Source organism: Silene latifolia, chromosome 9 (assembly GCF_048544455.1).
Source record: "Silene latifolia isolate original U9 population chromosome 9, ASM4854445v1, whole genome shotgun sequence".
Lineage (NCBI taxonomy): Eukaryota > Viridiplantae > Streptophyta > Magnoliopsida > Caryophyllales > Caryophyllaceae > Silene > Silene latifolia.
The window spans coordinates 223,582,871-223,654,959 of NC_133534.1; the positions used below are offsets into that span (position 1 = coordinate 223,582,871).

Sequence of the window (72,089 nt, forward strand, 5' to 3'; positions counted from 1 at the left end):
CAGCCGAATTGGTGGAGCTCAAACACTTGTGGGAATCACACAAGTCCGCTTCAACTGACCGTCTCAATGGTAATACTCCTTTTTCTTCTTGGATTGTGGATACCGGGGCGTCTCGACACATGTCGGGATGTCTGTCACATTTTACGAATATTCGACAAATAGCACCCTTATCCGTTGGTTTACCAAACGGAGATTTTACGCAGGCTACCAAGTGTGGTGATATATTTCTCTCATCCCGTCTTATTTTAAAAGATGTTTTATATGCCCCGAATTTACAATGTCATCTTATTTCTGTTTCGAGTCTACTTCTTGATGACTCTCTAACTATTCAATTTTCTCAAAAATTATGTCTCATTCAGGACCGTTCCTCGAGGATGCTGATTGGAGCATGTGAGCAACGTGAGGGGTTGTACTATTTGAAGGGTGTCCGCACTGACGAAGTCAAAGCTTATTCTGTGAGCCTCAATAATACCGTCGAGCTTTGGCATAGAAGGTTGGGGCATCCGTCCACAACCATTTCACATTTTTTACCGTTTATTAATACAAACTCTCGTCATAATTCTCAGTTTTTAAGTAAGACATGTGATGTTTGCCTTCGAGCAAAACAAACACGTGAACAATTTTCTTTAAGCTCAAATAATGCTATTGCACCTTTCGATCTCATTCACTGCGATTTATGGGGTAAATACTCCGCTAATGGCTCATGTGGCTCGCAATATTTTTAACTATAGTTGATTTTTCCCGTTCCACATAGGTATATCTCTTACGTCACAAAAGTGACACACAACAAACTTTGAAATTTTTTTTTGCCATGATTGAACGTCAATTTCAAAAGAAAATTAAGATTTTACGTAGTGACAATGGTAGTGAATTTACATGTCTTCAAAGTTTTTTCGTCACTAATGGCATTCTTTTTCAAAGCTCTAATGTCGACACACCCCAACAAAATGGTCGGGTCGAACGCAAACATCGACACATTTTAAACGTTGCCCGCGCTTTATTATTTCAAGCTAGCTTACCCATATTTTTTTTGGGGCGAGTGTGTCTTAGCCGCGGTCCATTTAATAAACCGCACTCCCACAAAACTTCTTAATGGTAAAACTCCTTATGAGACTCTTTTTAATAAACCCCCGTCTATGGAAAACATCCGTATTTTTGGTTGCCTTTGCTACGCCCGCAATATAAATCGCTCTCGCGACAAGTTCGCTCCTTGGAGCCGTAAATGCCTTTTCATAGGTTACCCATTTGGCAAGAAAGGGTGGCGTCTTTACGATCTTGATACCGGGATTTATTTTGAGTCTCGTGATGTAGTCTTTATTGAAGACCAATTTCCTTATCAATCTCTACACATACATGAATACATTGATGACCCCAGCTCTCTTTCACATAATACCCTCACTCCAATTGACGAGTTAGCACTCCTTAAACCAACCACTCCTGACCCACCCACAACACCCATCTCCACCGAACCCACCCCAAACACCGGCACCAACCCAGCAGGTCCAACAGACCCTAACCCACCCGTGACCACTTCCACACCCGCTACGAATGAGGTCGACACCATGGCCTCTAATCCTACTGGGACTGACCACACGACTTCGGCCCACATCGACACATCTGCCCCAACGCCAAATGACGAGACAGAATTGGGACGTGGACCATAAAATTTCCCAATTCACGACACAAAGACTTCGTCAAAATCACGCGCCCCTCATCGACCTCACAAGCTTCATCAACATCATCAGGTACCTCGTTCCCTATTACTCATTTTGTTAACTATGCTAAGTTTTCCACTAATCACAAACTTTTCTTATCGGCCGTGACCAAAGGTTACGAGCCTAGACATTTTAACGAGGCAATGCAGGTACCCGAATGGCAAGAGGCGATGCGGCTCGAAATCAAAGCCCTTGAGCAGAACAATACATGGACACTTGAACCGCTTCCTCCAAACAAGAAAGCAATTGGCTCCAAATGGGTGTATAAAATCAAGTATAATGCAGACGGATCAATAGAGCGCTATAAGGCTCGTCTTGTAGTCATGGGTAATAAGCAAATTGAAGGTATTGATTATAATGAAACATTTGCCCCTACAGTCAAACTAGTTACGGTTCGTACCTTGCTCGCCATTGCAGCTGCTAAAAAATGGTCCCTCCATCAAATGGACGTTCATAATGCGTTCTTACATGGTGACTTATCCGAAGAGGTGTACATGAAACCACCTCCTGGGTTCTCGGCAGCCACCACCGGACAAGTTTGTAGGTTGCGAAAATCCTTATACGATCTCCGCCAGGCTCCTCGATGTTGGTACGCAAAGCTTGCTTCCGCTCTCATTTCTTATGGCTTTAAACAATGTCTGTATGATCACAGCCTTTTCTCTATGCATAAAACCGACACCGAGGTCCATGTCCTTATCTACGTAGACGATCTTGTTATATGTGGCAATAATACCGTTATCATCAACAAATTCAAAGAATACTTAAGTACATGCTTTCACATGAAAGACTTGGGGAATCTCAAATACTTTCTCGGGCTCGAAATTGCTCGCAATGACATCGGGATATTCATTTCTCAACGTAAGTATGCACTCGATATTTTGTCCAAGACTGAATTACTGGGTTCCAAACCGGAAAGTACTCCTATGGAGCCGAATCATAAATTGGGCATCTCCACGGCTCCTCTTATGCAAGACCCTCAACCTTATCGTCGTCTTGTCAGGCGCCTCGTTTACTTAACCATAACACGTCCCGAACTCCTATACTCGGTCTATATCCTTGCTCAATTTATGCACGCCCCCACAACGGACCACTGGGACGCGGCACTATGGGTCGTGCATTATTTGAAAATCGCACCAGGCCAAGGTATTCTACTTAAAGCTGCCAGCGACCTACATTTGCAAGCATATTGTGATGCCGACTACTCGGCATGCCTAACTACTCGCCGTTCGATCTCGGCCTATCTCGTGCTCTTAGGCAACTCACCTATCTCATGGAAAACAAAGAAACAGAAAACGGTCTCGCTATCATCGGCCGAAGCCGAATATCGCTTCATGGCTTATGCTACTTGCGAGCTCAAATGGCTCAAAGGCCTCCTTGATTTCCTCGGCATTCCTCACTCTCGTCCCATACAACTCCATTGTGACAATCAGTCCGCACTACACATTGCCCGCAATCCCGTTTTTCACGAACGAACCAAACATATTGAAATCGACTGTCATTTCGTTCGTGACGAGATACAAAAAGGGGTCCTATATCCAAGCTACGTCCATACAAAGCATCAATTGGCGGACATTTTTACTAAAGCTTTGGGTCGTGCTCCATTCGAAGAATTACTACCCAAGTTGGGCGTCTCGAACCTCCACGCGCCAACTTGAGGGGGGGTAATAAACCCCAGGCTCTAAAGAGTCGTTGCTCTTTCAATCAAGGGATTATCCTTGATTGATCCTTCCCTTATTTGTACATATAGCTGTTGCAAATAATTCATTTCCGTAAATATGAAGATTCTTAGCTTGTATATATAGTCGATCATATGCTTGTGTAATACCAATAATAACGTGAATAACATTCAACATACTTCCCACATATTGTTTCTAATAATAAAAAATAGATCTAACATGTAAGTGTTGCGCGCCATGTGTCATTCTACTAACTACTCAATCTAGCCTTTTTATGTTATTATATAAATATCTTGAAATTATTAACTTATAGTTAATGCAAATTTTTTTATTGTAGTCACTACTACAAAACTTGTGATGGACATCAGACTTTTCGCTATATGGACATCAGATACACAACCGATGTAGAGTTTGGTCATGTCCATTGTGGATTAATGGACATCGGATTTTAAACCGATGTCCATTAGAATTTGCACATCGGATTTTTAGGAAAACTGATGTCTATTTGATCAATGGACATCGGATTTTTAGGAAAACCGATGTCTATTTGATCAATGGACATCGAATTTTTAGGAAAACCGATGTCTATTTGATCAATGGACATCAGTTTTTTGCAAAAATCCGATGTCTATAATTATTATTTTTTATAAAAAAAAAAATATTACATTGTTGCCCATATTAGTCGTACACATGATGACAATGCAAAATGATTCCATAATCAACAAAAAATATTTGCATACAATCAATCGGTTATCCAAAGCCAATTACAAAAAACTTTCATCTACATAATGTGTCAAATTTACTTAGACGACTAACCTATACAAAATATAAACCGATATGTAAACTGACTAATTGTTTAAAAAAAAAGGCCGAAGAGACAAGACTACTTGGCAGCCTCAGATTTGCTCATCTCCCATTGGGAATATTACCAAGAGAATCTGGTTCAACACAACAAAGTTAACGAGAAAACAAAATATCAACATAGAAGATCCTATATATCTAACGAGACACATACATTAATGTATTTTAAGTATCACAACTACTAGCAATACACTCACCTGAATGTGAGGAGCTTGGAACATTTCCTGTATGGCCGCTTCAACTTCTATCATACCGACAAGGGTTTTTCCTGAAGGTTCATAAAGAGTTGCATTTTCCAAAAAATTAGCTCCATCACCAACTAGCAATGGCCTCCAACAAAGACCTATAAACATATCAAGGAACTCGGATTGCTGAAGCTCCCATTCCCATAACAATATAGCATGAGCATAATACACACTAGGCAATCCGCCATTAAAGACTATTATGAGCTTATTACAATTAACTAAATTGGTGCAAACTATAACAGGCAGAAACTGACACCTAGAAACTTAGAAACTTTAACCTCGTAACTAGGAGGCAGGGATTTATATGAGAACAGCGAATATGTACAAGCATAGAAAATCCAAAACGGACCTATGACCTGGCTAGCATGATCATAAATTCACACTTGCTCACAAAACTCACCTATTGTTGAAAAAAATGACTTGTCACCTGACTCAGCGACAAAAACAAGTGCAAATGTACTAGTGACTGTGCTACCAGCAACTAGAATCCCAGCGCCCATCTGAAACTGCGAGCTCCGCCTGGTTCAAAGGAAAAGTTAGGCATTTTCAATAGATAAGTTGGGGGGACAATTCCAGTTAGTATAGAAAAAATATGAATACAACATAATTAAAATCACAATGTAACAAAAATAAATCACTTGAATGGAACATCAATATCAAAAGGAGGAAAAACTAACCAAAGACGATTTTGATAGGGTTCATGGCGATCATCACTTCCCTTTTCAAGAATGATTTATGCGGCCTGACCTGCTTCATTGATGGCCTCACCCACATCCTCAGCCTTAGAAATTACCATGGTGCCATCCAGTTTGTAGTCAGTGGGTGATGCGATTTCTTTCCCTTTTCGGCATGATACTTGATTACTTATCTAAACGGAATCAACCCGGAAGAGAATTAGCGTGTAAGATTGATTAACAAGTCTCTTCTAAATGGTTCCTTTGAACTATATTATAGTAGTGTAGATTTCTTAGATTCAGCCACTATGACATAGAAAAAGTAGATAAAAGGCCTCTGCAAGTCTTAACACTTGATCAACGATTGTACACAACAATGTTAAAGAAACATTTACAACAGTCCACCTTAAATAAGGCCAGATGAGGAAGGGAAAAAACTTACAAGAGTGGTTGTTCTTTAGTTTTAATAAGCAAGCAATTGAGCAGCTGTAGAACATGGCATTTTTCAGCTCTAACCAAATTCGACCATACTAGGTGATAAGGGTTTGGCATCATAATCATAAAGTCTGAATTCTTACTTGTTTTGTGAAACTCATGGTGTATCAAGTAACCAAGTTTTGTATATTACTAGAAATAGAACTAGACAAATTAGCCACACCAACTAATTCACCCACCTTACGGGTACCATACACACAATGGTTCACAACATGGGGTAGTGTTCACAAATATGATGAGAATCAAACACCCAGTCTAAGTCTAAGCCAAGCAGAGTTGGTGATTGGTGATGTAATACAGATGCCTGAAAATAGACGGAGCTCAAGATCTACTATTAATGATGCATCAGGCTCTATACTAGACATGAGATAGTACCTACCCGCTTTTATATGAGGAGTGACTTGCCTATGCCTGAAAACATACGCGTAGAAACAGATCATTGCAAACATGCTTTACAGTTATATTGTGTATGAATAACGTGAATGTCAACAAAGTTTCAGAATCCACAAATACTTGTGATTTTGATTGAGGCGTTGCATTTTAGCCTTATAAAACAAACACTAACCAACAACATTACCCCTATTGTAATATAAATCAAATTAAAATATAACCATGAGTGGATATGAAAATCATCATATCATATTGTCACTAATTCGCATTCGTAATCATATATCGATGATTAAAGTAAATGATTACAGGTAAACTTATTTGAATTTAAAACCCTTAAATTGATCGATCCTAATTAGCAAATCTAACCATTTAGAGCTTGATACTTCAAAAACTACGAAAATAAAGCTATACTTGTCGTTAAGAACAACAACAAAAAATCCTACAACAACCTAATTAAGAATAGATCGAACAACCGATAAACCCTAAAAAATTTAAACAAAATTGATGAAAATTGAGTACCTATTATCGAGGAACTGGCTGGAAGAGGAAGCAATCGATAGTAGGCGGCGCCGGTCTTGACGAAATGCGTTTGGTGGTGGCGATGTGCGGCGAGGTGAGTTGTTCGGCGAGGCAAAATTTAAACTGATAACTCATCATATAATAGGTGCTAAGAAACAAAACGAGTAAAAATGAGGTTTTGGGGTTAGGGTTTGGGAGTGAGAGTGAGAGGGAGGGAGATGATTTGGGGAAAAATGTATGTAGTCGAAATTAGATGGCTGCGAGGCAAGTATTTTTGCCGCCTATAATTGTCACTTTAGATGCACATCGGTTAAATGTAATGTCCCATGTCCATGACTTTTATATAGACATGACTTTTATTAAATATCACATGTCCTTTAAAATCAGAAATAATGGACATGTGTTTTTTAACGCAACCGATGTACATATAATTATATGCACATCAGTTTTTTTGCAAACAACCGATGTGCATGTTATTTACATCGGTTTTCCAGATAATCCGATGTCCATCGACTGATGTCCATAACGAGTTTTGTAGTAGTGAGTTTTTTTTAGTTAATTAAATTTAAAACTAATGAAATATGGATGGATTTTTAAAGGAAATAAGTGAATTAAATTAATTCAATATAATAATAAATTGATAATTCATGTCATATTCATTTGCCAAGTCACATTGTTATTGTCTACGTGGCTTTTTTTTTCATCCCATGTGGCATTGTCTACGTGACATTTTTAGGCTAGCCTTTTAATAATATTTTATAGATGTTAATTATGATTATTTATGATTCCTCTGTTCCGGTCATTTGTTTGCGTTTGATTTTTTGGAGGATAAAATTGTCCATCAAAAACATTCATAACATAGAAAGGCAAACAATTGATTGAGACACTCAAAGTGGAATAGGCAAACAAATGACCGAGACAGAAGAAGTAAAACTTTTTAATAACTTTTTATTGAAAATTTTAAAGATAAGTTAAAAAAAAAAAATAATAGTGATTAAACCAACTCCCCACCCCAATAACATCCATAGTATACCATTCATCATTGTTCTTAGGGTAAATTAATTATTACACCCTTATAAATTACACTTTTCAAAACTATCTACCTTATAAAAAAAATTCAAAATTTATTACCTTACTAAACATTTTTGCATAAAATTGCTACCATTTCTAGTCTCCGGCCACTTAAAAAGAAATATTCCGACGATGTTTCAAATTTCCTTCTAAAACTTATAATTTTTTACCAAAATGCCAATCTTCGTATTTCTATTTCTTTTATCCGTACCCCTGCTCTCCCATCACAAATAGGATTATACATCCAGTTGTACCATAAGCATTGTACAACCAAGGTTTAAGAATCCGAGTTTATATGTATTCTTTATAAGCTAATTCAAAGTTTATGTTTTTAATGTGTAAATGGATGGGCTCAATACTTTCTAATAAAGCTCGTATTCTTTAACATAAAACTCGGATACTTTATCACAAAGCTCATATTCTACATTGTACAACATATACAACTAGTTATATAGTCCATAAATTGCTCTCCCATATTCTTATTTGACCTTATTCTACCCAGCTTCTTCATCTACTTGTTCATTTGTTTCTATCATTCCCTCAACAACAATTAACTACAGCAACATCAACTACAACAACAAAACCATCAACAACAGGAGGCATCTACAATAACAATAACTAGAAATTAAGCAACAACATCAACAAGAATAACAATAAAAAAATGGATTAGGTCTAATTTTGAAGGAAATGTCAATGTAGCAATAAAAATTAGGATAGTTAATTTATATGCTAAATACAAATGAAATTAGGGTTTTAAATTAAAAGGATTAAATTATGGTCCATTTCAAACACAATTACAGTCTTGATATCATTCATATATATTGAACAAAAGAGGATTAAATAGCAACCAATTAGGGGATACATCCTTTGTCAAGGAGCCCAAATGCGAAATCCAGTCGCCGATTGAATTAATTGGTAAAGATGTACAATTTAAGGAGAACAAGTGTTTAAAGAGGAGAGAGAAGTAATTAAGGGAACAATGAAGGGATTGTGTTACTGAAAGGGTCGTGCTTTTTCACATATAATTTTGGGTTATTTAATGAGATTAATCCATCCTATGTCTTCTCTTCTCAAATTACTCTATCCTATGTTTTATCCCATATTAAACTTATCTTTCCACTCATTTTTCTTATATTACACTGTTGGAAGGGCAACCTGTTCAGCAGGTTACTCTTATTATTTAGTCATTTGATGAAAACCCATTTACTTCACTCAATCTTTCTAACTTCGCTTCAGCTACTTTTTCATCTCCATTACTCAATTAATTGTACTTTGCGCCTTCATCTCCATCCTTCATTTTTTTTTTATCATCTCCTGATCTGGGGAAGTTAATTTTTTTCTTAACAAAGGATACTAATTTTCATTCTAGCTTATTCCTATCATTAGTCCAGCTGACAGCAATGGTGAAGACCGCAATTGAACATCCATTTTAGGCGTTGGTTGATTGTCATGGAGTTTGATGGTGTTGATGTACAGAAGGGGGCTTGATTCTTCTTCTGGGTTGTTTACCATTGCCATTCCTTCTCCACTTTTCCTTTCAAATACCTCGATTTGATCAATTAAAGATCGCACAGCCCATCACGCCGTCTACCATCCCCGAACACCATAATCGATCCCCACTCTTACGCCATTGCCCTCGCCGTTACCGTACCGTCGCACACCAGGCCACCATAATTGTTCTCCACTACTCTTACGCCCTTGCCCTCGATTTGTTGTTTACATAGCAAAATGTTTCGTGGGATTTTAGCTGGTTGAAATCGATGGAGATGAAGAAGAAAAAATACCCTTTTAATTATGTGAAGAACTTGGGGAAAATATGGTAAATAAAAGGAGAAAGATAATTAAAGTAAAAAAAAAAGGACTGTTGAAAGCCTGAAAATGACGAAGGAAAAAAGAAGAAAGAAGAAAGGTGAAGAAGATAATGGAGGGATAAGAAGAGGTATTAAAAAATGAAGGAAACTGGTTTGCAAGTAACTCCCACTTGTTACAACAGGTAAACAATAGGTCTGGTGTGATATGAGATAAATGAGTGGAAAAATAAGGTTAATATGAGATAAAATATAGGATGGGGTAATCTGAGAAGGGGAGGCATAGGATAGATTAATCCTATTAAATAACCCTATAATTTTTACTCTTTCACATACACATTTTACGACTTTACCCTTGTCATTTTTTCCCCTACTCCCAATTGATTTTTTCTTTCATCTCCCTCTATTCACCAGCAAGCAGCAACCCTGGCATCCAGCAAGTCGGCAACCCATCCTCCGGCGACCATCATCCATTCATACCCTTCTCTGACTACCCTAGTCCGGTATCCGATCTCCCGCACCAATTGTGTTTGTTGAGACTTTGTAATATGTTTGATGCGGTAGCAATGCTGGAGTACAGAAAACTCATTGAATTCTTAGATGGTTGACTAATTGCATAAAAACAAGGTCATGAAAACATTAAACGCGGATCAAGCATACGAGAAATGTGAATTTCCAAATTGACAATATGATCACTAATTGTGTTTGTTGTTCAATCAATGCCTTACGAATTAGATGGTCCACTTGTTTTAGCCAAATGGTGCTACAACGTTATTACATTTTATGATGTTATTTAAGTGAAAGATTTATGTCCTGTTATTCAATTTATTCATGTCGCACCACCTTCTACCCACCGCGGACAATTCAAAATTACCGCTCACTATCCAGAGCCACCATCTACCATTCTAACCACCACGCTTTCCGCCGACAATAAGCCCTAATTGATAATAATTGATAAACAAGTGAACATTAAGTGATAAACCTTAATAATTTATTTGAACAATTAGATTCGATTTTACTAAGTGATATACCCTATTAATAATTCGATTAGATCTAATTTTGAAGGAAATGTCAATGTAGCAATAAAAATTAGGATAACTAATTTAATTATATACTAAATACAAATGAAATTAGGGTTTCAAATTAAAAGGATTAAATTAGGGTCCATTTCAAACACAATTACAGTCTTGAATATCATTCATATTGAACAAAAGAGGATTAAATAGCAACCAATTAGGGGATACATCCTTTGTCAAGGAGCTCAAATGCGAAATCCAGTCGTCGATTGAATTAATTAGTAAAGATGTACAATTTAAGGAGAACAAGTGTTTAAAGAGGAGAGAGAAGTAATTAAGGGAACAACGAAGGGATTCTGTTTACTGAAAATTTTCACAATTGCTAAATCTTACACACCATTTTACTACATCCTACACATTTTGTCACTTTTTTCCCCTCATACCCTTTCTCTTAAAACACAAAAAAAATAACTCTCTCCCCTCAATAGCCCCCATACCCAATGACCCAAACCCCTCCCGCCGGCGCCGCCACCTAGCAACAGTCACCGCCTCTGGTCCCACCAATTGATGTATCGGAAGTCGGAGATTTCGCCGGTGTCCTTATGTGTTATCGTCTCCTTATTCCCAAAAATAGCACCCCACCATAAAATTTGAAACCCCACCATTTATGGCTCCAAACCGTCGCCGTCACATCAAAATCGAGACTAATAATGACAGATCTGCAAAAAACGGCGTTGTGGGTCACTATTAGAGGGAGTTAGCGTGACCGGAGGAGTGCTGGCGTCAGGGTTGTCGTCATCGGAGATATACTAGCATGAGTCCCCTATAATACAATCGATTTGTGTGACGTAGATTGCATCAGCAAGAGACGTTCTTTTCATTACTGGTAAAATTTTACACACCAGAGAAATTAATGGTCAAATTGGATTCGTCGTTTATGCTCGCCGGAGGCGTCCCTGACACCGTGAATTTGAAGCAGTAGAACACCAGAAGACGTTCTTCTTTTCTCTCTCTATTAAGGGTTGTTTGTGGGTATGGAATGAGAGGGGCAAAGTCGAAAAAATTGTAAATTTTATGTAGGATTTAGTAAAAGTGTGTGTAGGATTTAGAAAGTTCCAAAATTTTAACATATTTATCTATTTAAGTGAAGGAGTATTTTCGTAAGTTACTCACCGGAAAGGGGTAATGGTAGCAATTTTATGCAAAAATGCTTAGTAAAGTAGTAAATTTAGAAGTTTTTTTATAAGGTAGTAAGTTTTGAAAAGTGTTATTTATAATGGTGTAATAATTAATTTACCCTTATCTTTACTTCGTATTTTTTCAATCGATTTTATTTTCGCATTTCGCGGTAGACTTCTTTAGTAAACGCAATATTCCTTTGCACTACTCTTCTTACTATTTGCATGCACCTAAAAAAACTTCAAGCCTAACCATCTCAATTTCAAAATTAAAATATGACATCTCAAATTAATCAAATTTCTCAAGTTATAATAATACGAGTAACTAGAGTGCAAAATATGTACTTGATTCGTTAATAGAAAAATATTATTCAAAATGATTTCGATTTTGCTAAGTTGTAATAAACTTTGCTAAATTGAGGTTGCCTTAATTTGTAGAAAACTACGACTTTGCTAAGTTGTAATAAACTAGTAAGACATTGTAAGAATTTGAGAGAATTTCTATGTAAATAACTTTGTTTTTCCAATCGCGTTCCATTTTTTTTGGCTACTCTTGATTCCCGCACTTGCGGTCGACATGAAAATGGATTTCTGCTTCGCAGTCGACGATGGATTGTATATTGTGTTCTGCAGGTGGCATGTATACGACAGATGATCTGGAAGGACTTTTTGGTAACAGTGCAGTTCTAACGGAAATTCCATCAGGATTGTGGTCATTACTGACGGTTTTTCCGTTAGCACTTGCAAAATTCAATTTTTTGGGCCTATTACAGGTGACACGTGTGACGGTATATCCGTCAGAAATCCGTCAGTATTGCTTAGTACTGACGATATTCCGTCAGAAGCTCCTTTTGACTGTATGATGGATAATCCGTCAGTTAGCCATTAGTAAATAGAAATATTGATAGATTTTCCGTCAGGAAGGCGTTTTTAGTGACGAAACGTAGCGACGTACCTTAGTGACGAAATTTCCATCAGGATTGCGCTTTTCTGACGGATAAGTAGCGTTCCTGATGGAAAATTTTTGTCGGTAATCCGCACTTTCCTTGTAGTGATGGTTGCTTTTAACTAGTGTGTGTGTTTTGGTTGGGTGGGGGGGTGCCACCCGGTGCACAACCTCGTGCGGCAGTCACTGTGAAAGTGTTACCATATTTTAGTTACTAGATCGGTTTCGTCGTGCTTGAGAACTGTTAATAATGATAACGACTCGTTCTCATCCACTATCCAGAAATAAGAGTAAGAGGTAAGTAAGGTCAAGTATTGAGAGGATCTCTAATCGAAGACCTAGTCCCGTCCGCTCGAAGCAGCTTTTAGTCGAAAACTTTATTGTTTTTTTTTTGGTCAATCGAAGCGCGCACTTAGTCGCACTACAATAGATGTTTTTTTTTTGGTCAATCGAAGCGCACTTAGTCGCATTACAATAGATGGGGGAGGGGGGATTCGAACCTGAGACCTATTGTCCACAATACCTCCGTCTTAACCACTAGACTAAGACATCTTCGGTATAATCTAAAACAATAGAAGTATTACCTCTTATGTATAATCTATGAATTGGGGTATTTTGTGTAGTCTAGGGTAATTTGAAAGACGAAAGATTAAAAGAAGTGAAATTGTCGTAATATCTCAATCTTATCCACTAAGATTAAAAAAAAATAGATCCAAAAACATTAATATCGGCCCAAATACATAGCCGTGCAAAATTGCACGGGTTTAAAACTAGTTATCGTAAATCTCAATCTTATCCACTAAATTAAGACTTGTTTAATGAGACGGTTTTAACACAGGTAACAAGCGTCTCCCCTTGTTTTAATTATGGGTTATTCTACATGGTAACCCTGTGTTTTTTCAAATTCTTCATGGTAACCCTACTTTTCAGAGAACACGCATGGTGACCCTCAACTCTGTTAATACTCATTGCCGTGACCCTTAAATTTTTTTCCGTCAATTTTGTCCGTTAAGTATGTGACGTGGCAAATTGAATTTTGAGATTTTCTATAAGGTAACCCTCTGTTTTTTTAAATCCTACAAAATAACCATATTCATTTTTTTTACAAGATAAACACTCTTAAAAATACTCCCTTAGTTCATAAATTTGTCATTCTTGGTACATTTTTCACTCGATTACTCCAAAAAACGTCAACTCCTAATGTCATCATCTGTTTAAGGTATTATTACCATATATTTCCAAAAACCGGGTTCAATAATTAATAAAGAAATCCACTATTAAGTCAATATTTTCAAATGAGTTTCCACTCCTTAATTTTACCCAACTTTATTGTGTCAATTTATTGTGTAAATTTGTCGAATAGTTGAAGTAAGTTATTATTGTGTTTACAACATTTTTAATTTTGTCGTATTTGATGAGGTTTTGAAAACAAAAGTTTATTAATTAGATAAATCCTATGAATCAAATTTGGGATTGATTATTATAATGCTCGGAATAGAGTACTTCTACTTGGTATTTAGAATATCTTATTGGGAATTTTTTGATATTGAACAAAGTTCTTATTGGATTTTTCTTTAAAAACTCGGTTAATTAAAGGGTAATGAGGGTGGATATGACAACTTGGGAGTAATCGAGTAAAATTGTGAAAAAAAGGATTGATTAAGGGATTATATTTTTATGCACATGTGATCTGTAGAAAAAGTAGGGTTAATTTGTAGAATTTTTAAAAATATAGGGTTACCTTATAGAAAATCTCAAAATTCAATTGGCCACGTCACACTTAACGGATAAAACTGACGGAAAAAAAGTTAAGGGTCACGGCAATGCGTATTAACAGAGTTAAGGGTTACCATGTGTGTTCTCTGAAAAGTAGGGTTACCATGTAGAATTTGAGAAAATATAGGGTTACCATGTAGAAAAACCCTTTAATTATTTACGTTCCCTACTTCCCTGGTCAGTATAAGTGTATAACACACTTTCTAAACCTTTTGTAATTGTGAATTAATACTCTCTTATTAATTCCCCCACTTCCTAGTTCATCAATCGCGTAAGAGTTTCTTTAATTTACCCCAAAAACAAAACAGATTAATTTCTTGTCTTTTCTTTGATGAAATCAAACTCATTTGACACCACCTTGATAATTCAACAATGGCGGGTCTTCACCATTCAATAAGACCCAACACATCATTCTCATCAGTTTCTTTACATTTTTCACAACATTTACTCTACAAACTTGTATTACTCCTCACTCTTCTCCCTCTTTTCCTTGCCATCTTTGCTTTCTTCCTTCAATGGCGAGGCGACAACAACGGAGACGTCCAGAAATCACAATTGTTTTTTTTATCGTCATGAGTTTCCTGGCATGGTTGGCTCCTCGGATCACAATGCTGATAATATTGCCAAGAATTCGTCGTCAATCTCTACTGATAATTACGCCCTAAATGTATTAAGACAGAGCAGTTCCCCTGTTTTCCCTTATTTTAGGACATGGGAATTTAATTACAATAATAATTACTCTAATCTTCAACCTAAGGTTAATTTCTTTTATTTAGTTTTCGAGTTTTACTCCAATTCTTAATTAATCTCTGGATCAACAACGTAAATTTCGGGTTATATATTACAGATTTACACTTGAATTCTTGATTAGATGAACGAGATCATTTAACTTAATTAAGAAATTAATTCTTGATTAGATGAAGGATGATATCATTATTGTAGTTTTAACTTTTGAAATTAATTCTTAGTTGTTTAAATTGTAGATATTTTGGAAGAAGGCCTATGTTTTGAACCAAACTGCACGAATTTAACTTTGCTTAACTGCCTGGTTATGGTTGTTGAAATTGTAGATATGTATCACTTCGAGTACTTCAGCGGGTTTAGAGCAACTTCTTCCATGGATATTCTATCACAAAGTTATTGGCATTACAAACTTTTTTCTGTTTTTAGAAGGGAAGGCTGCCACCACTAATGTATCTAAAGTTCTCGAATCTATTCAGGCGAGTTTTCTTGACTATCTTACCTAGGGTATGTTATTCGTTCCATCGATATTTCATGTATTTCATATCATTTGTTTCACAGGGTGTCAAACTTGTGTTTAGAACTACAGAATTAGAGGATCAACAAGCAAAGAGGTTAGTTTCGGCTTTTAATCCATGCTTAAAATTTGCGACTTATCATTTTAAGTGTGTACTGTTTAGTTCAACATAAGGTTAATTAATGAACTCAGATCACTTCTTTACTTTGCTCTATATGTTGATTATCAGCCGAATATGGAACGAGACTTGGCTGTCAAGTTTCTTCTACAAGCCATGCAACAACGAGTTATTTGTAAAGCAAACTCTTAATATGAAAATGGCTATAGTCATGGCAAGGGTATGTATGATCAATTTTATCAGTTCAACTACTTTTTAATGTGATTAGTCAGAAATTGATTATACAATCTGTAGTGAGTGACTCGCTTTGCTGTACGAATGTGGACTTGTTCTAGGAAGCTGGCATGGACTGGATTTTCCATCTGGACACCGATGAACTCCTGCATCCTGCAGGAGCTAGAGAGTACTCAATCAGAGAGTTACTGCTAGACATTCCTCGAGATGTTGACATGGTTATTTTCCCTAATTATGTGAGTAACCATTCAATGCGATCATTTCATTGTTTCAAAATTTTATTAATTTTGTGAGGTAATTAGTAACAAATTGTTTCATTTCAGAAAAGTGCCATTGAGAGAAATGACATTAAAGAGCCTTTTAGCGAGGTAAATTTATATGCCTCATATCAGCGCGCAACTGTCAAATGCTAGATAGATTAATTCCAAGTCCTTTATTTTCTGACATCTATCTACTGCTAATCAACGATGTATAGGTTTCAATGTTAAAAAAAAATCATGACCACCTTCCAAGGGATACATACTTTGGGCATTACAGGGAGGCAACTCGAGGTAATCCAAACTATTTCTTAACTTACGGAAATGGGAAAGCAGCTGCCATAATTAAAGATCATCTTCGCCCCAATGGTGCTCACCGATGGCATAACTACATGAAAACACCCAAGTATGTGTTTTATTGCCTCATATCAGCCTACATATTGGATAGACCCATCAAAAAGTCATGTCTATTAGAACTAAAAATGTACTCCGTATATGCCTAACATTAATGTTGAGAGGTTCTTGGTAAATTAATGACAGAGAGGTAAAAACGGAAGAGGCTGCAGTTCTGCACTACACGTATTCAAGATTCTCCGACTTGACATCAAGGCGGGATAGGTGTGGATGTAAGCCTACAAAGGAGGATGTGAAATGATGCTTCATGTTGGAATTTGATAGATCTGTAAGTTCAATTTTTCTTCATCTTTAGCAAACTCGATTATCTCTTGGCATGCAATAGACCCTCTAAATCTCTAATGTTACTGTTAATGGTGGATATTATTCAGGCCTTTATCATTGCGTCAACTGCCACCGATGAAGAAATGCTACAATGGTGAGTAATTGGACATTTGCTTTACTTCAACAGTTGAAGTAAATCAACACGATACTTACAGAGTTACAGAACAGCAATAGATGATGTTTTGTTACTTGTCTAGTAAAAGTCTCATATGAGACGGTCTTACAACAACTAATTGCGAGACCAATCATAATTGAAAGTTGAAACTGAAATGGTTCCTTTTAGTTGTCAAATGATCCTTAATGACAGAAGGGCTAACTCATGGAGTAAAAGGATCATTAGAGAATGTTTGTTTCTTGAATATATATATCTCAGGTATGAAGAACAGGTGGTGTGGAGTAACAAAACTCTGAGACTTAAACTCTTAAAATACGGCATTCTGACAAGGATTTATGCTCCCATGGTAATTGTATCCTTTTGATCATATACCTGTCTTTGTTAGTACAAATGTTCCTTAAACGTTTGTATCAGTTAATATATAGACCGCATTTAATTTGACATTTTTTGGTATGTCTTGGCAGGTGATAATCGAGGGATTAAGAGAATCCGGGATTTTTGCTTCAGTTATTGCATCAGCACAGAAAGTTTCATCAGAAGTCATGAAATCATCGGAGGCCAACAAGACCAAGTCAAGGGAAAAAGTGGAGGTAGGAAGATCATTGTCGAGAAAAGTGCTAGAAATCGAAGGGAGTGATGAATTACAGGCAATCCCACCCTTGTCTCCTCCGGGAATTGATTCAATGTGATTCTGATTGATTGAGTATTTGATTCATATTCGTTCTTCTCCTCATGTTCTAGCCAATACACACAATTCGACACAAATATGTACATTGAATCTTTAGGCTTTAGAGAGTACACACATTTGATGCACAACAACTTGTATTGTAAATGAATAATGCAATTTTTGTCGCCTTTTCCGATTTAAATTCTTGTAACACAGAAACATCACCTCCTTTAATTCTCTTGCACTTGTTCTTTTGTCATCCGTAAAAATGATGCATATACGTACAAAGTATATGTAGTACATAGAAGACGGTAAGTATTGGACTTACAAGTTACATATGCTTTTAATATAAAGTAGAGAGTAAACATACCAAAAAATTAAAAGTGTAAACCATTGATTGAGACTCCAAAAATAAGAAAAGTGTAACCTATTAACGGGACAAAGAAAGTATATCTTCATCTTAACGTTAGTCGGCTGAATTCTATACATTTATTTAATGATTAAGGGGGCGTTTAGTTCAATAACATGGAATGGAATGAATTGGAATATGAATCCATAATGGTATGGAGTTCTAAATTCATTCCCTCTTAAACTTATTTGGTTCTGTTAAAATTGTAGAAGAGAGGAATAGAGTTCGATACAAGGGGGAAGTTGGGTATGAGATTCTAGGGGTTGGAATGGAGTTAGAATTCATCGGGTATCTAACTCTATTCCAAAGGACTCCAACCAAACATTGAAATGAAGCAAATTCATTTCAAGAGAACCAATCAAACACCCCTAAAAGTGATAATTAAATTATATAGTGGAGCTCATATTGTGAGTTTGTGACGGTACCTTTAGGCTCTGTTTGGCAAAACTACCAGTAGCTGAAACCTGAAAAGGTAGCTGAAAATTGAAAAGTTAATTGAAACCTGAAAAGGTAACTGATAAGGTAACTGAAAATTAGGAGCTGATAAGGTAACTGATTATATAAAAAATGTGTTTGGCAAACTAGCGAAAAAGGTAGCTGATTTTGGTTAAATGACGTAAAAGGATATGAAAATCTATCTATATAAAATTATAAAACAGAACGTAGTTGCTCATTCATGTACGGGTTTTACTCATTCACGGACTTTTTTTCATTATTTTTCCATAGTATGCCCCTTGGCTCAAAAAAAAAAAAAAATCTCTCTAATTCTCTCCCTCACAAAATTAATCAAATCAACAGAATTAATCAAATCCGTTAAATTACACAATTATAGATGCTAATTCTTAATTTTATTAATTCCAAATTCTGAGTTTTATTAACTATATTTATCAAATTAAGGAATTATTTTACGTTAATTAAATTAGGGTTTGTTTAAACAGTCACCAGAGTTGAGTGAGGGATGGTCGCCGTCGCCGATATTGGTCAGAGACACGGCGTCCGTTGGTTGTTGTGGCGGTGTCGCTGGTGGTGATAGGGTAGGGTGTAGAGAGTAGCGTCATTTGTTTAAACCGTCGCCGACGTTGGGGTGATGGGTGGAGGCAGTCACTGATGTTTAGTGTGTGGCCCGCCGGCAGTGTTGCCGGGGTCGCTGCTTGCCGGTGGTTGCATGGTGGGCCGTGGGGCGTTAAGGGTTGTTGCCGAATGCCGACATGAACACAATTCTCTATTTGCTTCAATTCTCTACGTTCTGCTAGTCGTTAGTGTTTTTAATTTTCTTTTTTTTTGGATAAATGTTTTTTTTTTTTTGCTATTTTAGTAATTTAACTATTTTCTTTAGATGAGTTTGAGGTTTTTTTTTTTTTTGCAAAAATGATAAATATGTACTCAGTGGTGGTGAAGGTGGTGGATGGTGGGTGGCGAGTGGTGGTTGGATGGTGGTAGTTAGAGTGAGAAAATAGTAAATGAAGAAGAGAGAGGGACACTATGAAAGAAGGGTATTAAAATGAAATCACTAAAATAAAAGGGGTAATATGGTCATTTACGTCCATGAATGAGTAAAATCCGTACATAAATGAGCACCACCCAAACAGAAACCAGGACACGTCATCCTAGCCATGTGTCATTCTCTCATTAATTATTTTCCCGCCCAAAAAAATGTGTAACCCTAAAATTATTCACAGAGTAGTTTTATCTTTTACTTAGCCGTCTAACCCTTCCTGTCAAATTGCTCTCATCAACTCCATTTTTCATTCTCTTTTCATGGCAAAATTCATTTTCATGGTGAAAATCGATCTTCTGCTGCCATTTTATATTTGCTAGCCATTGAAGATTCACATAAAAACGATCAAACAATTTTTTCCCATCACCTGCCTTTCAAAAACATTCAATCTCATGATTGGCTGACGGTCTTCTCCGATCTTATGAAATATCTCAACTGGTGACATATCGTTTGCGAAGAAGACTTCTCCTTTCTTTCTGTTAGGCCCCTCTTTGAATGATATCTCGATTCCAGCGATCGGTTCCTCCTGTTCGAACGGGGGTTTGAAACCAAATTTATCCTCCTCTTGGTAATAATACTTCTCGCTTTATCCAAACATTGTTTTAAGTACAGAGTATTTTGTATGCATCCTTTCATGTACGGGTAGTTGAAGTAGATTACTATTTCCTTTTGATAGTAATAAAAATATAATTGAAATTTCACCATCGACACTCATATGCATAAATATGATACTGCGGAATCGGAAGTTTGCTTCAAGTAATCAAGAAATTTTACCGTAAAAGAATATTGAAGACAAAGGATAAGTGGCCAGATGAGTCATATTATGAGCTTTTTAGTTCGAGGCATTATAGGAATACATATCTATTCACCCAAATTTTACATCACTCCATGATTCACCCCGAACTCGCACATTCTATGGCTAAGCTTGGTCATGCTTTGACTGCTGATGAACTGAACTCACTTATGGGATTATCAAGGAAGCCGATATCCATGGCAATGGTTGTATCGGTTTTCATGGGTTTTCTATGGCTGTTACTTCTACTGCTTTTGATAATTCTTGGGCTTAACCATAAACCGGTATTTATTCTTTTGTTTTAGTGTTATCAATTCTCATTTCTCAATACTGTACGCCAGTGCAAAAGGAAAGTGTTATGGAGTAGAATGCAAAACTTAAATTTTTTTTAAACAATTGATACATTTGAAAAAACTATGCAATTTAGCATGGTCAATACCAAAATTTTGGTGATCTTCATAATGATTTTCTTAACAAAATCTTTTAACCATGGGTCATTAAATATGTATTTAGCTAACTCTTTTGGTTGTCAAGTTGCCAGTTGCCACTATCACTACAAAAGTCACATCTCTTACGGTCTGGTAAGACCGATAAAAATGGTTGTCAATAGTCCTATAGCAAAAATTGAGTCGAATGTAACTAAGTGCAATACTGGAATGTACACAAACTGACCAGCTTTCCATTTAGCTCTAATATAGTAATTCTTACTACTACTATTTAGTTCCACTAAATGTATTACAGAGTATGTTTCATTGAGTTTTAGCTGTTGATTTTTCCAATTAATCAAGATTTGGTTTTCTGCTCTCAATACTATCTTCATTTGAAAAATCATTTACCTTTTACTTGGATTGAGGATTAGGAGAAAAAGGAGGACTGACAAAGTCATTTGATTGGAGTGTCTTAGAGGGTGCGGGAATTGTTAGCAATATGGCCTAAACAAAATCCAACTTACTACAAATCTTATTTAAACCTTTTTATACACAACCTTGGTCTGTTTCACCCATTGTCGATTCATTCGTAGAGTAATCTCTCCATGTTATATGCAATTTGGCTTTAAAGTTTAAAAGTGCGTTATTTCCAATCTTTTTTTTTCCAGTGGTTAAGTTTACTTTGAAAAAAAATAGTTGGACTATAAGAAAAACAAAGTTTGACACCGATTATAAGAACAAAAAGACCTAGACAACAAAATCAAGGCACCTGAAGGGACTATTCAAAGATGGAAAGTAGTGCAAAGAAGGGATGGGGAATGGCACTATGGCGAAGGGACTATTTGTATTCTGTATGAAGATTTTAGTTTGTCGACGGGTGATTAAATGCTTATGTCGAGTATGAGTAGTAATCGAATTATCTTTATTAAATGGAAAATAATGGCCTTCTCACTTTTGTGTGCAGATTTTATAAGACGAGTTTATGCGGAGAATGTCACAAGATTATGAAACACGAGAATAGTACCCTACGTGAGCAAGATTGCTACTAAATAGATTTCTCTCGAGTCTGGATTATGGATAATATCAGGTAAATCGAGAGTGCCATTTTGCACTATTTATAACTTTGAGTCTTCAAATTTCAATCAATTTATCTCATGTGCACTTCATATTTCGTTACAACGTTTAATTTATATCCGGAAACAACAAGGATCGATATGCCTTCGGAATTGGTAAATTCGATTTTTATAAAATTATTCAATTATGTGGGAAGTTTAACCAGGTTTGGATTTTGCCTTAGTGTTATACCTTCTCCATCTCAAGAAAAGCTAATGAAATGGCAAGCATGAGTGATTTATATTGTAAAACGGTTAATACTTACTAACGGGATGATAATTTTTGAAAAACTTTTAAGGGAGGAGAGGACAGTGAAACTGCCATGGAGGGGAGAAATTATGAGACTCTAAATTCAGTAAACACAAAATGGAATTGTTATTTCCCATTTCTCATCAATATGAGTATGTGACCCAAGTGTTTTTCATCAACGTGACTTAAATATTTCTCACTTAATTTATTTATTATACAACTTTCTGTTAGAAGTTATCCATAGTTGGTGAATTAGTGAATTACTATGTACTCCTTAGTTTGGACAGAGTGATTAGTTTGGAGTTGGGCAAATTACAAACCTATTGTTCAAAATTCTAAGATAATTTATATATATAATATGTTATATACCTATACTATAGTCATGTATTAACTATTTTTTCTTTTAAAATTCTCCTAAACATACCCGTGCAACTTTGCACGGGTCCTAAACTAGTTATTTAATATTATAGAATAAAGGGATAAAAAATGGAAAATAAGTCATTTCAGGTACTTGATTTCTCAATGCTAGCATTTCATTTCAGGTACCTTAACCAAATAAGCTACTTGCCAAACACTTGCAAAAAAATCAGGTAGCTGAAATTTTGGTCAAATAAGCTACTTTGGTCAAATAAGCTACCTGAAGTGTCGTACCAAACGGAGGTATGTCCTCAATGTTGGCGGTTTCACTACCACACCTCTCCCGCCAAACATCATGCCACTAGGGTTACCACATTTGAGGTCACAATTTCAACATCTCTCCCATTTTTCTCTTCAATTTAATTACGGAGTATTCCTTTATATTTATATGCTCAATTATTAATATACATTACGTGTTTATTGTTTCCTTCAGATTATTTAGGTTTTCAAGTAGTTTGTTTTTTCGCCCTAAATTATTCCCAATTCAACTGCGAGCTATGGCTTCTGCTAAAAGAGTTAAAATCGATAATTCATCACTTGCTGCAACTACTCCAAACTCTCTCAAAAATGTATGCATTGCTGCTTCTTCATTCTTATTTATTGCCTTTTCTATTTTTATTTTTTTTATTTTTTCTGTTTTGGTTGATGAATTAATGTTAATTTTGATCAGCAGGAGAATAAATTAGCTGATATTTTAAGTATTAAGAATGAGCCCGGCAGAATTGAGTCTATGACGGTCCAACAACTTCGAAATGCATTAAGGTCGGCTCATATTTCTATTGTTTCACCGAAATAGAGTCGAAATTTCACAGCTTTTTTAATGGATTGAGCTACATTATAGTATCTCTAGTGCTTAATTGCTTGTGTGATGTCATGTACTCCTATGGAATATCTCTCAAGGCAAGAGGAGGATTCTGGTTCAACGTGTGAGCCGCGCTCTTTTGGGAGCGCCCTATGTTCATGTTCTACCAGATACCCGTTTCCTAGTCTGCTTAGAGTTTTGCTATCAATATGTTTTGATATAAACCCAATGGTTAGTAGAATGCCATACACAATTATGCTTGTCTTCTGTTAGAGATTAGCCCGGCAAATTGGGCACGTGGATTTCTCGACTAAGTTAATCGTAGCTTAAAGTAATGCAATTTTGTTCAATATGATACCTTTTCTGTGGATTTCATAAATTGGGTTCATGTCACACACAATGGAGGGGATAAAGTCGTTTACTTCATAAACAAATCAAGACTGCATTCCAAAACTAACTGACTATGAGGGGAATAACTCATTCACTTATAGATTCATCAAATCTTTACTTTTTCATGTGGCACACTACATAAGTTGTTCAAATGGCCGTGAGTTTTTAACACCCCTCGCATATAAGGCCTTTCGTATGCAAATGAGGGCTCATACGGTGAATCCTTCTACAGTTGCAAGGACACATAATGAACCAATAAGAGGAACAGTTCTCGTCTAGCTGCAAATATTTGGCGTAGTTTCATACTTTCATATCATCAATCCAGGTTCAAGTCATGAAACCTAATACCATTTTTAATTATAAAATGAGCCTGTGCTACATCCACAAGAAAGAGTGTCTCAAGTTGTCCCAAGACGAATTGGCAATGGGAGGGGTAACCTCTTATTTTATATAGTCTTAATTTCTTTTTCGTTTTCTTTTAATCAGCATCATGTGACAATCAGATGGGCTAGAGTTTTTAAACACTTCTTCCCATTCCTTTCTCTAGTCAACGTTAATTTCAGTTATAGTGTCATTATTGTTTACATGGATTTCTACTCTAGGTCAAGATCCTGCTCTACCTATGTCTTCGGTTGTATTGTGAAATAGAGAAAATATGTTAATGAGTGTTTATTTATATTCAAAACTAAAGTTCCTTCTGTTACATCTGTGATGAGTCAGAAATGCTGGAGCTTCTACCCAGGGCCGTAAACAAGAGCTTGTTTCAGCGTTGAAAACTATTTTGGATAAAGAAATTGATGGTATGACTATATTTGATGGTGAACATGGATTAAATAAGTATTGCATGGAGTTTGTTTCATATGTATTATGTCTTAAATGCCTTATTTGGGCAAGCAATACTCTTTTTGTAGATGACAAACAATCTCCTGATGAGCACGTCACAGATGAAACTGTATTGACGAAACGGCTGCCTAGCAAAAGAAATAAAAAGGCTGTTAACTCTGACATTGTGGAGGTTACTACAGATATCGAAATTGTGAAGCGAGTACAACAAAAAAGCGATGATCTTTCTGCAATCGTTTTCTCCCATCATGTTTAAGTTTGATTTTCTATAATATAGTGGAGCACTTTAGTGTTGCATGCCTTTCTCTATTTACACTTGTGTGCTTTGCATGTCTGAGTTGGCTCAGCATTGCTTCTCTTTCTTATAATATGTATACATGTTTGTATTCATTCCCAAATTCACGGGTGTCCGGGTCGTTTAACCGACTTAAGCTTTGCGGGTAAAAAGCGATCTGTTAAGAGAAAAGTAGCTCTAGAAGCTGTTAGCATTCATGACGACGTTGCTCAAGCGGTTGATAAATCTGCCTCTGAAAAAGAGCCATGGACCATATTTGCCCACAAAAAACCTCAGAAAGGATGGGTTGCTTACAATCCAAGAATAATGAGGCCACCGCCTCTAACACGTGATGCTCATTTCGTGAAGCTGATGTCTTGGAATGTAAATGGTCTGCGGGCATTATTGAAGTTAGAGAGTTTCTCTGCACTCCAGCTCGCACAAAGAGAGGATTTCGATATCTTGTGTTTGCAAGAGACGAAATTACAGGCAAGTTTAGAATTATGTTTTTGTCCATCTTTACAGCTTGATAGTTACTTCTTTTGAATAGTTTGTGGTATTTAGTGAACCTAGTGGGCCCAAGTAAATCATACTCTTGTGTGTTGAAATGATAGCAAACAACATGAAGCGGTATTTACAACCATCAATATTTTGCTCACTCTCAAATTATTATCTCTCTAGTTTCAACTGTATGTCGAAGCCCAGGAAAAACTATTTGCTTCTTTTTGGTCCTATAATGCTAACTTGTGAAATCTCTCTCTAAATTTGTAAGGGACCCTAGTGTCTCATATGAATTCTATCTGTATGCACTAGCCTGCTCCAGCTGAAACTGATCTATTTATTTATATATTTATTAATTTATTTTTAATTCAAACACTTGGGACTTAAGGAGGGTGAAAAACTTAGAGGACGAAATTTGGGTGTTGTTTCACGCTTTAATTAACAGCATAGGTTCAGCTTTCACCATATTACAGTGGCATCAAATTTGGAGTTAATATGTAAATGCAGATAGATATGTAATGATGCATGATAGGTAGCTAGAAAAAATCTCAAGACTCCAAAGTTATTGTCTTAAGTTCTTAACAAGGCAACTGGATTTGATATTTTGTTTTTTGGTTATTGTTATGCTATTAGTTTATTACTCTGTGTTGGTTTCTGAAGAACTGCTTTCTGCAGAACTATGACCATGTAACCCAACACCTGAAACAAATGTCAGGTGCACCACTCCTTACCTGAGGCACGAATGACTGATGTTTGTTGTGAACAAGTTAGTTAGACACTTGGTTAAGACATGAAACAATATTACTTCTGTTTTATTTTACTTTTCTTTGTGTCATTTGGTATCGATAAAGTTTGATCACTTAAACATTGCTATTGTGCATGTTTTGAGGTTAAGTTAGAATTCTAATTTGTAGGGGAATGACTAAGAGTTATCGTATGTTTTGTTGGATCTTTGACTAGGAGAAGGACGTTGAACGATCGAGATCTTTTGGAAGGCTTTGAAAATAGCTTTTGGACTTGCGGTGTAGTAAAAAGTGGATACTGCATGCAAAGAATTGTTTCACGGGTATGTTCCTAATGACTCTAGGAGAATATCCCATGTTGTGTACAGTGTTTTTCCTATTTTGAATAATTCCTTTTCTCATCCAACACTTTATTACGTGAGATTTTGAAAAAGCCGATATACCACGTATTGTCAATTTCAGAAGTATTCTTAGCTGATAAACTTTTTGAGACTATGACATTAGGCCCCGTTCTTTTGGATTAAATTAATTAAGTTAGGTTAGATTAAGTTAACTAAATTAATATTGATTAAACTAGTATAGATCCCGCGCAATCGCGCATGCATGCGCGGTACATAGGGCCTTTACATTTTAATGCATTATATATAGATTTTAAATTGACGCTTCATTAAATTTTCATATCATCCCTTTTATTTTAGTATGAAAAAAATAGTGGAAAAGTTATCAAGAGCTATGTTACTCAGACACGGGAGAGGTGTATCGTATCCGATACGTATCGGAGTATCGGATACGCGATTGTGAAAATTCAATAATGCGGGAATACGGTCAAACATGTATCTTGATCAATTTTACAGTACGGATACGACACCGCATCTCTAAATATTGAAGGAGATTCATTGCCACTAGGGTTTTTTTTTACATTGTTATTATATGTTTAATTATTAATATTAATATTATATGTTAATAGCGACAAGTGTATGGCAAATAGGCGTACAGCTAGCACCCACTTGGAAGTTTAAATCAGAAAGTCAAAGAAAGAGAGAGTAGAATTATAAAATATCATTGGTAAAAGACCAAAACGCCCCCTTTAAACCCTAATTATTTGGGTAACAGCCGCAATAGTTCACAAGTCACAACTTTGCAACTCTCCTTCCATGTGCCTCATCTCTTTCTCTTCGCCGGCGACTGTCCTCCATCTGAGGCGAACTCCGGCGATGTTATCAAAGTTTGGATGATTATTTATGAGCAAAGCAACAACCCAGGTAAGAGTGTTAAATATGTTCAATACTGTACCGGTGTCGTGTCCTTTTCCGGCGTGTCTGACACGTATCACGTGTCGTATTACGTATCGACACGTGATACGCCGGTGAGGTGCCGTGTGACGTGTCGGAGTATCCCTGATCAAGAGAAATGAGTGAAGTCATGAAATGTGTATATTAATGATTTTTCAAATGATTTCAATTTAAATTTTCTCCAAAAAAATTGTTTTTTTTTTCACAGAAATAATAATATAAAATATAAATTTAATTTTTGTATACGAAGTTTGTATGTGTTAAATCATTCACTTCTCTAGTACTCCCTCCATTCAACTCCAAATGGTACATTTCTTTTTTCACGTTTGCCAACGCACGTTTTGCATCGTAAATATCTTTAGCTACACTGTTTTAAAAATTATAAAAATTTGATATTTTTAATGTACTCCTAAAGACGAATATAACAAGATCCCACATGAATATATTTTATCTTATATATCGGGAGAAAATGAGAAGATTCTTCTTACTTGTGAATAGTGTACAAAAGAGAAACATACCATTTGGAGTTGAATGGAGGGAGTATATAACAACAGCACTTATAAAAGATTTAGCAAATTATAATTTTTAGATTTATATCAGTTTTGTTTTTATTTTAATTAGACGATACGCAATATCATTTAGAGTTTAGAAAATATCATAGTTATTAAAAGATTATATATTAATGAAAAAATAATAATTTATTAAAGCAAAGTTTTGTTTCCTTATTTAAGAGATTCCTTTCGGAGGGAAAAGTTTTGAGAAATTTATTCTCTTAGGGGGGCGTTTGGTTGGGGGTAATTAGGAAAGGGTAAGAGAATAGGGAGTGATGATTCCCTTTGTTATTGTTTGGTTAAGTAAATTAATGATACCCTTTACCCATCTATCCTATTAACAAACCTCCTAATAAGGGGGCGTTTGGTATGGGAAAGAGAAAAAGAATGAGATCAAGAAAGGGAAATAAGGGGTAAGGTATAGAATTACCTTGAATTAAACTTGTTGTTTGGTTATGATCTTGTAAGGGAATGGTTTATCCCCTTATTCCCTTTGTGGTTGTTTGGTTGTTAAAGAAATGAATCAATCTAATATTACGATTTTTTTTCCTAAACAATTTCTTTCATTCGTTTTTTTTGTTACGACTTCATAACTATTTTTTCCAGTCCATTTTTTTTTCTACCCTTTTTTTGTGATTTTTTTTTTGTTACTTTTTTTTTCTTTTATCTTATTCAATATTTTTTTTTGCTATGCAACCTTTTTCAAGTAAACATATTTTTTTTAATACAACTTTTTTTCGAGATAACTTTATTTAGTAACGCAAAATATTACTTCTTGTCCAAAACACGAAACATTGTTCCACATGACAACCATTAAAAAGTTCAAAAGCAAAAAAAGATTATAAGTTCAACCTACTAGTTTTTCATAGACTCGAACATCGACATCATTTTAAGCCAAAAGACTTTTGACATATACGCATTTCAATTCATCAGGACACTTTGAAGAAAATCATGAGCTTATTTGGTTGGGCCGTCAAGATCGGAGCTACTTCTAAAGTTTCTTGCGGAGTAATACCTTCCAAAGCAAGTAGTACATCTAGCACTTTTTCACCCTTCTCGCTTATTTCTTGCTCACATCCATCAGCACGTTGCTCACGTTCATCAGCTCGGGACATCACATTAGCCATGGTAAAAAGATGAACATTCATGTCTTTCATAAAACCTTGTAAAGAAGCCAACTCCGAATTGCTAGAATTATTAGGTTATTCTAAACTGATACCACTACCCCCCAAGGTTTAGAATTTCATTCCCTTCCTTACCCATCTTTTTTTCTCTTTCACTCATAACAACGTAACTTTCAGGAAAAAAAACCCAACGCTCCTGTCAATAATTCTAGCAAGTCTAGCAAGTCTGAGTTAGCTTCTTTGCAAGGTTTTATGAAAGACATGAATGTTCATCTTTCTACCATGGCTAATGTGATGTCCCGAGCTGATGAACCTGAGCAACGTGCTGATGAACGTGAGCAAGAAATAAGCGAAAAGGGTGAAAAAGTGCTAGATGTACTACTTGCTTTGGAAGGTATTACTCCGCAAGAAACTTTGGAAGTAGCTTCGATCTTGACGGCCTAACCAAATAAGCTCATGATTTTTTTCAAAGTGTCCTGATGAATCGAAATGCGTATATGTCAAAAGTCTTTTGGCTTAAAATGATGTCGATGTTCGAGTCTATGAAAAACTAGTAGGTTGAACTTATGATCTTTTTTTGCTTTTGAACTTTTTTATGGTTGTCATGTGGAACAATGTTTCGTGTTTTGGACAAGAAGTAATATTTTGTGTTGCTGAATAAAGCTATCTCGAAAAAAAATTGTATTAAAAAAAATATGTTTACTTGAAAAAGGTTGCATAACAAAATAAATATTGAATAAGATAAAAGAAAAAAAAGTAACAAAAAAAAGGGTAGAAAAAAAATGGACTGGAAATAATAGTTGGGAAGTCGTAACAAAAAAAACGTATGAAAAATATTGTTTAGAAAAAAAAATCGTAATATTAGAATGATTCATTTCTTAAACAACCACAAAGGGAATAAGGGGATAAACCATTCCCTTACAAGATCATAACCAAACAACAAGTTTAATTCAAGGTAATTCTATACCTTACCCCTTATTTCCCTTTCTTGATCTCATTCTCTTTCCCTTTCCCATACCAAACGCCCCTTAGTATATAAGGGGATTAAGTTAAGTTTAATTAAGGTGTTATTTGGCCTAGCTTTAGAAGTGCTTTTGTAAATGAAAAAGTAGAAGTTAGGCCAAATACTATTTTTTAGGGAGTGTAAAACTACTTTTGAAAGGCCATAAACTACCCATTAGGCCAGTAGAAGTAACAAATTGGTGCTTCTACTTCTAATTTTTCTTTGTATTCGTAAGATTTTAGCACATGCAAAAAATAATATTTGGGTATCTATACAAAATATTTCCAAATTTCGTCAATATAAATATCATTCAAATGATAATATTTGGGGTACATTTGATTTTTAAAAGAAAAACCAAAAATTGCTCACTAATTGGCCAAACATATCAAACAATGAAAACAATTTTTTTAAAAATTTGGCCAGACCCCGATAAATTTTCTAAGTAGTAGTTTATGAAGAAATCCTTTTAAAAAAAATTTGGCCAAACAAAAAATTGCTCACTTTTTTATAAAAGCAAGGCCAAACACCCCCTAAACTAAGTTAAGTTAAGTAATTTAAGGTTATTTAAGTCAATTAAGTTAATTAAGTTAATTAAGTTTTAAGTTAAGTCAAATTTAATTATGTTGACTTAAGTTAATCATGTTTGATTAAGTTCATTTCACGTCAGGTCTATTAAGCTCTCGGTAGTCGATTCGGTTCAGACGGGTTCAGTCCAAATGAACACGGCTGTAGTTGTTATCCTTCCATATATGTCCATTGCATGCTACGTTTGGAATGTTGTTCTTCTTTTACCGTCTCCTCTTCTTTTATTTACGTATGGCATGTGATGTTCTGTCTTGAGAAGTTGGTTTTACATAATGTTTTGGTTTTTGTATTCTGATTGTCCTACTCATGTTCTTGGATTGTGTATTGTTAATGTGCACTTTATTTTCACATGCTTTAATTGTGTGAAAAGAAATAGGAAAGAGAAAAATTTATGCATGCTTAAGTTGTGACCAATGCTGGGTAATTGTGTCTCTGCTGATTTTATTTGTTTGTCTCTCAGATAAAACCACTTTCCGTAAGATATGGCCTTGGCATACCCAACCACGATGCCGAGGGGCGTGTGGTGACTGCAGAGTTTGACTCTTTTTATTTACTGTGTGTATATGTTCCTAATTCTGGGGATGGACTAAGGAGACTGGTAATTGATTGCTTCTAATCTTCACTACCCTGGTATTCTTTAGATTAAGGAGTTTGTCATCAAAATATATATTCATTCAGAACTTCTGAGAAGTGCTCTTTTGTTTTAGTCGTACAGAACTACAGAATGGGACCCATCTCTCAGCCATTACATTAAGGTAAGAATTTATCCTTTATTAAACTTTAAATTTCGCTGCTGGTTGGTAAATGTTTGTTGTACTCCTGACACTTTTTAAATGCTAGCGCATCACGTTTTACCACTGATTGGTTTTCTGTGTGTTGATAATATATTCTTCAGGGTCTAGCCGGTCTACGGATGAATTATACGCATGAATTTCATGATTATAAATTGATAATATTATATTAGAGGCTAATGGCTAAGAAATTTATGTAGCTCTTTTGCTTTTGGGATTAAAGCTATTACGATGTTGTATCATGCTTTTATAAGTTGTTTCGTTATCTCAACATTATCTAAATAGTATTTCCTTTAAAATTTCCATATTCACTTGATCAAACATGTGTATTTTTTGGCATAAGCTTTTTATAAGTTTGCTGCACATTCTACTTCTGTTTACTTCAAGGTATCACATCAGCTGTATTAATTTCTGCAACTTCCATCTTTTCATATCTCAATAATTGATTAGTCATGCAGACTATAAGGCTCTACATGGGCAATTGGAAACCCTAAGGTGGAGTTTAAGGTGTTTAAGCATGGTGATATACCCACTGATCACTGTATTGTTCTGGACCTCTCACATATGGTGTCCGTTTTTTTTCCTTTTAATATGGAATAGTTACCCACCTGTTTTAGATGAGTGGATGCTCATTTTTTGTGTAGTAGTATTCATCATTTTCTTGTTGCTTAGTAGTTTCATTACCTTCATATGTTACTTTCTTATCTGCCCCTTACGGATCACTGGCTGGTATCACGTGGAGTAGTAGGACCTCAGGGGCCATTTAGTATTGCAATGGTATTTTGTTGGAAGGGAAAGTAGGTGGATTGGAGAGCTGGTTTTTGCTTATAGGCCTCTCTCCAAAGATGTTTTCATAGTTACAGCTTTATGTTGCTCTATCAGTTTGCATTAGATCCTCATTTCATTTTGGGACTTTGGCTTTGTTCTTTTCATGCTTTAGATTTGCTTGTCTGCTCTGACACTGTATATATGTGGTGGAGATGTTAGATCTAAATTATCTACAGGGTGTCTACCAAAGTTATTGATTGGCGTTCGTATTATGCAGGAACTAGAAAAGTCAAAACTGTAATATTATTGGTGGTGATACGAATTGTGCACATCAAGAGATCGACATTTACAACCCTGCGGTAAGTTTGTAGCAAAATTTGGTACAATCCACTTGTTTAATATGAGTAGCTAATACCTATTTGTTATGGTCCGGATTTTGTGCGGATCATCACACTATGCCAGTTGGTTTTAAATTGTTTATCTTTAGAAGTTTTGGCTTATTTTCATTTGTGATTATTTTAACAGTTTGCCATTAAACATAATACTATGAAACAGGATAAATGGTCCTCTTTTTTCGTGAAGTAGTGGAAAACCATCTAGGCTTTGTGAAGAGTCAATAAAAAATATTTTCCTTACAATTTCAGTGAAAAGGTTGTCTAGATTCAACCATTCCATATCACCTTGGAGCGAAAGCCTTTGTTGAGGCAACAGGGTAAATATGATGAATCATGGTGGTAAACGGCAAAAATATGTGGATTAAATAGAGTTGAAACTTATAAAATTATTTTGGATTATACTAAGACAAGTCAAATGCTCCAACTTACATCATTTAGCTTTTTATCCTTCAACATTAGTCATCCTGGTACTATATTGCTTTAATTCAATTCTATAGTTATAACACTGAAAGGAAGTCGCTTGGCTAAAAACACGACAGCATTACCTTTTTGTACATGTCCCCTTTCTCCATCTTGTTGAGAGTAGCACCTCTTCCACAATTTAAATAGTTGATTATTTGGTTTTAAATACTTAGGGAAACAAAAGAAGTGCTGGATTCACAATTGAGGAAAGGGAATCATTTGAGAACAACTTTCTATCAAAAGGATTTGTGGATACGTTTAGAAAGCAGCATCCAGATGTTGTTGGCTATACTTACTGGGGCTACCGACATGGTGGACGTAAAACTAATAGAGGTATTGATCTTATTTGCTCAATGGATAATCAGTGCATCTATGGATTGAACTATTGAAGTGGTCATATTGGTCTATGCGGTCATTTACTTGGAAGTGTGTAGGGCCTCGATGCTTTGTAGCGTGCAGCGGCCTCTTAACTATGTTCTGCGTTTTTGAAATTTAAGCAGAGTTGTAGTTTATCATATGTTCCTTTTCTGTGTCTGCATTCAATTTTGTGAAGAAGGAAAACAAAATAAGAAGAGAGACTACTAACATGGTGGAAGCAATTAGTCTTTTGAGAGACTGTTACATTAATATAATGCGACTCCAGCCCATAAAAATAGGAAGCCTACCCATATACCCATTAACCAAAAAATAAAATCAAGGATAATCTTAGGAGTCTTCTCACAAGACCTGTAAAAAGTTGACTTATTATATTGTAATGATGAAATAATAAAATTTAATGTGATGCAATGTTTTTCTTAACGTACATTACTAGGGTTCTAGTTTTTGCATATGCCAATTACATGTTCTTGCTAGCTTCAAACCTCGTTCTTGTATTTTTATTTGCTCATCCATATTTGAATCACAGGATGGAGACTTGACTATTTCCTAGTTTCGGAATCACTTGCGGACAGAGTTCACGACTCTTACATCCTCCCTGATGTCCTTGGTAGTGATCATTGTCCCATCGGCCTTGTACTAAAGCAGTAGCCTACAGACACGTTCTGATCATCTGGATTCGCGCGTTCTCTCCAAAGATGCCGGTTTTGTTTGCTTTTGTAGTATTTAAGACATTTTCTTCAACAACCTCACTTTGGGACATTTGGTGTGGAGGGAGCCGCATGCCTAATTTTGATGCTGATGTGTTTCGAACCACGTCATGTCACCCTTAATGACTTTTCTAGTTAAGTTGGTTGACCTGTGCCATTTTGGGACATTGTAGAGGTGGCAAGATGGTACAAAGAAATGTCTTAAAAGAGGCAAGACAATCATCTATATGCGTTGCCTAGTTCAAATTTGCGCAAAGCAGATTTTTCTACTTGTTTTGATGTATAGAATATCATTAACACTAGTGTAATTTATCTTGAAATTGCCTTTTGTCTGTCCTTTATCTCGGCGCACCGTGTTAAATTCATTCGGGCTCTTATAGTCTTATCGATAGAAAGGGTGTGACTTTTTGTTTGGTCCAAAGTCCAAACCAAAAAATTGGAGACTGTGTTGGTTAAAACTGGAAAGCGGTAGTAGTTAAAGAAAAGTAGTCGCAAATGGTGGGTAAGCAGATAGTCCATGTCCCCATATCCAACGTGCATTTGTTTTGATTCCTAGAGGCATACAAAGTTGAACTAAAATACAAATTATGTTCATGTTAATTCCTACAGTGTATATATCTAAAACCCTCTAAATGTGTGAACTTGGGTAAATGTTGAACAGTAGAGCAGTGTTCCACCCTTTCCTCACGTGATGAACAGCCTTTCACGCTTTACCTCCCTCTTTCTTCTTTGTTTTTTGCATCTGTTTACTCCTCTTTCTTCTTTGTTTTTTTCACTGCTCTTTGCTCTTCCATTTCTTTTCTTTCTTCCTTCCCTGCTTCTTCCTTCAATATCTCCTCATAACTTGATGGCTTAATTTAATTTTTATTCTGCTATCTATGATCCATTCCCTTTCATTCTCCATCATGTGTTTAAAATTTGATTGTTGATGCTCCATTATATCCATCAAGACGAGTCTCTTCTGAGTTGCCGGCCATTCGGATTATTCACTACTCGGAGATGATTTCTGGGGTCTTTCTATGTAAGCACATTGCATCGCTTTATTTGAGTTGATTTTTGGGTTTTTGGGGTTGACGGATCCCAATTTAAGGGTTTTAGAGTTGATTTTTGGGTTTTTGGGGTTGACGGATCCCAATTTTAGGGTTTTATAGGTGATTTATTCAGTTTTATAGTTGATTTTTGGGTTTTTGGGATTGACTGATACCATCTCTTAGCTTATTGTTAGTGTATAACAACCATTGATTGCTTTAATTGAACTCATGCTCCGGTTTTGATTTCCTATTTTAGTGCGTTGTTCATTTGGTGCGTTTTGAAACGACGGATTTAACTTATACGGAGTAAAGTTATAAGTAGATGATATCATTCTGAAATTTGTTTTGTTGATCTGATTGAATTTATGTTTTTATACCATGAAATTAATCACAAGGAACTGTAACTGTTGTAGGGTTTAAGCACTGTGTGATTCTAATCTGATGTCTTCTTCATCGAGCAAGAGAAGAGAGTTAGATGTTATGAAATTATAAGTAGATTTTTTTTTTAATGTTCTATTCATGGCTGCCTATATCTTGTGTATATTTCTCACATGATTCCATTTGGGTTGCCATTAATTAAAAAAAAAAATTCTTTTTTGTTTTCATTTGGAATGGGGGTGAAAGATTCAATCTTTTTCAGCTTCGGAATGTAGTCGAATAAAGGAAATAGTTCAGTAAACTCTGTATGATTCCGAAATTACAAAATTGGAGAGTGTTGTCGCAAATTATGATTGCAGTTTTCATCATGGGTCATCCCGGAAAAGCCTATCTATGTTTTTAACATAGGGTTAAAGGTTGAGTGCATACCGTCTTCCCCACCTGTGGCCAAGCGCCATTCACTCATGGAGTCACTTGGGTAATGATGTTGTTCGGAAAGAGATTCTTTTTCATTGCAGGGTGTGAAACGTATTCGTTAACTAATGAACTATTGCTTCTGCTTTCTCTTTTGGTGTTTTCATTTGAATCTAACCATTTCGTTCACGGGTTTGAAGTGTTAATGTTAGCATCTTAGTTACTGAATTTTTCCTGTCAAATTGTTGTTTATTTCATAGAGGCACAATTTAGCAAGTTTCCTTTCAAAAGTTGTGCCTTTTGATGTGATGGAAAATGATTGCTCTGATGATAACACTACTTTAATGCATGGTTCATGAAGGATGATGAGCAATTTCGCTGTGGAGCTTAAAGATGATAGAATTGATGAATTCACTGTGGTTTTTCATGGACCAAAGGAGAGTAAGTGAATGCTCTCTTCTCTTTTTTGTTTGTCGCCCCACATTCCTTTGTCAAACTTTTTTTTTATCTCGGCCAATCAACATGACACATCATTTGTCCATATCCAAAGATGGGGAAACCAGATGACAACTTTGTTCAGTTAAGACTTACCCGTTGTTTGGATGAAGGGAAAAGGATGGGGACAATTTCTATGTTCGGTTAGCAAGTCAAGTAGTTGAGATATGGATCAGAGGGATCAATTTCCCTGCCTCCAAGCGATATCAAAATCCCTCTTGACCTAGAAAAATTTGGAAGGAATACATCCTTGTTTCATCCCCTCCACCATCCCTTGTTTCCTCCATTCTCCTCCGCCTTATATCCAAATTCCAAACAAGGCTCTTGGAGAACAATTGAATGGTAACGGTCTTTTGTATTTGGAAATTATTACATTTGTCGATTTTGTGGTGGCAGGCCTTTACGAGGGTGGAGTCTGGAAACTACATGTTCGGCTTTCAGATGCATATCCTTTCAAACCTCCTTAAATTACATTCATGAACAGAATTTTCCACCCAAATATTGATGAGCAGTGAGTCTCCGATACATCTTATGAGCTAATTTTAAATTGCTACTTAGAAAGCACTCGGAGGCGACCATTGTGCATTCTCTTAAACTTCAGCTCAGGTTCCATATGCTCATGGTTATGGTTCCTTTGGTGTATTTATTTTACTTTGCTGCTTTTACGATTTTCATTACATGTTTTAGTGCTACCTCCCTCTTTCTTATTTGTTTCTTGCATTTGTTTTACTTCGAGGTGGGAGGTTCGTTCTCTGCATTTTGGGTTTAGTTGTTGGTGTTCGAATAAAACCACCTTAAATTGAAAAAAAACAAGTTAATCATACCTGAGGAACCAAAAAAAAATTGATGGTTCTGGAGGCTTAATTGATTAAAATTGGGTAAATAGACATTCTTCAGGAAAGTGACTGTCATATCATTAGCAGAATAAACACGGCTTGGCATACCTGTAGCACTACTTTGTTTATGGTTTATTTTAGTGCTGTGAAATTAGAGTTTTGACTAAGGTTATATTATGTCCATCACTACAGCATGACTGATCCTACAACAATGGCGTCGTTCTAGCGACATATGATGGTGAAGTTTGATTTTAATGAGTAAATTTACTGTGTTCAATGGTTCAAAATAGGCGGTGTTCCATTTATTTTGAGGCTAAGTGGTCTTTCCTAAGTTTGTGCTAATCTTTGGAGCAGGGAGATGCGGCTGGGGGGTAGTTCACATAATTAGGGTAATGACCCTTTCTCAATTTACTATCTTCTTGATTCTTAAATCATCTTTCATGCTGTTTTATTGCCTTTTTTTACATTATTATAACAAAACTGAAGGCTCGATTCAGTTTGAACTTCACTGTGCTACACCGTTTTACAATTTTTGTTGTTCCATTTATTGACGCTAAGTGGTCTTTGCTAGGGTTGTGCTAATATTTGGAGGAGGGAAGTGCAGCTGGGAGATGGTTCACATAATTAGGGTAATGACCCTTTCTCAATTAACTATTTTCTTGCTCTTTGCCATTCATTTGATTGTTTAGCTCATTGGCGGTTGTTTGATTTACATATTAGTTTATGTGAACGACGATGCGGTGTGGCGGCTCAAATGACGACGGTTAGTAAACTTGCCTTTTTAATTAGTGCGTAATAAACGGATTCAAGAAAGGCATAGCAAATTAATTAACCAAATGCTATTCAAGAAAGGCATAACAAACTAACAACCAGCTACTAATGAGTCTTAACAAACGGTTCCTAACCAACGTAATACGTTGTTCTAACTGTACGTGTTGATTCTTGGTATCATGAGAAAGGTATGCATTTGAAACTCACGGCCAAATATGAAAAGAAAATAGACGGGTTGGGCCAGCCAGCGCAAGACGAATGAATGCTATCAAACTTGGATGTCTTAAAAAAGTGGTCTATATTTAGACGGGTTTAGCGTAAAATGAGGTAACTTTACACAGTTAAATTGTTTTTACCTAAAATTTAGAGGCGGTGACTTAAAAGAGTGGACTATATATTTCATCCTGAAGATGATGTCAGAATTGATGACGTTAGATCTTATAAGATAGATACTCCATAATTGTTTTGCCTACTCTTAAGTGAATTAAGATAAAACCAAATCGCTTTGCTGAACTGAAATAAGATAAACCAAAATGAATTAAGATAGACAGAATGAATTGCATTAAACAACAAATAAACAAAATATGTATTCTTATTCTAATCAACATAAACATTCTTGTCTGTAGATTTCAGAAGCTGAATTGTTCTAAGCTAAGAAGTGAATCACTTTGGAGGTGCTTGATTGTTGACTCTAAACCTCACATCTGAATATGATCCAAAGCTTGTTATCACAAACTAATCAGTTCATTTATTGTCCAGTATTTGGTTAGGGCAACATGAATTCGAGCTCCAAGGAATAGATGGTTAAAAGATTGCAACGTCACTTTGCTTCACAGGTGTGCCACCTCTTTCCATTTCCCATATTTTTGAACTGACTCACAAAACGACCTGAAGTTCATCTAATTATGAAGTAACTTGATCGAAAATGAACACTCTGACTCTAATACATGTCTTAGGTTTATACAAATTGCGTCTTTGTATCAAGTTTCTATGTCAAAGATGCAAGCATGCTGGTTATAAGTTTGTCAAGGCTGAGTTGGTGTTTGGTATTGTTAACGGTAAAACCATGCAATACCAGCCACCGTATGGATATTTACAAGACACGCTTTAGCGTGAAAAAAACTCAATTACTGCTATTTAATTTGTATAGTGATATTTAAATTGTATAGATGTTTCTTGACATGAATACAGAAATATTGTGAGGCAAAGGGTCAAGACGATGATCTTGCGAATCTTAAACCACAGGTCCACAATATAAGGGCAGTAAGTCGGATAATTAAGTGAATACTATTATTGAAGCATATAACCATATAAGTCTTTAGAGGATAAAGTTCTTATCTTATAGAGCAGGTCATAGAAGGTGTCTAGGGAATTCATCCTATATGATTTTGGTCAATGATGTCCTTCTTTGCTGCCGTGAGTAACAGTTTCTAAACCGAATTGTTGTTTTCATGATATTGTACCTTGATAAGTGGTGATGGTTTGTTAGTTTTAATGATTTATGATATAATAGTGGTCCGGTAGTGATAAAATATGGCCGCTTTTACTCGCAATCCTTGCTATATAGCAGAAAGAAAAGAGATACTGATTGCTTATCTGCTGTAACATGCATGATTAAGGTCATTACTTGAGCGCCACTGCACAAATGTGGTCTAGCACTCACAATGAGACACTCAGGGCAAAGAGCCAAAGATGACCATATTAGTATCTGCTCTAAAGCAGTGTCACGATGCAATGGTAACGGGATACCTTTCGGCGTTTCTGCATAAGCTATTTGATAGATTTGAAGCTGTGCAACCTGTGTGGGCACCCGATTACACTATCCACAAGCTATACATTGTTCTGGATTTTTGAAATTTGCAAATTATTTGGCTTCACCATTTCTTAAGTTAGCGGTTACTTTGCGTTTGCGGGTGCCTTCGAGGCACTGTAATAATGCTGTTTTTCTTCCCATTTTATGGAGGTCTAACTGTTTGTCTCAATTGATAGATAATGGCAGGACTTTTAGGCCAGTATAACCGTGCTGGAAGCGCTGAACCTCTAAAGATGGTGACACTGATGGCTGATTACTTTTACAAGCGTGTACAGAATGTGGTTATGACTTATGAGGTACACCCTCGAACAACATTGGTTGTCTTTAAATGAAGAAACCGGTGGGATGAATGATCTCCTATATCACTTGTTTCGTATCTGCTCAGTCAATTGCCTAACTAAATATCTTTAAATGCGAAACATGAAACATTCAGGGCCAAATATCTTTAAGTTGCTGTATTGAACTGCTACTGTTGATTGTATACAAAATTATCAAAAGCACCTGCTGATGGCTCATCTCTTCGACAAACCATGTTTTTGAGGATTACTTGCATTGAAGGTACTCAACATCCTTCCTACACAACTTTTCTTCGGTATTTTGTATAAGATTGAGAAAAACTGTTGTTGGGCCTCACATTTCGATGGTAAAAGCTTTCATGCAAACACACCTTCCGATGGTCAATGGTGCTCAAATGCGATATGGCGTAACCGGGAATGAGCTGTATAAGGTCAATGGTATATTGTTGTTGGCACATCTTGCCCTGTGTTAAGAGTATAATGATCTGCTTCCAACAAGGGGGAGTAAGATATGTTCATTTACTTGGCCGAGTTCTTTAATTAATTGAGCAGGAAATTGGGACATTTTTCTTGGATGCTGTAAACTCAACACTCAGCTTCGCAACCGGTGGGAGTTCAGTGTCTGAATTCTGGTACTCCCTCGATAACTAAAAATAGTTACTACTACCCAAATGTTTTGCACTTATATCGTGTAGTCAGGTCATTTTAGTGTATTATTTAACCAATAAGGGTTGGTCAGATCAGGTCCGCCATTTGTCGGCGAGTTTTAGAATGGCCAGGTCGGAATCAATAATATTAAGAATCAATGTGGTTCCTCAACAGGGCTGATCCGAAGAGGTTAGGTGACAGGCTACACACTGAGAATGAAGAAATCGACTGGTGGCTATGGCATCTAAGGGGAGCACAGAAATCGACTTTAGATTGGATTACCTCAACTCCAGCCGTCTACAATGTCTCATTACGTGGCCTTAGCCTTAGTAAATGCTGTATCTGGTGTCACCCATGATGGCATGTCTTCCGTTATTAGGAGGCATATGGAGCTTGAGAAACTTGATATAACTGAGTTTCTGTTTAGTTTGCAGCGAAGTCATTATTCTAGCAAAGTTTGACATTTTTCAGTTTTTTATGTATATGATGACGAGTATCTGTAAAATTTTTGTTTAGTTCGAAATTACAATCAGAAGTCACATACTCGCAGCCAATGAGAGGTCTATATCCCTCAATGCACATCTCACCATAGAGTCCTCTTAAATGGCTTAGTTATCTTTCTGAATTATATGCAAGCTTGATATTTGAAAAGAAACGGAGATGGGCCTTGGGACTCCGAATTATCATTTTTTACCTTAGAGTTTGTACCCAAGGCAATTGTTACATAAGCAAATATTATCAAAAAAATCATTTTGAGTTATATGCAAGCTTAATATTTTCAATCTAGACGGAGATTGTCCTTGGAACTCCGCCCGCGTTGCGCGCGGAGGAACAACTAGTCTATGAAAGTGGATGCTATTTCTGAATGGAGGAATAGATGTTATATTATTTCATTTCCACATGTATAGATATATTATTTGGTAGGATGTATTATTTTTCAATATTATGTTATTACCTATGAAAATGAAATAAATGAACGAAGTATTCGTTTTAATACTCAAATACTAACACATGACAATGACATGGTGATAATAGGACAATTTTTTTTTTGCATTTTTTTAGACAAGTTTTATAGTGGGGCTTAAAAATGTCATTACTTTTAAGTATATTTGACCCGTCTTTCCCTATAGACAGATATCCGTCTTTAGTGAGACTAATTACTTATTATTAAGGTTTAAGAGGGATACTTGGGTCTTAAATACTCCTCCCATTCAGACCAAAGATAATATGAATTCACTTTTTGTGAGGAGAAAAGTACTCCCTCTATTCAACAATTATCACCTCATTTCTCCATTATATGTGAGAGGTATTATATTGAAATGAGGTGATAATTGTTGAATGGAGGGAGTAAGTATTTGGGTGAGAGGGAGTAAGAATTTAGATTAGCCAAATTGTAGATATGATGATTCACAATTCTGTGATTGGTCCGGAAGATGTGGCTGGCCTCAACACCGTCGGATCTCAACATTATTATTATTACAAACCAAAAGTGGTCTAGTGTTCTCATTTTTTATTTTTTTTTTTAAAAAAAAACACCAGTAGTAAGTTATACGTCAGGTGACGTTGATTGATAGCCGCAATGACATCCCGCCGTCGTACGCCGGCGAAACCAACCTCCTCGCCGGAGAAACCACAACCGGTGGAATCCTCATCGACGGCGCCATCAAAGTGGCCTAAAATCCTGTGTCTATCCTCCATACTCCTCCTCCCGTACGCCTACCTCTTACTATTCCACTTCAACATCGACGCCCAACTAAAGCGATCCATCCTCATCAACGCCGCCCTCAGTGTCGCCGGATTTTTGGTAACAGTAAAGTTGATACCGGTGGCTTCTCGTTACGTCATTCGTCGTAATTTGTTCGGTTTTGATATTAATAAAAGAGGAACTGCACAAGGTCTCATCAAAGTGTCAGTCACTCTTTCCCTCTTTTTCATTTTCGACCTCATCAATGCACTCTGAATTGCAATTAATCTTAATTCCTCCAAATTCTGGGAATGTTGCGCATTATTTAGTTGATTTTGTAGCTTTGTGGATTCTTGACATTCAGCATGATATTTTTCGATTGGAATTGTTTGATTAACATCAAACTGTCTAATTTTTATATCTCTTTTAAATGTCGGTCCAGTTTAATGAACAACTTTTGAATTTTGACTGTATTTGTTGAGTGCAATTGTACTGAGTTTCATAATGTTTCATCTTGGCTATTGAAACTAAGAAATTTGATGCTTTAATTTTGATTGGATTAGTTAGTTATACCTATAATGCTTTAAAATTTGATTCGCATTTGGGAACTGTGTAAATCTTTCGAGTGCCTGTTCGTTTACACGGCGAATCCAAACGGAACATTATGAAACTCAGTACAGTTGATACGAGTGTCTACTTCTTCCAAACGGAACAAGTCACTTACCTAGTCCCCGGGAAACTTCAACTACTTTATGTCAATACGCAAACAGCTTCAGCCAAATTCTTGGGCATTCCTTGTCTTGGTTCAGTAATTTTGGATATTTTCTGTTGGAGCATTTAACTTACATCAATATATTGATTTTAGACCGTCCCTTCTTCAATTAAAGATCTTAAGATTTCAAGTTTACTGATTTCAGATAGTTATACCCATCATTTGCCTTGATTTCGGTTTGTTTATAAGAAAATGCAATACTTTCCGAACAATTGTTGACACCTATTGCACTTTCCGTCTCTTTTCTCCCCTTCTGCTTCTGAAATTTCATTGGAACATGATAATCTGCGAGGGATGTAGAGAGTTAAACCACGTTGTGACTAAATTCGTCAAGTTTTTGAAGATTCAACCTCTGAAAACTACATTTCCTCATCGTAGACTGTCTCACCTAGTTTATGGGATTCATTTTTAGCTTCAGATGGTTATATTTCCCTTTTTTCTGGTGGATAATACGAAAAGATTTGTGAAATTGATGGGTCGGACTTTTCATGGAATTTCAAAAATGGGCCTTATTGACTCGGATAGAGGGAGTAAGTTGTTTATGTTGGTTTTTGGAATTTTTGTTTTACTAGAAATTTTTTGGTTAAGATTATGCTGTATTATATTGCTAGACCTCATTTTAGCCTAGTGTAGCATTATCTTACACTGGATAAGAAATGTTTTACAATGCCTCATTTTGATTTGCAGACCGGAGTCACTGGGTATAGTTATTGGGATTGTCTTCTTATTAGTGGCCATATTGTTTCAACACTTTAACTTCACGGCTGACTCTGTTGTAAGTTCAAATTTCTGAATCTGTTGTTTTCGTTTACCCTTCGTATTTCTAGTTTTGTGTGACTTGCCAATATTTTATATTTTTCCAATTCATTGAGAACAAAATAATATAGTACGTTGTTACACGTGAATAGGTTTAGGAGGAAAAGCTTTTAATTTAGTTATGTTAAATGACTAATATTATAGATCACTAATTGGTATTCCATTGCATTACTTATATGACAGGCTGTTATGCACCCATTTTGATATTGATATGAGTATTTGAATAGTAGTTGAGGTGACTTTTGATATTCTTTCTCAATCATACCTTAAAGCTGAAATGTTGCACTGATTTTCTTTGTCGAGGATCTTATATTTATAAACAATAACCCTTCTGCCCCTAGCAAGTGCAATGAGTTGGTACTTAGCAGAGAGTTGCTATGAGAGTCAGGGTGATTTGATGACTTTAAACTCTTTCTAAGTTTTATAATCATGAACTTTCAGCAGTTAAAGGCAACAACTATCCCGCAAATAGGGGGAAAGGAGGGATAGGATGCACGCAGCTTTACCCCTTGTTTGCAATTCAAAATCTTGATAGAATATCTTGTTACAGTCGACGTCAAGCTGAAGGTGCCTGTGAAAAAAAAAATCTAAGATAGTGTTCCTGTACAATTTCTATATTTTATTTGTGTGAATTATACTCTGATCTGCTCAACTGCTTATCAACCACCCCCATTAGAGAGGGAGTAAATAAGGAAAGTATGGAGAAAGACTTGCTTCAGAAAGAAATTTGACTCATAAGGTGACAAAGAATTACAATGGGAGTGGCTGGATTAGGACTGAGATAGAGAAAGCAATGGTCCACTTATATTTTTTGGGGAAGCATGAAACTCAAGTTAGTTACAACGTGATGTGTTCTGTTTGTTTACATATTTTTGCTTATTATCATTGGCAAGTCAGCCAGGCAGATTTATGAAGACAAGTTCTGTAACTATGGCGATAAATTGTGCAGTGGCTAGTTGAGTATAATGCTGCTTTGGCTTCCATATGTTTCATGATCTTGCTCGGATTTGTCGATGATGTTCTAGATGTGCCATGGAGGGTGTGAGTGCCATACTCCAAATCGTCTTTCTCATGTACCTTGAACATAAATTTATATTCTGTTCTCTTTCTGATTAAGTTTGATACTCTGACTCTGTACCAATATGCTGACGCAGAAAGCTTGTGTTGCCTTCATTTGCTGCTCTTCCTTTGTTGATGGCTTATGCCGGCCACACAACAATTGTAATCCCGAAGCCTCTTGTTTCATATGTCGGCTTGGAGGTTTTGGATCTAGGTAAATGTTCAGGGCGTGCTTTCTTGTTATATACTAATTGTGTTTGTGTTGCCTGACGCACAACTACAACCATATGGCAACTTTTGAGCTTCATAAGTCCAAGGGAGAGTATGTTTACTCATTAGTTCGTGAAATGTTTTGTTTTTGGTTCTTCTGGCAGTTGCCATTATTAACATAAAATTCAACTACTGTACCACTAACTACAGTGGTACAGTAGTTGAACTTACTTCAGATAGTGGTGCGGTAGTTGAATTTACTTCAGATAGTGACATCCTTCTAATATTCAGACAACCGCCTTCATCTTGATGATTAAACAGGATGGATATACAGACTATATATGGGACTTCTGGCAGTATTTTGCACCAATTCTATCAATATCCATGCGGGCATAAATGGTCTTGAAGTTGGGCAAACAGTTGTGATTGCAGCTGCAGTAAGCCTTCAGGAATTTCCCTTTTTTCTTGACCTCACTTGTTCTACATGTACAATAATTAAGTTTGTATACAATCTGATCATTTTAAATTCACAGATTTTAATACATAATATTATGCAAATTGGAGCATCCAAAGACAATCCTGAGTATCAACAAGCTCACGCGTTCTCAATTTATTTAGTGCAACCTTTTTTGGCTACTTCACTGGCTTTACTCTCTTTCAACTGGTACTGATGCTGTCAACACTTTATTGAAAGTTATCTTTTTCACATTTTTTTATCTTTGTAAAGTGTAAATTTTTTTTGCTATTTATCTTAGGTATCCTTCTTCCGTGTTTGTTGGGGACACCTACACATATTTTGCAGGAATGACAATGGCTGTAGTTGGAATTTTAGGCCATTTCAGGTGAATTTTATGGCGCTTCTTCATGTCCTTCGATATGTATTAACCATAATTGCTACTTTATGAGGTAGTATCATTCTAGTTACTCTTTACTGAACTATATTCCCTTTTTATTTTCTGTCTGGACTCTGACAGTGAAACATTGTTGATCTTCTTTGCTCCTCAAGTTCTGAATTTCCTCTTGTCACTTCCCCAGGTTTGATATTCCCTTCAACTCCCTTCCTTTTTCTGTCCACTAATCATCTCCCATTTTATTTGTCTAATGTAATCTAACATGTGAGGAGTTTTGTATTAGCTTGCTGGCATAATCCCTTGCCCACGACATCGGCTCCCACGGTAATCATGTGTACTCTTTCAACCGGTAGTTCCATATATGGGCCATGGCCCACTTTTATCTGATATTGGCTTGTGTGAATGACAGATTTGATCCTCAGACTGGGCTCTTAACTGGGACTAATGATGGGACACTGGTGAACTTCACTTTAAGGATACTTGGGAGGATGTCCGAACAATCACTCTGCATCGTGCTTCTGGGGCTCCAGGTGAATCTACTTACTAGCTCTACACCCTAACCCAACACTGCCAGTATAATCAAGTATAGCTTTCATCAGTAGGCTTTGAGTTGACATTGTTCACTGAATTATTGATCTAAAATTACTCATTTCCCCAAAAGCTTCCGTGTATGGTGGTGGGTAAGTCTGTAAGGTGGTGGGGTTTTGGGTTCATGACCAATTTTAGAATTGTGTTACCTCATGCTACCGTACATTATATGTAGTGGGTTCGGTCTAGTTAGTTATTTTACTTTATCCACCAAAACCCTCCTAATAACAGTAAAATTAAAAAATTTCACTATAGAAAAAAGAAAAAAAATTCACAATAGATATAGATTCAGCTACACTTGATTATTCAAATCAAGTAAACCTTTTTTTGGTTTTAAGTTACTAGTGCATAACTGCATATGCGTGACTACTAAATGTTATGCAGGCTCTTGCATGCTGTTTCTGTTTCTTGCTCCGGTGGCTCCTCACTGGCTGGTACAAATGAGATTGCGACTCTGCCAACAAAAGAATTGTGGTTGGTAGCTTCATTGCTGTTGTCTGACACGACAATGCAATCAGATAATCTTGTGGGAGAATTTTGTTTAGAGCCATGCCTGGTAATCATAGTTTCAGATATATAGCATTGTATACTTTCTAACGTGAGCTGCAACAGGCACCGAAGGAGTTTTTTTTACCTTAACTTCATTATTTACTTGTGTTTTACAAGTATTAAAAGAATTTTTGCCGGTGTATTTTAGTTACCATCTATACTCCTGACTTGTGAGCAAGTAGAGTTTTTTTATCCTAAAGTTGGAAGAGTTGGTGGAAGTTTTCTTGTTGATGCCGAGCAAGTTAATCGTCAGGCATCAGTGACTTCCTGCGGTAATCTGATATGAGGTCTTTGGTTAATTGTTCATTTCTTTGGTTTGATTCTTCAAATTATAAGCCTTCTGGGATAACTTCTTGTTATGCTTATTATGCCCCAAAAATACATCCAACTATTCCACCATCTACTTCAAACACAGTTGTTAATTTTCACCTTCTTGTAAAGGGGTACTTTAAAGAGAATTCAAGAGGAAACCAACATCGTATTGAGGGCCATAGAGCAATTCTCCTATATTGGGCAAGTGTCCTTGTTTTCAACATTCCCTTGTTTACTAAACACCAATTCTTATTTGCGACAATTGGCAATCGATTTAAACAATGTTAAAAAAGACACGTCACAAACTTGTGACCGTGACAAACAAGACTTATTGCTTACCGAACAATTAAAGCTTCCATGATCCTTCCATGATCCTCAACAAAACAACGAGTTGGCACCAATTTTTTGTGGAGATTAAATTAAAATATTAAGTTGAGATTAAATTATTCACTAATAGAATTAACTATCCACTAGTACTAAAACCTCCCAATAAAAATGTATGGTAACACAAATCGTGGCCAAATAACCATATTGGTAAAAAAAAAATGGCACTTATGTGACATATTGGTAAAAAAAAATTACACGTATGACATATTAGTAAAAAAAGTAGAGTGCAACTGCCATATTGGTAAAAAAATTGATGAGGCATATTCTGCACCGCTGACCAAGTCAACACACTGAGCAAGGTCAAAGATATCCACAGCAAAGTCAACGACTTAGGCAGCCTAGCCGATGAAGCCCATCGGCCTGCCACCCGGGTCTCGGCGTGACAGCCCACCAGCCGGGACACATATCCGCGTACTCATATCCAAGACCCCTCGGCGGTGAGTCAACATCGTCCGCCGGCCTGCCATAGGTCCCTCGGCCGAGGGGTAGATCAGTCTTTCCACCTGCTAGCCACTTGGCCACTACGTGACAAAAAGGTGAAAGTCTATAAATACTCCTCAACCTTCATTGAGGAAAGGATCCCACAACTAAAACCTAAATACACTATTCATCTGGTAATATCTCCCTTATCTCTCTACAATACATATCTAGCCAAGCAACACAGCTTAATCCTTTAAGTTTACTGACTTGAGCGTCGGAGTGAGTACGCTTGGCACACAGCCAAGCCCTCAGTTCGTTCATTGTTGCAGGAGAGGCCGCAAGGGACGATAGAAGCAAGCAGGATTCAGCTCAAGACATTATTCTACAAGCCACGGGTGGTAACTAATAACTGCTCTGGAATTACACCCGGAACAATTGGCGCCGTCTGTGGGGAAGACACTAGAAGCTAATCACATTCACTCCCAAAAAAAAAAAAAATATAATAATAAAAACCCACCCAAAAAGCTAAGAAAATGTCGAAACAGCAAGACGCAGTCGTCACCGACGAAACCGCGTTCTACCAAGATGACGCTTTCAATAACTCCGGAGTCATGCAGCCCTCCACCGGCGGGGTAATCCAACCAGAGTTCGGGATGCCAATAATACCCGACGCACCGGTGCCAGCCAACCAGGTCACCATCATGGGACATGTGGTTGACGTAGCAAGGCTGAAAATGCTCTTGGACCTAATCAGCAATACGCCTGCTCACACTGTCACGCCGACAAGAGCGGCGGAAACCGTCCAGGAGACCAGGGCCCAAAACGTGACTCCGAGAAATTTGAACGGAGCACTAGGAGAAGCTGACCCAGCCAGGACGCCGGGGGAGCCCAAAGTGGGCGCGGTAGACCTAAGTCCTTCCCGTACTCGCGGGAGGACAGCGTCCCCGCCACACGAACGAGGCATACCCCAAAGGAGCCAGAGGAGTCCGACTCAACAGAGTTGGAGAAGAAGTAATAGTCGAAGAAGGAGCCCCTCCCGTTACGGGGGGAGGAGCCAGGATAGGGATGCAAGGAGCCGATCGCCACGTGTCGTTCGACACGTGGTCAGGCAACCCCTCAACGCCTACGTCCTAGAAGTCCCGGTGCCGACTAAGCTCAAGTTCCCACCTCTGTCATACAAGGGGGATAGTGATCCAGCCGACCACGCTGAGGCTTTCGAGTCTTACATGTCGGTATGGGAACAGCCCGATGAGGTCTGGTGCCGGATTTTCCCAACAACTTTACATGGGATGGCTCAGAGCTGGTACAAAGGGCTTCCTGATGGCTCGGTGTACTATTACGCCGACCTAAAGGACGCTTTCCTAGCCCAGTACTCCTGCAATAAGAGAAGGGCCGTAGAGACATCTGACCTCCTGACTATCAGACAGGAAGGGGGGGAGTCTCTCCGAAGCTATGTGAAGAGGTTTGATGGAAAGGTCCAGCAGATTCGAGAAATTAATCCCGAGCTGGCGGCCTTCGCGCTGATGAAGGGCCTCCCAAGGGGAGCCTTAAAAAACGAGCTCATCAAGAGCAGGGGCCTAGGCTTGGACGCCGCCAGGAAGCTGGCTGACCAAGCCATCAAGGTAGAAGACTATCACAAGACCTGGGTAGATCCCAGCGAAGCCGAGCACTCAGAGAAGAAGAGTCACAGGCAGGACAGCCAGGACGAAGGACGCCGCGACAACAACGGTTCGCGGTCCGATGGAAAACGCCGTGAGAATAATAGATCACGGTCGGACAGATCCGACCGGAGGCAAGACTCGGCGGGCGCCGGATGGAACTCAGGAACGTACCACCAGAGGCGGTATAGTGAAAAAACCCCTCTCGTCGTATCAGCCGCCGAGGTCTTCGCCCGAGCAAAAACGAGGGCCGAAGTGGGAGAGACCCCCAAGCCAAAAAGTGACGGTGACACGAGCCGATCTTTGTGAGTACCACGGCCACACCGGCCATTTAACCAACGACCGCCGCCATCCGAAGAATGCCATAGAGGAACCGATCGGGAAGGGAAGCCTCGGCAAGTACGTTGCAAAAGGCCAAAAGACCGACGCCAGCAGTTCAGATAAGAAGTCCGTCTTCGAGCGGATAGGAGTGATTCATGTTGTCATCGGGGGCAACGAGAACGGAGGGTCCGCTCATGGGCACAAACGGCACCTAAACGAGCTGTATCAGGCCATCAACTTTGTGCCCAACTCGGGGATCCCCCTCGCAAACATCCCCCGACATGACTATTGGAAGAAAGGACTACGAAGGGGTCATCGCCCCTCACCCGACCGCCGGTAGTCAATTTGGACATATCCAACCATACGGTCAAAAGGTGCCGATTGACACGGGCGCGTACACTAACGTCATGTTTAGAGAATGCTTTCTCGGCCTCGGCACGAAGATCAAGGACTTGAGCCCCCGCACCAACCCCTATCTGACTTCTCGGGGGGCCTGGTGCCACCGGGATCAATCGGACTCCGGTGACATTCGGCGAAAAGAACGCGGCTAAAAACGTCCTAACTGAGTTCGTGGTCATTGACGGCTCGTCCGCTCACAACGTTCTCATAGGCCGAGTCACCCTGAGCGAGGCCGACGCGGTGATGTCCATCCGGGCTCTAACACTGATGTATGTCTCGGACCGGGGGGAAGCGCATAAGCTCGTCTCCAAAGACGAGAAGGATGAGGTGATCAACGTCCAGATAGCTGCCCGAGGATGCAACATGCAATCCCTCAAAGAGGCAAGAAAGTCCGAAAAGGGGAAAAGTCCGTCCTTACAGCAGGAGGGCGACCAAATGGATATAACTAGTGGCTGACTGGGGAGGTGTGCCTGTGATGAGCCGTTAGGGCTTCGGTAATCTCGTAGAAATTTATGTAGCCGCGGAGGTGTCCGGAATAGCTGTGGACACCCCAACGCATGTTTCCACCTAATGAAAAACCATCCAAGCTTTCCATCAAAGCAAAAATGTTCCCATCAGTTATCTATCAAGAAACAGACGCCGGCTCACACTGTCATACCGACAAGAGCGGCAGTCGTTATGAAGAACTACAACACTGCCGCAGATCACCCCAAGTAGTAGACGCCACGGCGATCACCCCAAGAGGTAGACGCCGTCGCAGATCACTCCAAGCGGTAGACGCCACGTAACACGCTATCAAGAAACAGTACGCCAAGCTCACACTGTCATACCGACAAGAGCGGCGGTCGTTATGAAGAACTACGCGCCGTCGCAGATCACCCAAGTAGTAGTAGACGCCACGGCAGTCACCCCAAGAGGTAGACGCCGTCGCAGTCACTCCAAGCGGTAGACGCCACGTAACACGCTATCAAGAAACAGACGCCGGCTCACACTGTCATACCGACAAGAGCGGCAGTCTCCGTCAAGAAACCAACGCCGGCTCCCCCGGTCAATCCGACAAGAGCCATCGCACATTACACTCGCAAAAGCATTCGAAGTGTCTTGGAAGCGTTGAAACACAGTTGAGATACGCACTCTAAAACGGCCCCGGCCAAGCCAAGGCGAAAACAAAGGGGGCGCTCAATTAAGAATACAAGAAAACAACTCTGACAAAGATGAGATGAAGACCTCGGCCAGGCCGAAGGCGAAAGAAACGAACTATTATTAGAAGATAAGTTACAAGATTTACAAGTTAAAAGAATACAGACGACGGCCGTCCCCACAGGGATAAGCCGAAGCACAACCTACCAAAGTTGTACAAAAAGAAAAAGCTACAATTATGTTCATACACCAAGAGATAGTGGGGGGGAAAGGTTGAATAATTGGCCCTCGAACAGCTGAAGCAGGTCTGCTATAAACTTGTTCTCATCAAGCAGCACCTGGTAGTGAGGAGCCGAAACAGATCTGCTGTAAACTTGCTCCCCTAAGCCTGTTGATGCCTGCCATCAGTATCGGTAGCCGCATCTTCCCCAGTAGGCAACCCAGCAGCTTCTCTAGCAGCCTCAGCCTTGGCCTCGGCATCCTCAGCTGCCCTCATCCTTTCGGCTTCTTCCTTAGCCACCCTAGCCGTCTCAGCAAGAGCTGCTTTCTCCGCGGCCACCTCCCTCTCCATCTTCGCCTTCGCCACCTCCTTGGCCTTCTCCACCGCGGCTTCCTCCTTAGCCCCGAGCTTGTCATCAAGCAGCACGTCGAACCTGCCCCACGGGAAGGAACCTTCAAGAGGGAAAAGCTCCCCGATAACTTCCCTAGCAGCATCTTCGGCCAAATCCCGAAACTCGGCGCACAGTTTGGGGAGCATGGCGGTTTGGAGCATATCGATGTCCATCTCCTTCTGCTTGATGATGGCCTCTTTGCCCCGAATCACCTCCGCCTGGGCCTTAAACACACCCCTGTATTCATCCCTCTGCTGGAGACAGAGGTCAGCACGCCTCTGCGCAAGGTTATATTTCTCCAGCAGCTTCGCAGCTTCGGCCGTCGCAGCCTCGGCCTTGGCTCTCTCAGCAAGGACCTTCTTTTCAGCGTCCTCCCGGAGTTTTCTCTCAGCCGAGAGCGTCTTCTCAGCATCTCCCCTAAGCCTCTGCTCATTAAGGAGATCCAGCTTCGCCGACGCAGCCACCTGCTTAGTGGCATTACGCTCGGAAACAGCTCGAGCAATGACCCTCTCCTGCTCCATGAGGCGAGCCCCGGTAACCACGTTCCACCTCGCCAACTCCTTAATCAGCTTCGTGCCTTCCTCTATAAGCTGGGAGACAGAAGCCTTCTGGGGGGGAGGAACGGTGGGAGTACTTTGGCCACCAACCTGCGGCCGGGAGAAGGAAACCTTCTGGGATGAAGAATTGACGGTGACGCCCTGATCACCAACCTGCGCAGAGAAACCCACCGCCTGCTGCCCAGCGTGAGCGATAGCCGACTGCGGCTGGTCTGCAAAAATTCAATTAAAACATCAGTATCAACACTGACTTATCCGGAACACCTAATGGCACGGCTAAGTTCAAGCCACAGGACAGACGGATACCATGCTTGGCCTTCTTGGCCGGAGAAGGCACTTCCTTGCCAGCGGTAGAAGCCATCCTTTTCCTCCTACAGATAAGGGGAGATCCCTCTGCATCAGAGTCCCCCTCATCGGGAATATCAACAATCTCCACCTTCTTAGGGGAGGGGACGGGATTTGGAACTTGTGTCGACGCCGTTTTCCGCGTCCGACGCACTACGCCGCTAACAACCCTCGCCTGCGCCTCCTCCTTGCTCAAGGCCTTCAGCCGCTGTTCCATAAGGTCATTCGGCGACGCCCTGCGATCATGGGCTAGAGCCTTGGGATGCAAGTTAGCAACGGTTTTATCTTTGTGCAGCCCCATTCTCCGAAGAAGATCCTCAGATAGGTCCGGTCCAAAGTGGTCTGCAAAAGAAACAAAGCAAGAGTCAAGTAGAGGAAATAAATCGAGGTCCGAGAAAACAGGAACATTGAGAGCGGTGACGGGCCTCACACCGACCCCACTCACCCTGCGCTAGGGCCGGTATGAGGCCGACATAGCAAAGCGGCTCATCCTGAAGAATGATCTGCGTCGGGGGAATCCATCTTTTCGGCATCCCACTCCTGTCCACCTCGAAGAGCCTCATCGCCAGCCTCTCGTCCTCCTTCAGATGGACCATGCTGGCATCCATTTTCAGATGTTTCCGGGTGACCCATCTGTCATGCTCCGCCCTAGTCTCACACCGCAAATTAACCTGGTGCTGGAAGGAGCGGGGCAGCGGATAGTCGTCCGGCACTTTAACGTACACCCACCGACCCTGCCAGTCCTTGCAAGAAGAGAGTTTGTCAACAGAGACGTAACCCTGCTCCGTTTGCACACTATACCATCCGACGCGGCCAGAGATTGATGGTTTAAGATGATGAAGTCGGCGGAACAAATTCACCGTCGGAGCCTCCCCCTTAAAGAGACAAAGCCAGACGAAACCAATTATGGTTCTCATGGCCAACGGGTGCAGTTGGGCAACGGCAACGTTCATAGCCCTAATTATGGCCATAACATACCCGTTCAACGGAAACCGGAGCCCGTACTCCAAATGCCGCATGTACACGCCGGCGTGGCCCGGTGGAGGACAACAGACGGACTGACCCTCCCCGGGGATAACAATTTCGTACCCCCTACCAAAGAAAAAATGGCCCTCGAAAAATTTCTCGCCGGAACAACTGGCAAGCTTATGGGACCAAACACGGTCAAGGCGAGCCTTACAGGCATCACCGTGATCCATGACGTACTGTCTCCCCTCGCTAGGGCGAGACCTTTCCTCCTCCTCACCGAAGTCATCACCAAAATCACCATAAGAATCTTCATCCTCCCATTCCTCCAGAATTTGAGGATCAACTTCAGGAGAAGGAGATCTATGGCCCTCCGACACAAGTTTACTGGGTCCAGCATCAGCAGAAGACATGTTCACAACAAATTACTAACAAGATAAAAGAAAAGTTTGATTGTTTACCTTAAAGAAAAAACACTCGCCGGATCAAAGATTCTGAAGATTGGAAGAAAAGGAAACCCTTGAAAGTTTAGAAAGATGAAGATTTCAGGAAAAATTTGAGAAAATGAAATTAGTGACCAAAATCACGGAAAAACTGCCCTATTTATAGGGAAAAAGCCCATAAAGAAGGGCCAATCAGAGCACAGCCCATGAAGCGATAGCCAATCAGCGAGCAGACACGTGTCGAGCATGCAACCACGGAATGTCAATCGTCGCAACAGTTAAACGTCAATCAACGCAACAGTGACCAAGCGTCTTCAACACGCCCACTCACATCTCTTCGACTATTCATTTTCCTCAACAAACTCCTAGGTATCCGGTCTCCGCCGGCCACTCGATCAACCAAGCTAGGACGCACCGGCCGGGGGCAATCAAAATCAACCGGCACTCTCAGCTTTGGTCTCGGCCAACGTCATGTTCTTTTCCACATCGGATGCCCTTTACGCATCCATGTGGAGGGGGGATATGGTATACCATACGGCCTAACAAGAGCTACGCCGATGCAGAAGCAGAAGCCGATGCAGAAAAATTTTCTAAAAATACTTATGCAGAATATACGCTCAACGTACATCGGAGCCCATACCACGGCATAGACTACGCTGGGGGCAAATTGATGGGGCATATTCTGCACCGCTGACCAAGTCAACACACTGAGCAAGGTCAAAGATATCCACAGCAAAGTCAACGACTTAGGCAGCCTAGCCGATGAAGCCCATCGGCCTGCCACCCGGGTCTCGGCGTGATGACCGCGGTAGGGACACATATCCGCGTACTCATATCCAAGACCCTCGGCGGTGAGTCAACATCGTCCGCCGGCTGCCATAGGTCCCTCGGTAGGGGTAGATCGATCTTTCCACTGCTAGCCACTTGGCCACTACGTGACAAAAGGTGAAAGTCTATAAATACTCCTCAACCTTCATTGAGGAAAGGATCCCACAACTAAAACCTAAATACACTATTCAGCTGGTAATATCTCCCTTATCTCTCTACAATACATATCTAGCCAAGCAACACAGCTTAATCCTTTAAGTTTACTGACTTGAGCGTCGGAGTGAGTACGCTTGGCACACAGCCAAGCCCTCAGTTCGTTCATTGTTGCAGGAGAGGCCGCAAGGGACGATAGAAGCAAGCAGGATTCAGCTCAAGACATTATTCTACAAGCCACGGGTGGTAACTAATAACTGCTCTGGAATTACACCCGGAACAAAAATGATCGCAAATAAATCCACTCATGGTTGCTATTTTTTATACGCTTCGGTTTTATCAACTTGTAAATCGCCTTAATTTTAGAATTTATTATGTGTGTACATGGAAATTATAACCAAAACAATAAGATTGATCATAATTACCACCTTGCAAATCGAAAAAAATTGAGTTACTCCTTTTTTTTTCTTTTTTTTTTCATCTGTTTTTCGACTCATAAATATGAAAAAAATAAGTGAAGAACAAAGTTGTTGCAAAGCTTTTGTATTAATCAGTTGCTTCAATTTAGTATAAAGTTGGTGATTCAACTACTTTGTTACGGCTGCAAAAAAAAATACTTTATGATAAGTCCATTTTATATACATTTTAACCCCCTACTTTAGCTCTATTTTACATGACATTTGCACTATGTTAGTGATTTAATGAGCTAATATTGTATTCTGGTTGTCTTTGCATGGTTTGTCACATTTTGTAGAAACTTGAGCTTTTAGGAGCTTATTTCTAACAAATTTGCAAGAGCTAGTATACAAGGCTAAGTGTGGAGCATGAGTTGGAGTGTTGGACCGACATTGTAGTGTTACATGGATTTGCATGCATAAATATATGGATTAAAATGAGAAATGCAAAATAGTCTTATGCAAAGTCAAGCCCAAGATTTGAAGTCCAACTAAGGTGGAAACTTTGGATGCTTAGTGAAGCTTAGGATGCTAATTGAAGAGCTTAACCGGGTGATTAAACAAGGCATTAAACATCAACATTGGATTCTTGTGCTAACTAATCACGAATTAAAGAGGAAAAGTTGGAAACATCACGACCCCGATCGGGGTGTGGTGTCCCCGATCGGGGTTAGCCCCCTATATGCCCGAACGTTACTTCCTTGTTCCCCTATAAATAGAAGCTTTGGTCGCCACTTTTGACACACCGTTTTCCACATAGAGTTCTCTCTAAACTTCAGTAGTTAGATTAGCTTAGTGTAGTTTAGTTTTCATTAGTTTGTTATCATTTCCTTTAAGTATTACAAATTACAATTTCATTTCCAAGTTTTTTCCTTTTGCACTGTTCTTCAATTCCAATTTCATTTCCATTGTTGAGGTAATTTATTTCTAGTATTATTTCTTTATCATTATGTTTATCATTTTGTTCATCATTAGCTTAATTTACATAATGCAAGAGTAGTATATCTTGTCTAGGGGATAAAGGGAGTCATGCATAAAAAGTATTTGTAACATGATAAATTAGGATGCTTAGTGATCACATAATAGTTTCTATAACATGGTTGTACCTTATTGTTAATCTTTGATTATTGGCCATTGTCTTAGATTAAATTTGTTAATTCGTTTTTATAAGTCGAGAGGCACGAAAATGAATTAAACTAAATATGTTTTAGTAGACGACCTAGTCATATCGAGAGATTGTTATGACCCGTTCTATGGTTCACTAATATCGAGAGATGGGTGTCTTTAAGCCTAAACAATATTCATTACTATCTAATCCGAGTTTGACATAAAGCATTTACATATATTTGCATGTGCGACCCGACTTCCCTGGACTCTTTCTTTATTTTTTTTTTTATATCAACATAAATCAAATCAATCAATCAACCCAATCGACTCAAGATAAAATTCACTCCATAACAACTTGATGGGGCATATTCTGCACCGCTGACCAAGTCAACATATTGAGCAAGGTCAAAGATATCCACAGCAAGTCAACGACCTAGACAGCCTAGCCGATGCAGCCCATCGGCCTGTCACCTGGATCTCGGCATGGCAACCAGCCAGCCGGGGCACATATCCGCGTACTCATATCCAAGACCCCTCGGCCGGCCTGTCATGGGTCCATCGGCCGAGGGTAGAACGGTCTTTCCACCTGCTAGCCACTTGGCCACTTGGCCACTACGTGACAAAAGGTGAAAGTCTATAAATACTCCTCAACCCTCATTGAGGAAAGGATCCACAATTTAACCTAAGAATCACTATTCATCTGGTAATATCTTCTTTATCTCTCTACAACATATACTTCGCCAAGTAACAACAACTTATCTCTCTAAGTTTACTGACTTGAGCGTCGGAGTGAGTTCGCTCGGTCACCAGCCGAGCCCTCAGTTTGTTCATCGTTTCAGGAGACCGAAAGGAGGATCCAAGCAAGACGTCATTCTACAAGCTACGGGTGGTAACAATATCTGCTCTGAAATTACACCCGGAACACAACTAATTAACAACTACCGTATCTCTGTGGATTCGACCCCTACGTACTACATTCATTTGAATCTAGGGAATTTATCTTTGTTAGGTACACGACAAGCCTATCAAATTTTGGCGCCGTTGTCGGGGAGACGGTTTTGTTTGCTAATTAGTTGTTGAATTTTATCTTGTTTTATTTTGTCTCAGGGAACACTTGTTCCTTGAGATCTTCTCACGGTTTCTTTGTAGTTTTAGTGCCTATTTTGTAGGTAATAAAGCTTGGCCTTTCATAATGAATTACGAATTCGTCCCACAACTCCAAGATGAGCCTTTTCATGACTATCTTGGCCGGTTCTACTACTTTTGCGATGGTCTCATCTCCCTTGGGCATGTCCTTGATGGGGATTACTTGGGTCATTTCGTGCTTGGTGGCATGGATTTTGAGACCCGTGGAGTGGCTCTAAAGTTGAGTAATGGGAGTGTCTACTACATGGTTGGGCATGAACTTTGGAATTTCTTAGATTCCATGGCTACTGAATGTCGGGAGTTAGCGCGACAATTCAATGTGTGTCGTATGCAAGAGGAGCTCAAAGTGCTTCAAACTCGTTTGGAATAACTTCCTCAAAAAGACGCGAACCAATGTGAGCTTATTACCTCTCCTTATGTTCTCCCAACTTCCCAATGTGAGTCTTTTGATCCTAACCATTTTGAATTATTGGATGACGATGACGATGATCCAACTTCCATTATTGAAATGTCTCCTATTGTCATTCCAATTAACCATTTCGTGGAGGAAGTAGTTGACACACGTGCCATGGATGAGCTTGAGCCCGACCATAATGTAACGGATGTGGTTTTACCCGAGTCATGTGAAACCTTTGAAAATCCTTTCACATGGGATGTAGTTGACCCATTCGAAGTTGATGGAGGACTTAGTGATGCTAACATAGAGGTTAAGTGGGATGCACATCCCATTTTTGATGAGTCCTACCACTTAGGGTTTTCATACCACCAACTTGAGACCTTTCATGATTATAATTTGTGCACTAACGGTTATTTTTATGGTCTTAAGCATGATGCCCCTACTCTTGCTGACGAGTGGAGTACGGTAGTTCTATTTGAAATCTCTCATGGGCATTTTGATAAGATTAATCATTTCTTGCCTTTGATCTTTCATGTTTATATCTTATCAATTGCTTACATATACTTGTGTATTGCTCATGCGCAGGAATACGATCAACTTCTACTGGCGTTGACATGCTTTTTAAGGGACGATGGATATTCATTTAGGAAAATTTGTTTCATTTATGCTTTTTAAGAAAATTTACAGTTTTTGGACAATTGCAATTTCAATTTGGTTTTGATGTAATAATAGTTAAGACAATAAGAAATTTAGCTTGCTTTCGTATGTAGTAGCTTGTCTTTCGTAGGTACTTTGCTACTTGGATTGGACTTTACCCTGTTTTCAAGCTAACTTGAGGGAGTTTCTACGCGGTTGTATGCTTTCTTTCCTTTCTTTATTTCCGCATGTGTCGTCCCATCTCCCCTCGTTAGATGTCCTTCTTTATTTTACACATTGAGGACAATATGTTATTCTAGCTTGGGGGGGGGGGGGAGGGGGGGGATTTAGTGAGTTTAGTTAGGGGAAATTTATAAAACCTAAAAATTTGAGTATTGAAAAAAATTCATAAGAAGTTGTTCGTTGTATCCACCCTTTTGTCTTGTGCATAATGTCATATTTCCTTGCATTTTCCTTTTTATAAGCTAATGAATCGCGCATTTTACGGGTTTGATTACACGGGGATGTCTTGACATAGTGGGCGAGAGATGAATTTTGGACAAAATAGACTTGATATTGACATTGGTAAGCTACATATAAATGATAAGGTAGAGCCTCTAAAAAGGCCGGTACATCTTTACCCGGTCTCATTTAGGTGTGTGTAGTTTCTTCTCTTGGTATGCGTTACATCAAAACGCACAAGTATGACATTGGTATTTTTGCATAGGTGTGCGATAGCCTATCAACATTCATTTGTGTTTAGGAAATTTATCTTTGTTAGGTACACGACAAGCCTATCACTTTATTAGGATAACTTTATTTACGCTTCTTAGTCTCTAATCCCTAGAGTTGGCATTGGGTCGTGCTGGACCGGCCCGTGTGCCGGCCCATCATGCCTTCCCGCCAAAAATGGCCCGGCCCAGGCATGGATATTGGACTTATCGTGTCGTGCTGTGCCTGACCCACTCACCCAAACCCCCGTCGCGGCCCGCTCCTGGCACGCCCAATTTCGAGAACAGGCCGTGCCTGGCCCATGGGCTAATCGTGCCTAGCACGTGGGCCGACACAATTGCCTTAGTATTTTTTTTTTCTAAATACATTTTGATTTATATAAATAATGAATATTAATGATTTAAATATATATTTTATTAAATATTAATGTACTTGATGTCTTGATTAGTTGATTACTTGTATTTTTAATGTACTAGATTTAATTAAATAATTAAAAATGATATTAAAAAAAGGAATTTAATTAAATAATTAAGTAACATGCTAAATCTCGAGCCGTGCCGTGCCAAACCCGCCATGCCTGGTTTGTGCTGGACCCTCCGTGCTTGGGCCGTGTCATGCCTGGGCACGGGAATTCCCAAAAAAAATGCAGCCGCGACCCGCCTCCAACCCGTTCGTGCCGTGCTTGTGCCGTCAGTATTGTTTATCTGTCCCGTGTCGTGCATGTGCCTGACTCGTGCCGTGCCCGTGCCGCCCGCCTTAGCCCGGCCTAGATTGCCATCTCTTTACTCGAAGCCCTGGAATGAGTGACTTTACACCATTTCTGCAAAACCAATCATTCATGGAGCGATTTATGTGGACAAGCTTCAAATTTTGATAAATTTATTATTTTCAATATTTCCACTGGCAGCGAGTTACGTCGGTTTTAGCTATACAATATACATAAACCACTTTATAAAATGTCGTTAATAAATCAATTACAAGTTGATATAATAACAGTAATAAAACTCAGGTTTGTTTCTACACAATAATAAAGCACAAATTTTTATTTGTGACGGATATATCCGTCGCAGGCTTGTGACGGGTTAAATATTACCCATGTGAGTAGGTGAAGACAAACACTTTGTGATTTACTAGACTTGTCTTATCTACACAAGTGGGAGATACTTAACCCGTCATAAGCTTGTGACGGATATACCTGTCATGTCACAAGTAGGGATGGCAGTGGGTCGGGGACCTGACCCAGACCCTTCGGGTCGGGTTTGGGTTTGAATTTTTGAGACCCAAACGGGTATGAGTCGACTATGGGTTTTAATAAAATATTTTGGGTCCGGGTCCAATTTATGGGACCCGAACCCGACTCTTAGAGCATCCGCAAAGGAGAGAAATCACCTCCCCATTTGTCTTCTCTTTCCTTAAATGAGCAACCCCATTGTTGCACCAACCTCCCCATAAAATGGGGCTCCACTGTTTTTAGGGGAACTCCCCAAAAAAAAGTAAAGTAATTTGTGTAACTTTTGGGAAGGTTCCCAAAATTTTGTGTGTGAATTGGGGAACCTCATTGTTGCATAAATGTAATTATGAAATGGGGAGGGTAAATGGAAAAGTTAGTGGAAAATGAGGTGCACGAATAAGAAAAGAAAAGAGAAGATATGGGGAGCCTCACTTTTGCGGATGCTCTTAGACCTGCAATTTTTTTTTTAAAAAAAAAAAAAAAAAAAATTAGACCAACAAAAGAAACACACGCCGATCCTCTTTAATTTTTCACAAATAAACCCAAAGTCTAAACCCAATTTCATCCCCCAAAACACTAAACTGACACATTGAAAAGTGGCAACGGCGATTCGGCGACCGCCAAGGACGACGAGCGCAAGGAGTTCGACATCTCCGGCCAAACTAACAGATCTTCAACTCCTGTCAGAGCACCGATGACCGGCCAGATCTTGAACTCCGTTGCTTTCACAAGTTAACCCATTTTTTTTAAGGTTTGTTTAATGTTTTTGATTAATTTCAGTCAATACTGAAATGTTTTAGGGTAATTTGGTTTCGATTTGCCTATTATACTTTAGGCTAATTTGCTATTCAATTAATTTTAGGCATATTGATTTGATTTTGGGTATGTGTTATTCAATTAGCTCTGATTTGTATACTAATATGGAACATTAAGTTGTGTTTTGTTTACTAATTTGCATCAGTGAAAGTTTGAAGGGCAAAAAAAAAGCTACTTTAATAATAATAAAAAAAAAAAAAAAAAAAAACTAAAAATGGTCATCCTATTGTCAGACCCGCGGGTATACCCGGACCCGACCTGGATCCTTACGGTATGGGTCCGATGATTTTAGACCCTACTGGCCGGGTAAGGGTTCAAGGTCAAGGTGACGGGTCAGGGTCCGGGTCACATTGGACCGACCCATACCTGACCCGTTGCTATCCCTCTATAAACCCACGTCTCATTTGTATCAACAAATAATAATAAAAAAACTATCTAGAATATCCTATTATGTTTGACTTATTAAACACGCTATACTTACCAAATATAAACACGCTATAATTACCGAATATAAAACTGTGTACTTTCTAATAGACTAATTCGAAAGTCCGACCATTGCCATGAATACTTCCTATTTACCATTCGAATGAATTTCCTTTATAAATAGTCTGACTGCTCATTTTCAATGGATTGCAGAGGAGAAAAACGAGGGCTGCTCATTTTCAATGGATTGCAGAGGAGAAAAACGACGGCTCAAGCGTGATCGAAACGTGTTATTGAGTGTCAGTAGCTTCCTTGCCTTCTCCTAAAGCCAGAAAAATCGAGCATGTTTTGAAAATTAATTCGGATTTAGGTTCATTGTTTTGATGGTATTTTGTTATTTAATTAGCTATTTTTTGTTTTAAATTCGAGTTAAACCTTACTTAGAGTGAACAAATTTTCAGTTATTTCATTCAAATTTAGGGTGGTTATTCGTATATTGAGACTAAAAATAAAAATGTGTTAATCGATTGTGATAATTTTTAAAGCGATTATGGTTTTTATTTGGTTTTTAATTGTGTTGTTTGGTCCCTCATTTGAGGTGTTTGGTTTTGATTTGTCTACCTTTATGATGATATGAGCTAAGTTACCCGACGAAATAGTGAACTAATTCACCCGAATTGGAAACTCGAATTACATCGATTTATGGTGCTTGTTATAACTTCTACCGAATTATGCTTTATTTTTCAGCGAATTGCGTATTTTTATTACGGATTCGTTATTTTTATCTAATGCATTAGAGTCGTCTTGACGTAGATGTCAGGATTGAACGGCGCAGGATGAAACAACAGAGCTTACAATCTCATTTACTTACTCTCCTTGAAAAATCAATGACCTGCGAAATAGTTTTGGTAGGAGGGCTAAGCGACGAGGAGTTTTGGAAATCGTTTACGGAAAGACTGAACTTACTCATTAGAGAATCACCGTTACCCCATCAGCAGTAATTTTTCGGAGATTTTGCCCCGTATGAAGTTACGGAGTATGGAGACAGTTTACGAAACACTTATTTTGATAATAAGATCATTACTTACTCCATAATATTTTATTTCTTCCTTTTCTTTTTTGGTAATATGTAAGCTTATCTAAAACTTTTTTTTCTTCATTTTGCCCATATATTGTAGGATAAGCTTGATGTAGACCAACATATCTCACACTTCCCAGTGTATAGGAAGGTGATCATAGGTTTCCTTCATTTCTAGGAAGGTGATCATAGGTTTCCTTCATTTCTATCTGAAGATAGGATGCTAGACATCAAAACTAAAAGGTCAAAGTTATACGCTATCTAGCATATGTGTTTGACCTTTTAGTTTTGATGCCTAGCATCCTATCTTCAGATAGAAATGAAGGAAACCTATGATCACCTTCCTATACACTGGGAAGTGCAAGATATGTTGGTCGCCATCAAGCTTATCCTACAATATATGGGCAGAATGAAGAAAAAAAAAAAGTTTTAGATAAGTTTACATATTACCAAAAAAAGAAAAGGAAGAAATGAAATATTATGGAGTAAGTAATGATCTTATTATCAAAATAAGTGTTTCGTAAACTCTTTCCATACTCCGTAACTTCATACGGGGCAAAATCTTCGAAAAATTCGTGCTGATGGGGTAACGGTGATTCTCTAATGGATAAGTTCAGCCTTTCAGTAAACGATTTCCAAAACTCCTCGTCGTTTAGCCTTCCTACCAAAACTATCTCGCGGGTCATTGTTTTTTCAAAGAGAGTCGAGTAAACGAGATTGTAAGCTCCGTTGTTCCATCCTGCGCCGTTCAATCCTGACATCTACGTCAAGACGACTAATGCATTAGATAAAGATAACGAATCCGTAATAAAAATACGCAATTCGCTCAAAAATAAAGCATAATTCGGTAAAAGTTATAACCAATCACTATAAATCGATGTAATTCGAATTTCTAATTCGGGTGATTCAGTTTACTATTTCGTCGGTTGACTTAGCTCATATCATCACAAAGTAGACAAATAAAACCAAACACCTCACATGAAGGACCAAACAACACAATTAAAACTAAATAAAACCAAAACCACTTTAAAAATTATCACAATCGATTAAGACATTTTTATTTTTAGTGTTAATATACGAATAACAACGCTAAATTTGAATGAAACAAACTGAAAATTTGCTCACTCTAGGTAGATTTAACTCGGATTTAAAACAAAAAAATAACTCTTTAAATAATAAAATACCATAAAAAAAATGAACCTAAATCTGAGTTAATTTTCAAAACATACCATGGCTTTTCTGGCTTTAGGAGAAGGCAAGGGGAGCTACTGACACTCGATAAACGTTTCGATCACGATTGAGCTCTTGTTTTATATTCGGTAACTATTTATAAAGGAAATTCATTCGAACATTAAATAGGAAGTATTCATGGCAGTGTTTGGGACTTCCGAATTAGTTCATTCCAACAGTAGAGGAAGTACACAGTTTTATATTCGGTAACTACGTGTTTATATTTGGTAAGTACAACGTATTTTAATATTGGAGAGTAAGTTAACATACTAGGATATTCTAGATAGTTTTTTATTATTATTTGTTGATACACATGAGACGTGGGTTTATATCAATAAGTCTCCCTTGTGATAGGTATATCCGTCAGAAGCTTATGACGGGTCAAGTATTTCCCACTTGTGTAGATAAGACAAGTCTAGTAAATCACAAAGTGTTTGTCTTTACCTGCTTAAGTGGGTAATATTTGAGCCGTCACAAGCCTGTGACGAATATGTGCGTCACAAATGAGAATTTGTGCTTTATTATTGTGTAGAAACAAACCTGAGTTTTATTACCGTTATTGTATCAACTTGTAATTGATTTATTAATGACATTTTTATAAAGTGGTTTATGTATACTCTATAGCTAAAACCAACGTAACTCGCTGCCATGGGAAATATTGAAAGTAGTAAATTTATCAAAATTTGAACGGATAATTCACGCGGTACCCGTGAGGTTTGCCACTTTGCACGAAATACCTAAAATTTTGATCCAAAAAATTTAAAGAGGTCATAACAAGTGTTTACGAGTTCAGAAAGTGACGAATTTTTTTTCCAAATCGCTCGTCTTTACGAGAACTACAATTTGAAAAAAAAATTGTCGCATTTGGATCCCGTTGCTAGAAGTTATTGTGCGTCAGTTTTTTCGACCGAACAAACTTTGAGTGATCATATCCCTTGGTCACGAGTTCCAAACTTGTCAACATTCGTTTTCAAATCGTAGTTTTCGGAAAGATGATCGATTTGAAAAAAAAAAATCTTCGCTTTCTGAGTTCGTAAACACGAGTTATAGCCATTTTAAGTTTTCCGGATCAAAAATTTGGGTATTTCGTGCAAAGTTGCAAAGTTCAAGGGTACCGTTATCCGAAATTTGAAACTTGTCCCCAGAAATCGCTCCATGAATGATTGGTTTTGCGGAAATGGTGTAAAGTCGCTCATTCCATGGCTTCGAGTAAAATCGTTAAAAATCCATTGTTTAAAAAGTCCAAAGATGACTTACTCTATCTCTTGCTGTAAGAGCTGTAACAGTAATCTTGCTATTTTCTGCCCCTCTCTCTCATTCTTGTTACTTCCCTGCCACCTTTCTGGTACTCCGTATATACTCCTTTCTGGTACTCCGTATATACTGTCTTCGTTGCTTCTCTCTCTCTCTCCTTCTCAGTCTTCTCTTTCCTTTCGACTTTGGCACAAAACGATCACCATAATTCCTCTTTCCTCTTTCCTCTTTGAGAAAGCAATTCACTAATCAAATCAAATTAACAACAATGACGATAACGAATTGAATCTGGCTGATACAGTAAGTAACCCTGTTTATTTTTGTGATTTTATAAATTGAGGTAGATTATTGATTGTGAATTAAATTAAATAATTTAGGGTTTAATTTTTGAGTTTAAATTGATTGCATGCAATAATTTGGTGCTTTTTTTAGGTTTAAACTTTAAATTGATTGCATGCAATAATTTGAGCCAAATTTAATTTCTGGTAGTTGGTAGTTATTATTTACTGTGATGCATGAATGGAAATTCTTGCTACCCATTTCTATTGTTTGGATTTATGATAAATTTGCGGTCCAGCAATCCGTTGACACCCGTTTTTCTCGTTGGTAGGGTGTCGAGGGTCAGATGCTCACAACAGGAGACAACGAAACTGGTAGTTGCTGAAAGTGGTGAGCAACAAGTGAAAATTTGTGTGTTTTTTCTTTTTGCAAAGTTATGGGTCTTGGGTTTGACTGAAGTTGGTATTCTCTTAATTTGTGGGGGTGGTTTTTTTTTGGCAAATTTAGTGTTGTTGCTTCCCTAATTTCAGTAAACTTTATATCCTGATCTTCACTGCTTCCCTTGTAATATCAGTTTGATAAATAGTACTACGATATCACGAAGAAGTGTGAGGATGGCCTCTGCTATGACTTTTCGAACATGAAGTTTTTAAATCAGGATTCAGTAAAGGCAAGATTTGGGTGTTGAGAAAGTCGATTTTGTATCGTGTAGAACAGAGGTATACGAGGCTTATGCAAATGGACTGGATGAGAAACCTTGAAGTAAAAAGGCTGCACTACTCAAGGACGAGATCAAGACTCTGATTTGTGTCGGGGGAATATGATCTTAACTGGCTAGGTATGACATGCAAACTCGAACTCGATTTAGTCTTTCGTATGTCTTTATACTGCTGATTCTTTCGTCAGTGGTGTTTTATATGAGTTTGAAGTTGAGTTTGCTTTGTTGACATTAAATTTCACGGTCATCTAAGGGATACCAATCTTGAGGAATATTGCAAGGTTCACAAATCTATTACACCCATGTGATCTTAGTGGGTATCTAATTCACAAATTATTGTTTAAGAATTAGATGAATGTGACAAAAAGTAGAATGCTTTGTTTTATATTCCAGATATAAACCGCTGTTTGAAAAAGTATTTGGGCACCTCCACATTATGCTCTTGAATTCTATTCACCCCATAATAATTGGATTTCAATAGTGTAAGTGTCTGCAGATTATATACATGACTTAATATAACACGAGAAAAAAAATAAGGGAGGTCAAATGATACATCAAAACTATATAAGGATGAGTGATCAACTTATATGGGATAACATATGACTTTGGATCTATAAGCTACCTTACGAGTGCAAAGCTAATAAAATCAAACTTTTCAGGTGACGAACAACGCACCGACAAGAGGAGCGCTGGAAAAGCACTTGTGTTGTTTAATTTCATTTTCCGTGAACTTGAGGTATGATCATCTGTGTTACTCAGACACGCCGGCACGTGTCGGTGTCCGACACGTGTCCGCGTGTCGGACACGGCTATTTGGGGTGAATTTTCCCGTTTTGTGGTCTATATTGAAGTGTCGAAGTGTCGAAGTGTCGTGTCGTGTCGGACACCGACATGTGTCTGACACGCGACACTGCAGTTAAGTGAAGTGTCGGAGTAACATAGACGATCATTCAAAAATTGATTTAATGCGATTAAGTATGAGGTGATTACCATGTTATTTTACGAGTTTTGATGAGAGAAAGCTCCCGGATGCATTACTTTTTTCCCTCTCAACCTAGAAATAGCTAAGTTTGATATTCAAATCAGAGGCTCTTCAAATGTTTGAAATTGATAAGAGCCTGTTTTTTTTAAGATTAGTACTTCTTTCATGTAGGGTCTCTTCTTTCCATCTGAGCTTCTATCTTCTTCCACTGTAGACCTTATTGCCTTTTGTTAGAAGTTTGACTAAGACCACCCCCGAAGTTGTAAACATCGCTTTTTTCAGTAAACAAGAGGCTTGACTGAAAGTACTCGGGATCCAAATACCCAAATGTACCCTTGACCGCCTTGTCCGAGTATTCTATTCTCATTGAAATGGTCTGTGGCTCTGCCTAATTCATCAGCACTGAAAAGTCTAATTCTTTCTGCACTGTTTTGTCCTTTTGTCGCCTGTCATTTGCTGTTGCAACAATAATCTGCTATTTTGCTCAAAAATTTTAACTTTCGGCCTGATAATTCTTTTTTATTTATGAACCAGTAGAGCCACCAGTCTATTAGCAGCATAAGTATTATTCCCAATGATAGAAGGTAAATTGAGCGTGTATTGAAACTCAAAGTCCTCCTACTGTGCCTGGAACAGTGTTTTGCGTGCTATCACGTGCGTCGTCCCTCATTTCTGTACCCTTTAATTCAGTCACTCAATTTCCCACTTTACCAATCTCCCACACTCAATTTCCCTTTACCAATTTCCCATTTTCTGCTGCTACTCTAATTTACTCTATCAATCAATTCCTTCCTCTTAATTATTTTACATCTATTTATCACTGTTCCTCATAATCATCTTAATCATTTTTCAATTTACATCTATTTATTTTAATTTTCTTTCACTTTCTCCGGTTGATTCTTACAATTTCAGTGCTTGTTCGTTGGTTCATACTAAGAAATACTGCATCGACTGATCACTTACTAAGGTAACTTTCGTATTTACATGCACTGTTGATCTCTTTCAATTTTGGGATTTAGATCCCGCAATAGTCCTGTTGCTTTATATACGTACTATTTTTGATAAACCATTATTCACTTGATGCATGAATATAAATTATTGCTACCCATTATTGTTTGGATTTATGATTTCCGATTATAACCGTTGTTGAAGCCAGTGAGATAGTTTTTACACTAAATAACCATTTATCTAGGAGATTTAGGGATTTTATTTTAACTGTCATTGCTATTAGTTATTGAGCTGCATGTTTTTGGTTTCAATGGGCTGGCATTTGATAAGCTTGTTGAGTTGAAAAGGGTGAAATAAGTGAAAGTCCAACAAAAGAATTGTGCTTTAGTCTATAGCAGATTGGCAGTTATATTGATGCATTAATAAAGCAAGGTAGAAAAAGTTGTAGCCATATACAAGATTACTAATGAGGCCTTGCCATGGGGGTTGTAAAAACTTGTAATTTACGGGTCACATTGAGCTCATGACCAACAGTCAACATGGGCGAACCTAGAAATAAAATTTTTTGGTAGCGAAATTTTCTAATATTGTTTTATACTTATGTAAGGTCCATATATAAGAATTTTGGGTAGCGAGTGCTACCCTTTGCTACTAGCTAATATTTGCTCACGACCTGTAAAATCCCACTTATAGTTTTATAATTAACTTATTAGGAGTATTTGGTAAGACTTTACGTGAGATGGCATGATGTGTGTTCTGCTTATTATCAATGTTAATTACTAACTTTTTTAGTGTAATTTTATTGGTCTTGCTTCAGACGGGCCATATTTTGATCTGAACCAATAAGACGGAATTTTGTAACCATTTTACAGCCAAATGTGACCACTATTGAAAAATAAGTTACCATAAACACTGGCTCGACCATTGTATTTATATTTAACCATAAAATGGTCACATATGCCCGTCTGAAGCTTTAGACGAAAATAAGTTGTCTGAAACAAGAATTTGCTAATTTTATTTGGGCAACACACTTATATTGTATTAAAAGACTCCTGTGGGAATTGGGTACTCTTAGTCAGCTGTTATTACTGGCTACGATACGATACAGTCTGTGATGTTGTTACAAGTAATTAATAATGCTAATTATGTATTCTAATAGGTATAGCCTATGTTAGCCTGACTTGGCCGGAAGTGTTGGACACTGTTATTTGTGGAAAGTTCTAATTTTTGTAAGTCTAAAATGAAGTGTTGTTTGTCGTTTTGCGCTGGACACTAAAGTGTCTGATACTCGACACACAACCAAACGGAAGTGTCGGAGTAACATAGGTTTTAAGATTTAAGTTTTACTCCCATGTAGTAGGAATGTAGGATCAAATGTCCGACTGTGCTATTACTGTTCTTTTCGACAACTCATATTGTAAGCTATGGTGTTTAATCAAGTCGGCTAAAATTTTCTTTCTTGTATGTTCTTACAGCAGTAGAGTCAAATGACGACGTTGATCAAGAGAATGAGATCGATGGTACTCCTCATGTTGCTGAAAAGCAGGAAAAGGCTCCAAGTGTATGTGAAACAGGTAGGTTATCCATTTAAGAAACTCCTTTTGTGCACTTTTGTTGTGTTTCTCTAGGATCGCTATTTGGAAAACTGATATTTTGGAATATAATAGGTGAACCAGTTCAGCCACCAATTAACGCTAAGAAACTTTGTATTGATCAAGCTGGTTGATGAGCTCCTATTTCTACTACATTTTGGCACTATTTTGAGCTCATTTGGTAGCATTTAGGGGTGGTTTGTGACGATTTTTACATTGTTTAACCAATTCCGAAGGCTTCACCATTTAGCATGGTTCAAGTGAAGATTAAGAAGCCAATAGATAGAAGAGAAGTGTCCAAGGAAGTGCCAAGAACAAGCTTGAAGAAACACCACAAGAAAGCCTTCCAAAGGATCAAAGGAAGAACGAAAGAAAGACGCACTCCAGCAGAGAAACCGCACGGTGCGACTTTCCAGGCACCAGAACTCGCACCGTGAGAGTTTTCTGGGTTTGATAGCGTTTTGTAGTACGGGCCTTTCCTTTGTTAAACCCATAAGTATTAGGTTACGGTAGACTATAAAGGGGATGTTTGCAAATAGGTTAAGCATCTTTTGTTTACTTTAATTAATCAAGTTGTAATTTGGGAATATTTTCATCTTTTGAATTGGGTTTTAGATCTAAGTATGGAGAACTAATCTCCTTTTCTTAATCCGACTCAAGGCTTAATCTTTGGTTGTAAGACTCTTTGATCCTTCCTTAATTATTATTATTGTTCTTAATCTCTTTTGTTTAAATTGCTTAATTTTGGAATCCTTGTTAGATTATTGTGATTAAGTGTGATTTCCTTGTTGCATAATCTTTCCAAGTTCCTTAATTTATTGTTGTTGGGATTATTAAGTGTGATTTTCTTGTAATTCCATGTTGCAACAACTTGTTATTAGACTAATGAATGTGATTTCTTCTTGGTTTAATTAACATTAGAGAGATTTAGTTGTAATTGCTCATTAATTGTGATTTCATTGTGAGTAATTTCACCTATTAGATTCCTATTGCTTCATCTTCCTGTTAATGAATTTATGTGTGTGATTTCCACTAGAGTAA

The 72,089-nt window shown here is 38.1% G+C and overlaps 2 protein-coding genes, 2 long non-coding RNA genes and 1 pseudogene across 9 annotated transcripts; 4 read left to right on the plus strand and 1 right to left on the minus strand.

The window, feature by feature from the left end:
* Positions 1-4,106: 4,106 nt before the first annotated feature.
* LOC141598525 (uncharacterized) lies at positions 4,107-4,507 on the minus strand. Its single transcript, XR_012523577.1, has 2 exons — positions 4,450-4,507; positions 4,107-4,329 (listed from the first exon to the last, which is right to left on the minus strand). It is a non-coding gene; the product is annotated as an uncharacterized LOC141598525 (long non-coding RNA).
* Positions 4,508-9,524: 5,017 nt separating this feature from the next.
* On the plus strand, positions 9,525-17,158 carry LOC141602286 (glycosyltransferase-like KOBITO 1; annotated as a pseudogene).
* Positions 17,159-19,820: 2,662 nt separating this feature from the next.
* Positions 19,821-34,614, plus strand: LOC141602287 (DNA-(apurinic or apyrimidinic site) endonuclease, chloroplastic-like). The gene is given in 16 exon segments (XM_074422591.1): positions 19,821-20,232; positions 21,850-21,972; positions 22,790-22,985; positions 23,098-23,233; positions 23,335-23,426; positions 24,577-24,656; positions 24,768-24,914; positions 25,047-25,462; positions 26,435-26,451; positions 26,453-26,540; positions 31,233-31,370; positions 31,480-31,527; positions 32,609-32,626; positions 32,628-32,690; positions 33,362-33,521; positions 34,093-34,614. Coding segments are annotated over 14 exon segments (1,551 nt in total). The 5' UTR covers positions 19,821-20,232; positions 21,850-21,972; positions 22,790-22,959; the 3' UTR covers positions 34,215-34,614.
* A 7,838-nt stretch (positions 34,615-42,452) lies between these two features.
* On the plus strand, positions 42,453-47,702 carry LOC141600454 (uncharacterized). The gene is made up of 11 exons (XM_074420689.1): positions 42,453-42,863; positions 44,099-44,186; positions 45,177-45,268; positions 45,382-45,500; positions 45,818-45,933; positions 46,030-46,160; positions 46,252-46,338; positions 46,471-46,531; positions 46,631-46,671; positions 46,757-46,877; positions 47,320-47,702. The coding sequence occupies exons 1-11, from the start codon at positions 42,535-42,537 to the stop codon at positions 47,377-47,379; spliced, it is 1,245 nt and encodes a 414-aa protein (XP_074276790.1). The 5' UTR covers positions 42,453-42,534; the 3' UTR covers positions 47,380-47,702.
* A 14,542-nt stretch (positions 47,703-62,244) lies between these two features.
* On the plus strand, positions 62,245-71,727 carry LOC141600455 (uncharacterized). Of its 6 annotated transcripts, none has more exons than XR_012524325.1 (8): positions 62,245-62,479; positions 63,181-65,502; positions 67,140-67,198; positions 67,383-67,646; positions 68,186-68,262; positions 69,421-69,475; positions 70,932-71,030; positions 71,124-71,727. It is a non-coding gene; the product is annotated as an uncharacterized LOC141600455 (long non-coding RNA). The 6 variants fall into 6 exon arrangements; XR_012524327.1 differs by having other exon boundaries at positions 67,521-67,646; positions 69,043-69,475; XR_012524323.1 differs by having other exon boundaries at positions 62,246-62,479; positions 69,043-69,475.
* The last annotated feature ends 362 nt before the right edge of the window (positions 71,728-72,089 follow it).

Excerpts from the sequence above, each read along its gene's own strand:
- LOC141600454 (XM_074420689.1), top strand. The coding sequence starts at position 42,535 with ATGACATCCCGCCGTCGTACGCCGGCGAAACCAACCTCCTCGCCGGAG. Across the intron at positions 44,187-45,176 it reads ACTTCACGGCTGACTCTGTT|TGGCTAGTTGAGTATAATGC; the intron begins GTAAGTTCAAAT and ends TAAATTGTGCAG. Across the intron at positions 46,339-46,470 it reads GGAATTTTAGGCCATTTCAG|TGAAACATTGTTGATCTTCT; the intron begins GTGAATTTTATG and ends GGACTCTGACAG.